This window comes from Mytilus californianus, unplaced genomic scaffold (genome assembly GCF_021869535.1).
Source record: "Mytilus californianus isolate M0D057914Y unplaced genomic scaffold, xbMytCali1.0.p SCAF_10, whole genome shotgun sequence".
Classification (NCBI taxonomy): domain Eukaryota; kingdom Metazoa; phylum Mollusca; class Bivalvia; order Mytilida; family Mytilidae; genus Mytilus; species Mytilus californianus.
In genome coordinates, this window is record NW_026262582.1 from 10,822,639 (window position 1) to 10,894,727 (window position 72,089).

A 72,089-nucleotide genomic window follows, 5' to 3' on the forward strand; every position below is an offset into this window, starting at 1 on the left:
ATTCGTGTTCGAACAAACAAGAAAAGGAAGAACATAACCAGAGAGTTCGGTGTTGACATGAATATCAATTATATGGTCATTTTTATAAATTTCCTGTTACAAAACTTTGAATTTTTCGAAAAACTACGGATTTTTTTATCCCAGGAATAGATTACCTTAGCCGTATTTTGCACAACTTTTTGGAATTTTGGGTCCTCAATGCTCTTCAACTTTGTACTTGTTTGGCTTTATAACTATTTTGATCTGAGTGTCACTGATGAGTCTTATGTAGACGAAACGCGCGTCTGGTGTGTTAAATTATAATCCTGGTACCTTTGATAACTATAATCAGAGACTTGTCGGTCGGAAACTGAAACAAGTATTCACGTAATGCTGTATTATAAACGTATAAAGCGACTGGTAAAGTTCCAAACTGATGGTGGATTTTTAAATAATATTATAACTTGAATGATAAGCGGATGACTTATCATGTAATGTTACGTCCCGGATGTTAAGAAGGATGTTGCAAGCCTGTTTCACTGAAGCTAGTCAATGACAAATATTCCTTTAAAGTTTTAAATTGATGTAATTTCCATGGCTTTATTGTCTAGATTTATGGATTCAGACATACAAAAATGCGTCCAATAGTATCAAAGCACTAGGACAATAAGGTATTTTGAACAATTTCATACAGTCCCCTCTAAACATTGTGTAAACCTCATGCGACGTAACGATTTATTTAATGCAAACATTTAGTCTTATTACCGTTAGAGTCGTCCTTGGTGTGAGCAATTATGCGATGCAACAGACGTCGCAATCTGATGACAGCCATTTAAACATCCTTGTTTTTTTTTATTAAAATATTGATAACTAAATAATTATTTGATTGGTTTATACTGTACCACATAACATCATTCAAAGCATCATATTCCACTCTGAACATCGGGTTAACCAAATGTGAACGTGACGTAACGACAGTTATTTGCCTTTTAACACTATATGTCTAGCAAAATCATTGTCAATTCATGTAAAGGATTATTTTAGGTGTACAATGAAAGCAACAAAAACATATATGCCATGATATGAATAGATAATACTTGATTTATTACTTATGCGAAGTAAATAAGAGGATTTGAGACAATACATGTACAATGTATATAGATCTCTACTTTTTTGCACCTCAAAGAAAGTCGTGGGACAAAACATTAATTTCCTAGTCTTGGGACATATGAAGATTTGCTAACCCTCTAAAATCACATATCCCTTGGGCGATACTCTCAAAAATATAAATTTCCTAGGATGCATAATTCATGTAAATCTTCATATCTCCACAAGGCAAGGGATAATACATGTGTAAAGTTCACATTGTATATGTTCGTTATAGGAAGTTAATCAACAGAAAGTTGAAACCACTCGGATGGAAAATAATTACTGTTTCTAGATTTATCGACTAACTGACTTACAGATCTTTTTTCCATTTTACAAAAAGTGTCATGTACCCGTTTTTACAATCCTACTGACTGAGTCATCATATATTATTTCTTTTCAAAACCTTTTCTTCATATATTTAATGTTATCTTCACATAATTCATACCAACTATTCATTTTTGCAACTGTTCGGAGTGCAACTGCAAATCAATAATCTACTTTTGAAATAAATACTTCTTAAAGTTCTTGCATCGGATGCGCATTTCTGGATTAACCTTGCTTGCACCCCCATCGTGACAACAGATTGACATCAATGACCAAAAGAAGACTGTGTGGTTGGATTATGCTACATATAGACAGTTTTTACGGTATTGGCCAGATGGAATGTGTGAAAGTTCTAAAGCGTTGCAATAAATTGAACTAAATAATAAAATGTGAATTTAAAATAAAAATCAAATGTTATATGAGTTTCATTTTAAATTTAAGGTTTGAAAAGTTTTTCTCGAAAACCTAGTCAAATTATCTTAGGAAAAGCAAGATAAAGCATGAAAAACTGCTAAGCTTTTTTGGGGTCTAGGTGGCCCAAGATCTCCGCCTAAACAACAGACTTTGCTAAAACACATACAAATTTATGGCTCTGATTAAATCTATTTTGAAATGCGTTAAAATTTCTTGTCACTTTGCTACCGCATCTTTTTTAAAGTGGGATTTCGATGACTATTGCACATCTACACAGCTACTTTAGTACAAGTATTCTTGACGTACATTTCTAAAGATGCATATCAAATGTACATCTGTAAAGCTGTATATAAACTGTACAGCTGTAAAGCTGTATATAAACTGTACATCTGTAAAGCTGTATATAAAATGTACATCTGTTCAGCTGTATATAAAATGTACATTTGTAAAACTGTATATAAACTGTACATTTTCAAAGCTGCATATAAACTGCAACTCTGTAAAAATGTACATTAACTGCACATTTTTAAATCTGTATAAGCTAAACATAAAGATTCAACCACTGCATCTATTGTGATACGATATCTATCCACAGTTTATATTCAGTTTTACAGATGTACAGTTTATATACTCCTTTATAGATGTACAGTTTATATATAGCTTTACAGCTGTACAGTTTATATACAGCTTTACAGCTGTACAGTTGATATACAGCTTTACAGCTGTACAGTTTATATACAGCTTTACAGCTGTACAGTTTATATACAGCTCTACAGAAGTACATTTGATATGCATCTTTAGAACTGTGCATCAAGATTACTTGTACTAAAGTAGCTGTGTAATGATTAAAATTGAGAATGGAAATGGGGAATGTGTCAAAGAGACAACAACCCGACCATAGAGCAGACAACAGCCGAAGGCCACCAAGGGGTCTTCAATGTATATAATGTATCACGTGAAAAATTATGTTTTTGTTTAAAGGGGATGGGGGTTATTGGCAACTGTTGCGATTAAAGCAATTTGCTAAGGTCACAACCCAAACGCACTTTATATATTTCATGTAAGTCAAATAAAGAACCAAATGAAAGATATATAACGACTTTACTGTTCGAATGCATTAATGTTCATATTTCTAAATTTACGGACGCCATCACGAGTTGGTTGACCTTTTTTGGAATATCTTTTTCAAAGATGAAGTTAAAAATGTCCCAAATATCGTAACCACAATCCCGTCCTCTTTTCTCCAAATGTGACTTATCGAACTAGTTTTATCACTGGGTTTGTACTTACATGAGCAACACGACGGGTGTCACTAGTGGAGCAGGATCTGCTTACCCTTCCGATGAACTGGGATCATTCCCGGTTTTTGGTTAGGTCAGTCTTTTGTTTTCTGTGTTTTGTTATGTTTTGTATTTTTGTTTTTGTTTTTGGTCTTTTTTCGTTTTTGTCATGGCGTTGTCAGTTAATTTCCGACGTATGAGTTTAAATGTCCCCTTGGTATTTTTCGCCTCTCTTTTTAGTATTTAGATATTTAACATACATTTCTTAATTTTGCTGTTAAAAAAAATTTTAAAAAACATTACGAAACAAAGGTTATAACTCCTTCAGGTAAAGTTATTAAATGGATGTGGCTATTCCTTTATGTCCATATTGGGCATAAGCTTCTCAAGTATTCAAGTAATTATAATCTTTTGGTTGGAATGTTCTTGGAGATGCTATATCCAGAAATTCGCTTTAGATGCACCAAATCTACAGAGTGTTATTTTTATATTCCAGTATATAGTCGATACCGCTTGTAGACTGCTAGCCCAAAGGGTTCAATCAGCTCAGGCAAGGTTGACTGTAAATGGATTTCATCATTCTGTTTATGCCCTTTTTGGTCATATACTCCTCATGTTTGGTTGTACTCCTAAATCCCGTGTGGTTGGAGGAGAAACAGCAAATACTATTTTCAAGTCTATGGTTTGACCCTACAATGTATCGAAACACGACCATCCGCACTCAAGGAGAAAATAATATCACTCTCAATACATAAAGTCAGTTGCAGGTTTTAAAACTACGTTTCACGCTTCATTAAAAAAAATATCTTCCTCACTTAAAACTTTTCAAACCCTGTAAATGCACCTGTGTGAAACATGGAGATTGGTCTTAATAAAAAATAAAAACAGATGTGGAGTATACATAGAACGTGACAGCAACTTAAATATAAAAAAATACATCTAAAGATCATAATATGGATTTCAACAATTTACGGGTACCTTTTTAATATTTCAAGCTCTAAATATCCCTGAGTCGTTACAAGCTTTGTTACAATTTATCAGACTATATGAAAGATTGATTGTTCTGTGCATGTTTGGAGACGGACCTTGTTTGTTGCTTTCTTTAGCAATATATTTGTAGGACTCTAAAGTGCGATGGTACTCTAAAGTGCGATGGTCACGCTAAAGTACGATGGTCTACGCTAAAGTGCGATGGTGTCAGACGCTAAAGTGTGATGGTTGTTTGTTTTTTTAAGTGCGATCAGATATCACGCTGAAGTCCGATGGTGTAACGGGAATGTGGTTCAGGCAATGGTTTTCTTTTATTGTTGAGTTCCTGTTACATTTTCGTTTATTGTTTTATTTATACATCAAGCCGTAGTCTTTCTCTTTTGAATTGTTTTACGCTGGTCATTGTATAACCCTATATAGCTTGTTATGCGGCATGGGCTAAGGCTTTACGTTGACGGCCGTATGATTATTAGTTGAATACATGCACGACATTTGGGGTTAGATAGATAGTTCATACTACATCTTCTTATTTTTATTTAAAGTACGATAGTTGTCCAAAAAGTGTAATGGTTATATTGCAGTATAGTCAGTATGTACGGAATTTAGTGGAAGTCGTTTTTGATATATGTAATATTTGCTGTTGGTTTGTTGTTTTGTATTTAAATCAGGTTGCTATTTTTCTCGTTTGAATTGGTTTACACTTGTTGTTTTGAGGCCCATTGTTCTTTATAAAATAATATGCTGTGTAAGACAATGCTCCGCGTTAAAGATCATACTTTAACCTAAAGTTGCATACATCAATAACATTAGGTCGTGGATATAGAGTTGTCGTATTGGCAATCATATACTAGTATTATGATGATATCTGTTCGTTAGGTTGCTGTCTAGTTGACGTATATTCATTATTTAACATAAATAACAAACCATATTGTATTTTTTATAGAATTATTCAATTAGAAAGTAAAAAAAGAAGACTTTCTTTGGCACCCAAGCTGTTTTGATTAAAGTTCTTTTTACAATTTTACAAATTAAGTTAACCTTTTCCAGCAACGACCAAAAATGTTCCAGATTGTGATCATTTGTTTCTCTCTTCTTTCTTTTCTTTTGAAAAAAAAATCCTTAATCTGGACAAACATTCTCGTCATAATGCTGTCTAACGTTGCTAACGTTGATACCTTTGCGGAAAAACGCACTTTAGCGTGTTCAAATGAATAGCACAGTCCATCGCACTTTAGGGTAGGCCAGCGCTCTTTAGCGTGACTATCGCGTTTTAACGTTCCCATCGCACTTTAGAGTCCTACATATTTATTATCTATTACGGCATATTTGAAGCTCCTGGAATATCATTGATAGTTTATGTGCAAAACCTTAAAGAACGTTGAAGCTTGACTATTTTTATACACACGTTTTGTTTGTTTAAGACCGAACGTTCACCTCTATATTTTAGGTTTGTTAAATTTGATTTGCTCACTTTATTTTATCAAAATCTTCAGAAATATACTGCTATTGAATAATTGTCTTCCACTACTCTTATTCGCCGTTAGCTTTTCCGTTTGTAGTGAGCTTAACCATGGTGACTAATTCATACTATAAAACACATGTACATGAACTTTCTTTTAAACGAAAGGATCATATTACTTTTTAAAAAAAAAGGCACACCAGCTTTTACATTTGGGAGCAAGCGATATTACTTAAATTGATTTAAAGAGCCAGTGATGAGCAATATCTAAAGTGTTAGACATACATTTGATTAGAAATAAACTGATGTTTCTAAACTTAACTTATTTATTTATATTAACTAACTTTTTAAGAAAACAAAAGCACAAAGTAGCAAGCTCGTGTTAAACAATGGTATTCTTTAATTCCCCAGTTAAAATTATCGATTCAAAATTTGAAAAGTTATTACATACAAGTATATTTTCCAATCTAGATTATCTACCATAACACAACTTTTAACGGAGAGGCATTCATCAGTTAGTCTAAGTATGAAACCAACTACAATAGAATAATATCTTGTATTTTTATTTCAGACAAATGCACCTGAGGATGTTGTTTACATTTTCATAAACACCTACTAAAACCTGGTAAATTGCAGGTCTTGCAAAGATCTATTCCTTTGAGAATGAATTCAAGAACCAATGCTAATAATTTAACTGGTACTTGTATTACGCATTTCATCTACAAACGGTTCTGAAATCCAACGACTTTTCTTTTAGGACCTCAGGACTTAACCTTCCATCCTTTATGGGTGGATTTTACATCGATAAATAAAATCGTATAATATAAGCAAAATGAGGATGTTAAATTTGATGTATGCCTTTTTGTGCTTCTTCGTTACATTTGTTTGTTTTTATAGTGATTAAGATGATAACACAATGTTGACTGCTGTACCCCTATTTTTGACATTTTAACCTATTGTGTTTGTTTGTTTTGTTCACGCATCGTTGTCAATATAATGGAATTTGAAGCGACTGTCATACAAGTGAGAAGTTTAGCTAGCTATAAAACCAGGTTCAATCCACCATTTTCTACATAAGAAAATGCCTGTACCAAGTCAGGAATATGACAGTTGTTATCCATTCGTTTGATGTGTTTGAACTTTTGATTTTGCCATTTGATTGGGGACTTTCCTTTTTGAATTTTCCTCGGAGTTCAGTATTTTTGTAATTTTACTTTTTGTTGATCTGACAGAGTTTCCGCTAATTGATTTTAAGTTAGTGTTGTCTGCAAATACCATCATATAACGACTGTAGTCGTCTTCTGGCGTGTTATAAACATGCATCTCCTGTCTGTTGGGATCCAATCCGTCACCATCTCTGATGATGATAGATATCATAATCACGAACGATTTTGAAATATATATCTTTTTTTAAGAAAATGTGTTCGATTGTCTTAAACAAATTCAAATTAATAAGAAGTATTACCTATCACTTGAACAATGTTTCATTTTTCAAAGTACTCTATTACAGATTTCGTATGCAGGTTTGCTAGGTTATGTAAAAACAAATGTTCCCTTTACGACATTGATCATCTATTTATCACTCAAAGTCAGGAACTTGCAATTCCTTATTTGGTAATTATATGTTAATTTAAGTTATACTTTTCTTTGTAATGAATCTTGGTTATATTTACCAGATTGGCTGCTGTCGATCGAAGAACATTTGTGTTTGACCTTTATCAGTATGAACAAAATTATAGTGTGCACATGTTCATTCATTTTCACTAGCCTGTCATCACTGAAGTTGTGAGTTCGATCCCTGCACGTGGCAGATGCGTTCGACTCCAATTTTAATTGACTAGAATTGTCAGTTTTCCTGCCTATTATCAGTGGTTCTCCTCTGGCACTCCGGCTCTCTTTACAAATAAAAGCTAATCCCAACAACATATCTTACAGCACTGAAAGTGGCGTTAAATACCTAAAATCATTCAATCAAAAAATGTCACTACCAAATGTCCTTAGTCAATGATATATAAAGCCTTCACATTTTAGACATATCGTTTTTATTATTTATTCAAATTTTATTTATAGTTTTTACAACCAAAATATGTGCAAAATCACACAAAGTGTACACTTACTATTGTGAAAATGGTATCATTGATACCCGAATTAATCATGATCAGTATACCCTTAACTAAAAGGCTACAGTGAATTAGATAAAAAATAATGACACTCAGCTTACTCTTGTTAAACTATGAACTTATTTAAACGACGGAAAAATGTTGGTTTCAAATGTTAGATACAAATCCATACGATACAAAATAGGAACAAAAGACCGAGAAACACGAATCCCACAAAAAATAGGGGTGATCTCAGATGCGCCAGAAAGTTTAGTAGATCCTGAAATGAACATATCAGATGATTAAATTAAATCATAAAGAGACGATCAGTGAATGGATCGAATGTTTTAAGGGAAATTGTTTATAATGCTGAAATGTCATGGCATAATGTAAACGGTTGAAAGGTTTGCCTTGGAACAGATTTATTTCAAGAGTTACATGTATTGAACGGTTTTAGTTATCGTGGATGAGTTTTTGTAACGTAACAAAACTTGACGTTCCTACAATAATAGAATAAACATTTAAAATATGTGCAGGCACTCTATTACTTTTTATTTTATCAACTTACATGTCACGATTCTGATGTAGAGGATTAATTGAAACAAAAGCGGTATACTAGTATTACTTTTTGCACAGCATAGAGATAACCTTGCCCCCTTATATATTTTGATTTGCTTAATTAAATAAAATGTAAGCATGTTTATGATATAAATGCAGTATATATTGTGTCCTTGTAAGGAATATTTCTAAATAAAAAGTAAGTGTAATAATGTCAAAGGGTACGAGAACCAAATTTGTATTGGTTTTCCTTATTCAAACGAATTGGGGAAGATTTTATCTGACAGAATCTGCATAAAATAAAAACGATAGTAACAAATAGCAGTAGCAAGGTAATTTCAGTTGTTTATAGTTGATAAAAGGTATTTCATTGATAATCGACAAAGAACGCTTACCTTATTCCAAGATCAGGTCTAGGTTAACAGCCTCCACAAAGAACAGGGATTGTCTTCCGTCAGAGAGTTAAAAGAAGATAAAAGATATGTAATTATTCTTATGATATGAAGATTGTATTTCATTATCTATTTCTTTACCTGTAGAATCGTGCTGGTTTGAAATTGGTTTCTCTTCTGATACGTATTTACCGCTGAAATGAATTTTGAAATAAATACACTTGAATATGATTCAAAATACACTTCAAGACTATCATCCGAATCCATTCAATGAACACTATTTTGGAAACAGGTTTCATTTTACATAGCTGAATAAAAAACCTTGTTAAATATACCAAACTTGTTATTAAATACGTCAGACGTGCGTTATATCTACACATGATTTATGCATGTTATGTTGTGCTCAAATCTTAATAGTTGGACGGTAAACTAAATAACGAAGTCAAAGAGCATGTAATTTCAAATGTTCCATACGTTGAGCTTATGTTACAAATGGTATTTCATAAATCTTTTATAATACTTACATCCTTTTTTAAACACGTGTATTGATTGTTCAATTTGATTTGTCAGTTTGGTAGGATAATTTATTTATTACCTCAGATGGTGCCATTAAAACAAAATACATATATGGTTTGGCGATATCTGGCCACAGCTTTTATTTATAATATAGATTCATATGATATATATATATATATATATATGTAGATAGATAGATTTATATGTATATGTAGATAGATATATGGTTGGTTACCCGAAGATAATATAGCAACCTTGCAGATAGATAGATAGATATATATGAAAATGTAAAGATGCACCGTGGGATACACTTGTGCTTTAAATTTAGAAAACACCGTGGGATACACAAGTGTAGTCTGTATTATCCAAAAACCTAAAATTTCATAGTTAACACTAAGATTCTATGCAGCGAATTCTGTCATTTACTTGGAATCTATTTATGATGCTCAAAGTTCAAATAAAAGTCACTTTTCTCAACAGCAAACAAGTTAACATCATCAATCACATCTGTATTACCACTGTCACCGACAAAAACCTGAAAAATAAATACAAAAGAACAGTATCTCGTACAAAAACAGGAGTGGGAGGGCGGGTTTTCAATTTTACCGCAAACGACATTTAAACAGCTTGCTTGCTGCGATGAAATTCTGTAAAGGACTAAATTACGTCACAGAATATAACGTCACTCATGTTAGGTAAATCTAAAACATGAAACACAATCCGTCAGTGGCCCCAGCGATAACTGAATTGAAGTCTATTTACTTAAATTCCATTATCTCAGATGGTGCCATTAAAACAAAATACATATATGGTTTGGCGATATCTGGCCACAGCTTTTATTCATAATATAGATTCATATGATATATATATATATATATATATATATATATATATATATATAGATAGATAGATGTATATGTATATGTAGATAGATATATGGTTGGTTACCCGAAGATAACATAGCAACCTTGCAGATAGATAGATAGATATATATGAAAATGTACAGATGCACCGTGGGATACACTGGTGCTTAAAATTTAGAAAACACCGTGGGATACACAAGTGTAGTCTGTATTATCCAAAAACCTAAAATTTCATAGTTAACATTAAGATTCTATGCAGCGAATTCTGTCACATTGACGGAGGAAAACAGAGACTCTGTCAACCGCCATAAAAAGGGCGGTTCGCTGCAAAGCTGTGAACCAGATAACTATAGATAGATAGATAGATATTTTATTTAAAGTACAACTTGGTACATATATATGTTAAATAATCCATATGGTGTTTTGTGAACAACTGTTAAAAAACATATTTACCTACACAGATAAAAATACTAACCAAAACTACACCAAACCATAAGATAGTTGATTGTATTTGTATATCATAAAATATAGTATATTATAGTATATCATCAAATAAATATTCAAGATGTTTAACAATTCATTTCATAAGCATGTTGGTTAAGGGTGACAAGTGAGAACCATCAAGTTGAAAAATTTCTGATCTGATCGAAAATCATGATATTTTAAGTAGCAACCCTGACAGCTAATTATAAAGGCAATAATATAGTTGTATATTCTAGATCTATAGCAACACAAGTCCATGCTTTGCAATAACCTGGTCAAATTTGAGACCGTACGACTTAAGAATTGATGAACCGCATAATCCATCTGATCATGTTCTTCATCTCATTGTGCAAAAATCCCACTCTAGAACTACCTGTGTCATTACCTGCTACATGTTTTATTAAGAAATATGGTGGATCCTCATAGTTTCATTGTTCTGAGTTAACTTTTAACATGCTTGACAATCATGCCACCACAAAGATTCATTTCAGTGCCTAGACCTAAGTCAACCCCATCTGGAGGATGTCGGTCTGCTACAAAAACATACTTACTATTGAGGATTCTACTATCCAAACATTATAGCTATATAGGATCTCCTACAATTCTTGTACGGCAATTAGCTACATGGAAGTATATGTACATATGTAATACCAATACAATTTAAAGCATAATTAATCAAGAAAAATAATAATTCTTCTGTAACCCCTGTATTAAGTTGTCAGCATTGGATCTCCGACCCTTTAATAATCCTCAAAAACAATTGAAAAGACAGCTTCAAACAAATTGAATTCATACCAAGTTTAACCAACACAAGATAAGGAAATATTTGCTAGACTTCAGCATGACTCTGGTTAAGGTAAATGTAAATCATTGTCCTTAGGCCTGGAGTGTTTAATACCTCCTTAAAAACTGTCAAACCTCAAATTTTTTTGACACATCTGTTAAATTTTCATAAAAAAATATCCAAATCTAGTAAATAAGTAATGTCACAATTTTATTGAGAGAGATACAAAATGTACAAGTAAGCAATACCTCAACAATTCATAGAGAGATAAAGGAAATGTATTCATTAAAACAATTAGAGATCTGAACTCATGAAAAAAAAAATCTATATGTACTAGGTGCTATGGAACTTACAATTAAACGGTTACTAAAGGTCTGAAATAACAGTAATAAATTCCCGTGGGGTTATAGCAGGATAAACATCTGCAGTTGGGACCAAGCATCTGAAGCGATCCACCTTATTACTAGAAGTGGCTTCGGCCATAAGAAAAATTTGTACCAGGTCAGTGATAATGAATGTCATACTAAACTTGGAACAGGCACTTAAATGCAGAGGGGTTAAATTAAACAAGCTTTTTAAAATCTCAACCCAATGAAGAAGAAACAAACACACAGCAATACGCACAGTAAAAATCACACAGAAGTCCGAGTCCAATAATAGAATAGGTAACGAAACAAACAAAACAAAAATTGAAAATGACAATATTTCATAAACAACAAAGGACTACAAACAGTTACTGACATACCAGCTCCAGACCTTATTTTAACTGTTCGAAAGATTATGTCTTCATTATATGAAATATCTAGCACCATCCCTCCATTGAGGGTTTAGTATCATACCATCATAAAATATATTAGAGGAACATAACCCGTATCATACCAGCAACTGGTTTAAGAATAAATGGGTTTCTGTCCGATGCAAAGACTATGTAAGTGAATCAATATTAAAGCCAAAAATGCCATTTTTTTTTTTGCAGGCAACAGTTTTCCTTCTTCATAAGTTTACTTTAATGTTTTGTTAGCTTTTGAGGTAAAACTGACATTTTGTGCTTTGTAAAGAATATTACCATAAAAGATTGGATGGGAAATACCTGAATGTGTAAGATGTCTATGTTGAAGTGAATTTCTTATAATGTAATAAACTGCCCATAAAACAAGACAAGAATAAATGGATCAACTCAGGCAAATGCAATTTTAAAAGAATGACTATGAGGACCTGTATACTAGAGTCTAAATCCATGTAAGAAGAAACAAACATTTAGTATAACAGCAGCAACCACTCTCTGTCTCGTCTTGGGTTTGAACTAGGTTGCCCAAATGAAAACTTATTTTCATTTGAGGTCTTGGTGACCAGAAACTTGGATTATCATGAGAAGGCCTAGATTATGCAAAGTAAACATGGTAAATGCTCCTGTTAGGACAACCGACAAGTTATAATAAGAAAACCTGCATCACACATAAAAAAACAAAAAAACAACATAAAACAAACAAGCTGCTTAACAACATCTAGGTACCCACGTAATTAAAAGCATAACATTTCAAATAATTCCCAGTGTTCATGTTAACTGAAGTTCAACCTGTACTATAATTTTCATTAATAGATTTCAACCATAATATGGAATCAACTGTAGCCTAGGAACCAGTAGGGCCAAAGGTTTTATGTAAATGAAATTGCTCGTCATAATGCTTCCAGCCTAAATTAACAAAGCTTGGCACCTAAACGTACAGCGTACGATACTCATATGCTTGAGCAACTCCTAGAATCTTCCAGGATGAAGATTACAATAAATTCTGGTATATATATAAATTAAAGCTGTTGTCGACACCTAAATACTAAAGATTTTTAACTGGTTTGGAGCAGACTGCAAGACAAGCTGTAAATAATTACTTAATTTGTACTAGTTTTGCTAATATTACATGTACATAGATATAGGAAGATGTGGTATGAGTGCCAATGAGACAACTCTCCATCCAAATAACAATTTATAAACGTAAACCATTATAGGTCAAGGTACGGCCTTCAACGCGGAGCCTTGGCTCACACCGAACAACAAACTATATAGTGCCCCAAAATTACTAGTGTAAAACCATTCAAACCATACATACATGTATATATCCTCGCTCACTGCGTCTGACACAATTTACACAAAACTCTCTAATAGTCTCATTTTAAAAGTTGTTTACAAGATAAAACCATTTTGGCCCCTATTTCCCTTAAATATATATAAAAAAATAAAAATAAAAAAATAATAAATATTTCCCACACACGTGAGACTGGTTGATAGGGTTTGGGCAAACAGAAATATTTGCAGTCTGTCCTAAAATAGTGATCAATAAGTATTCACTTCTATAAATTTGTCCTTCATATTTGTGGTACTTTATTGCAATATCTGTAGTCATGCAGTACATGCATATCTGATTTTGAATATTCAGATTATTATCAAGATAAATAATATTATATTAGTCAATAGTGTTCTGCATTACAAATCATATGTTACAAATCATATGATAATATACAAAACAAAATTTAAAAGTTTCACATGTAATATATTTATATATATATAATTATAATAATAATATATAATTGTAACCTTATAACTAAGAATTGTTTCTTATTTCTAACGAATGATGCGGCATCCCATATAAAAATAACACATTCAGCAATATTTTGTGGATTTAAGTTTAGAAACTGAGAAATAATCATTACACAAATCTACATCTAAACCATGAGATTGGAAAAAAGTTGCCTTATATCTTTATACATATGTTTGTTATTTGTTAGAATCACATGTACACGTAGGGATTTAACTTAAAAGTAATATACTGTTTTTGTAAATCTGACGATTACCTGGTAAATTATCAAATGGAACCTACTGATGCAGAGCTCTGGGGGTTTGCATAAATGACGTCTGATGATGATCCGATGTACAAATGTATGTGACCTAAAGGAGTTGAGTTAGTGGCGTGATGAGTCGTGAATCCAGTCCAGTCTGGTGACCTATCTGTAAAAACTGTGCACGTCATTGTCTGATTGTTGTCTATGTCTCTGGTCCAATTGTTACAACCCTTGTGGTGTTCTGTAGCCAAGCAAGGTCGCACTTTTCGCTTTCTAACTGATCTTCCCAACATGTGCTTCAACTCAACAAAAGGTAAATATTAGTTCCACCATGCTACATAGCATTGACATAACAAAATCAAATGACTGTACAAAGAAACAATAACAATAAAAATATTATGTATACTCATAGTTGTGTCTTATGATAGTTACAATAATTAAGAAAAAAATAATTTAAAATTAGTATATATTATTTATTAATTCTTAAATCCACAGTCAGTTGATAGTGGCATAGTGTAATATTTGTATATAATTATGTTATTACAATAATTCAAGCTGTGGCCGGTTGATGACATTATGTCTAAATTTGTGATTTATCTGAACTACTCATACCATATCGACCTAGTCTAGGCTAGAGAGTAGTAGCAACTATACATGTCACTGTGATGACTGATGTTGACAGACTCGACACTGACAGTTTTCAGTAACAAGTGTGTAGGTACACGCAAAATTTATAGCAGGATATATACATATAATGATATATGTATGCTAATCTCCACAAGCAATCTAACATTTAGACATGACGATTTTTGGCTACTGCTTGTAACTCCGTGCAGGGTCCCTGTGCAAGATTTCCAAGATTTTTGTTTATTTGTATCGAAAGTTGAACTTCCGGTTACGAACCTGGGTCCTTTCGCCCCAAAGGATACGTCTCTTTGCACCTTTGTACGTTCATATCCTTTCATGGAATATTTGCTGTATATCAATATGTGCTATGAAAGATCTAGGTACAAATTCCCAATGTATACCCTTTTAAGGAAAATTTAATTATAATTCGGGAGTTCATCAGATAACGCCTGCCCCATAACACATAAACACTATAGACACGTTACTAACCTGGATGGTCTGTTAGTGTTACAGCGCAAATACAATTTGTTAAGCTAAACCATAGGCACTAGACGATCTGTCAATACTCAATTTCAATAGTAATAAGATATGGACAAAAAGTAATATTAAAAAATAAAAAAAAAAATTAAACTCGTCGTCATATATATATATGAGTACCTATCGGTATCAGGCAGACTATACATGCATCTAATTTGATGTAGAATACAATGACGAAATCATTATTATAATCTGCAAATCTTAGGACAATATTGCATCTAATTACTCATATTTGTAAAAATTAAATATTTTTTTTAAAATGAAAACGAATAATGGGACCAATCTCTTTCAGTCTTTGCATGTGCTCTCCACGTGGCAATGACATTCCTGATGGAATGGTTAAAAAATGACGATCGATAAAATGAATTCTTTCTAAGATTACTTCGAATAAACATTAGAAGCATGAGGCAGGTTATAACCATGCAATACTTACACTACTTTACCATTACAAGATTCTACTTTTCAATTTTTTCAATTTTACCGCAACGAAATTTAAACAGCTTGCTTGCTGCGATGAAATTCTGTAAAGGACTAAATTACGTCACAGAATATAACGTCACTCATGTTAGGTAAATCTAAAACATGAAACACAATGCGTCAGTGGCCCCAGCGATAACTGAATTAAAGTCTATTTACTTCAATTCCATTAACTTAAGTTTAAAGTTAAATCATTGATGTTTAACCAAACAACAATACACAAGAAACACATCTTAGGGTGAAAATGCGATTTCCAAAATAAGAAACGTGTCTGGATCTTCTGCCACTCTCTGCATCAATAAAGTTAATATGTATATTCATATTTATCTTTAAAATTACAAGTCAACATCTCAAACAGTTACATAAAAGACGTAAGTAATAAATATGTAAACGTATCCTTTAAAATAACTCACTTTACATTTTCTCTCTTTTTGCCTCCAACAGTGTGTAGCCTTAAACAAATGAACATAATTGAACATAAATAATATTTAAGGACAACATTCACATAATATCAACATTTTCTTTAATTCGTATAAAATGTATGTTGGAGCTTTGAAATGGGGAATATTTCGCCCTGAACGATCATTTAAACCGTGTGCTTAAAATTTAGAGATTAAAGCGACGTTCTAAGGGAGGAAATTCATTATGTCTTTTTAATTTATAATATGTATGCGCAATTATCGAATCAAATAGAAGTAATGTTTCTAATGTTTGATTTTCATTTTCTGTATCATGCGCAATATCATCAACCTTTAATATGATTTTTATGGAAAATGTAATCAAACATATTCACGCTGCTTTTAGGAGATGGCAGCACAACAAACCAGTAAAAGTCTCGACCAGTCTGAAACATTCTTAACCCATTCCCGACCTGTACTCGACCAATACTTGACCAGTTTTCGACCTATTTTTTTCAGTCTGAACCATACTCGACCAGAGGTCTGAACAATACTCGACCAGTATGAACCATACTCGACCAAAGGTCTGTACAATACTCGACCAGTCTAAACCATACTTGACTAAATAACCTCTCCTTTTTTTTTAAATTTTAACTGTTTAAATAACTTTCTTTTTAACTGACATGACAACAGCTAAAATGAAGTAAAGATATATTAAAACAGATTTTTTACATCCTAACATGATTATCAAATTTATCAAATCGAGATAGTAAAATTATCTAATTCAAAAGTCAGAGTCTAATGTTTAAAAAACACACAGATTTTCTTTTACATGAAAACCTAATTAAGGTGCTTCTTGTTTTGCATGTGTTTTTTTTTAAAACAAAACTTAGGTCATTAAACCTTATTAAAGTGCCTCTTGTATGCCATGTCTTTAATTTTGACAAAACCTAATTAATCAACCTGAATTTTACTGTAACTTTGGAACATAATTCTTTTTTAAAAGGTTTTATCAAGGATTAATTGCTATGGAAGTTCTATTATATTTAGGACTTGGTTTGTAACAAAACAAAGGTGTCATTTTTATAATTTATTAAGTTGCTTTATATAAAATAAAAAAAGTTCACTGCGTTATTAACTAAACATGACTGACACCACAAATCTATACCAGGCTTAAGTTAGTGTTGATAATTTTCCAGTAACCATAAAATATATCTGAAACATTCAAAACATTTTTGAATATCCTTTAAGATATTTGAATAATGGTCGAAAGTTCTGGTGTTGACGAATTAAGGTGTTGATAATTATATTATGTTTATTGTTAAATTTTGGTTTCAATGCTATATCATGTATATTAAATACATTTTTTATTTCAAATTGTTGTTCAAATTTCTAGCCAAGGGAAATGTTTGTTGTTAAAAACAGTTCCTAAATTGATGAAATATAATAGATAAATAAAACAAAAAATAGGTCTAGGTTGGTTAAGACTTGGCCGAGTAAGGTTCAGACTAGGTCATGCATGGTTCAGACTTGGTCGAGAATGGTTCAGACACTTATAAAATAGTTAAGTACTGGTCGAGTAAAGGTCGAGAACACGTTCAGAATGTTAAGTATGGTTAACTATAATCGAGTAATATCTAGTAAATTTCAGACCAATTCAGACTGGTCGAGTACAGATATAGGCCATTTCATACTTTTACTGGTTTGTAGTGCAGTTAGAGTTGTTGACATGGAGTAAGAAATATTTTTGAGTGATATCCCAGCAGACAGTTGGTATCTCAATAGTACCTCTTGTGCATCCTACTGACCGACTTGTTTTTGTTCTGATTAAAAGCCGAATTAGTACAGAACATTCCAAATACAAAAAGACAAGATTTCATGTAACTCAATTACCTAAATTTCAATGAGGTCTTACAGCTCATATATCTCAGTGAATTTGAGAATAATTTTTTTGTTGAAAGACGATTGATTAATTGATTGATTGATTGGTATATAATGCCACTTTCAGCACTAAAAGCTTTTTCCCGGCGGTCATTTCTTTTTGTTTTTTGCAGGATGCTGGATTAACCGGAGAATCCAAGTGCATTAAAATTGGAGTCGAATGCACTTGACAGAGATGGACGACTCGAACTAGAATTTATGAAAACGTGATGAATTCAACTTTCCATTTATCAGCAGTAACATACCCAGCGCTCAATTGCATTGTATGACGTTTATACATCTCAGTTAATACTTTACGCTCTTGCATGTTCACACTATACCGACTTCATGAACCGGGATGTACTCCTAACAAAAAAACTTATCCAACAGAGTTAAGAGGAAGAACGACTGATATTGTCCCTGCATAAAATAAACGATCACCATCACGAATTTGGTTGACCAGTACGATGTATCAATGTCTTAACTGAACTGCTGACATGTTTATTTCAGTTTTATATCTTCAGGTACCAATATAGTCGACAAACAGTAATTTTCCCACTTTTTTCTTTTCCCAACTTGGACATTTTGACTTAGTGTATATAGAGATAATCGCCGTTCATCGAATCTTCATCGAGGATAAAATAGAGAATGGAAATAAGGAACAACCCGACCAAAGAGCAGAAAACAATCCAAGGCCACCAATGAGTCTTCAACACAGCGAGAAAACCCCGCACCCGCTGGATACTTTATTTACTTTATCTCTCTATCTCGTTTGTTTATATGTCACATAAACCAGACGGGTGAATTATGTTATAATTTATTGAAATATTTGCATGCTAATAAATTGTTATCATTGAACTTGTATTTAAGGAGAAGACAATATAAATTTCTTATTCTTTTTTGAGATATTGTTTGCTCATAAATTATGTATAATCTGTCATGAAGTAGTTGAATGACTGATCCGAAAAGTGTTCCACGTACATGTTACCCCTTATCCCTGTCAAACTGCTAACAAAAGATGAAGCCATACTGTTCGTTGCACTTGAGTGCGACGGAAATATTTAACAGACGAACGAAAGGACGATTACGGAATCCTCAAGTTTTTTCCACGTTGTGACGATACAAATTTTACCCGCTTACACCTACTTTTCTTTTAATACTTCTATTACATATAGTTTAAAAAGTCATTTTTGAAAAATTTGAAATCCTTGTTAGTTTTGCATTATTTTGAAGGAAAAAAGGTGCAAATGTTGAATTTATCAAAAAAATCTAGAGAGAATCATTTCCCACCAAATCTGCAATTGATTATATCTTAAAAACAAGGACACAGACCTTTTCTTGTTTGCTTTTAAAGTTCAGATATTCATATAGCATCAATTCATAACAGTCTTTTAAAAATCTTGCTATTTTGAAACAGAGTAGTGAACATTCCTAATAAGATGAATGCAATATTGTCTCATCCCATTTACTTGGAGTATAATTACGCTCAATAATGTTGTTGTGTCTCGAAATAGTGGTATTTAAAGTTCTTATTCACACAGGATCTTTCATTTAATTGGTTAACCCGATACGCATCGTCGATTAAAATTTAAGTGATTTGTGAAATAAACTTCCTTATGAAGTAAATATGGAAATCTCATTTTTGATGGAAGTATTTCACTTGATCCTGATACATGGTATGTACTTATTTACAAGGAAAAATTACTAAAACCGAATATAAATAATTACATTTTTTCGACCAAAACAGTGTTAATGCCATCCACTGTTTCATACGCGCATCCCCCGTAAAATCTAGACTTTTAAATTTAAAAGCAAACTGTTGTTCTGATCATTAGTTTACGATCTACAATTTAACCTTTTCAACCTAAAACCAATGATACCAATTTTTATTTAAAACTAAATTTAATATTTGCATTGTAGATTTGTTTTAAATAACCATAGTCCTGAATCATGGCCTCGTAAAACATGTTCGAAATGCCAATCATGATGGAGGCATACAAGTCGTAAAAAAACAAATTGTAGTATAATAATTTATGTAAGACATTTCTTTTCAAATATAATAAAATGTCTCACATCCCCCTTCTTTCTACCCAAGGTTCTCGATAATATTAATCGTATAGCAACACAGAATAAAATCAGCTATTTTCTATTCAGAAATTGTAACGAAAATTTTATTATTGCTAAAATGCGACTGAATAGATGCCACACGAATCAAAAAGTCACATTTTAAACATTGATTACATAATTGTATTCAACATTTCTGAAATCCGATTATTCAATTCGCCAATTGTTCAACAATCGCAAGAAGACATTATTAATGGAAAATGGGAAAATATTCATTCCTTTACTTTTAAATGTACTAAAGATATTCAACTATAAGTTAACAATCTAACACATAATAGTTTTTCATACAAGTACGAGGTTTAGCTAGCTATAAAACCAGTTTTAATCCACCATTATCTATTTTAAGAAATGCCTGTACCAAGTCGGTGAATATGATAGGTTTTTTTTTCGTTCGTTTGATGTGTTTGAGCTTTTAATTTTCCTTGAAGTTCGATAGTTTTGTTATTTTACTTTTTCGTTAATCTGCTTCATAAATAATAATTTACGGACAATAATGAATATACCAGTTGTAGATATGTAAACAATGTAGAATATTAGTTGTTTGAGTTCACGGAAAAAAAAACAATTTCAAAGTATTCTTTCTTGGAGTAAGAATAGTTTTGATTAAAACTTATGTTATTAGTGGTGTTTCGAATTTTGATAGCTTGTTTTCAAATTATTGAAAGGTATTACATAAACTATGAAAACATCACACACTTACACTAACTGTTGTTATCAGATTATGCATTTAAATTTATGAACAGACGTTTGAAAATAGAGAATATTTATATCTTTCTAAATATAAACACGAGTCTTTTGTCGACAGTTGGGGGGAATTTATGGAATTAATTGAAAATATGATTGCATATTTAATGTTCTCTAAAGTTTAAAGGATCATTTACTGTATATTGGCATCGAAGAATTGCATATCATTGTTTGTTGCAAGTCGCATAATAAATTAAAACGTCACTTATATTCTACTTATGTCTTGTAAAAAATGTATGTATGCCCACAACTTTCTTCGGAAAATGCCTGTACCAATTCAAGAATATGACAGTTGCTTTACACTCTTTTCGGATTCTCAAAATATATATGAATGTCAACTGTTAATTTATTTTTCTATATATAACTTCAATTATTGCTAAATGTACATGGTCAATATACTAGCTTGCCAAAGATATATGTGTGTCGGATTATTGTTTGCATTGAAGTGTAGGATAACAATACAAAAATGTTCACATACTGAAATTATTTGACGTACACAGAGAAAACATAATGCTTCAGAATCGCGGAAAATAGTAGTTTCACCTTGAACCTCGTAGAATACAAATGCAAATTGAAATAACGCATATCTCTGTCAAATAATTGAAAGAAATTCAAAATAATATTTAATAAAAATTAATGAATTTTATTTATTACTTTCTATCTGTTAAATTTCACAAATACTGTCTTGCTTTATACGATCAGTTAACAAATGGCTCATTACACATATCGGTTTTTTTATTTTGATGACTTCACCTGAGATTATTTTGTAAGCATATTAATTAAAAATATGCATGTTGTACATAACTAAGGAACACTGGCCTAATACAAAATGAAGCTAATTCAGATGATCTTCATAACAATTGTTATAAAGACATTGGTTTAAAGTGAAGCAGCAATTTAGATTTGAATAAAAAGGATAGTCATAGGAACTGTATATTAGTCATATAAACATAATATAAAGTAACTCGTCTTGATAAACAATTAAAGTGTACACAACAATATTTATCTAGTATGTCTGTTTGTTTTGTTCAAACATTGCTGTCAATATAATAGAATTTATGCGACTGTCATACAAGTGAGAGGTTTAGCTAGCTATACAACCAGGTTTAATCAACCATTTTCTACATAAGGATTTGCCTGTACCAAGTCAAGAATATGACAGATGTTTTCCATTCGTTTGCTGTGTTTGAGCATTTGATTTTGCCATTTGATAAGGGACTGTGCGTTTTGAATTTTCCTTGGAGTTGGGTATTTTTTTTACTTTTAACCTGTTATTGTTCTAAATGACAATCACGCATTTTGTCAATGTTGTTTTATTCAATTATCCCCAGAAAGAGCTTCATATTTGAGGTGCAAATATATCGAAATATATTTTTCTTGTCCTTAAAGGTTGGTTATTATAAATATTGTTCAATTTAGCATTAAGCTTTATGCTGAATTCTATGGCTCAAATATAACACATAGCACAAAGAGAAGTAATTATTTCGAATTTCAAAAAAAATCACACCGGTCGGGACGTGATTCTTTTATTTGCATTTTATTTCTATATTGCTTTTAAATTATATGTTTATCTACATGTATGTATACCGATCACTCTTTGGTTGGTTTGAGGTCGTACTGTGAAGACTGAAGGATATTGGAACAATTTTCCTGCTTTCGAAATTTAAATGTTCAAATGTTTTTGTGTTATACCCTACAGCATCATCAATACAGCCGACAATAGCGACTTAAACAAAGCTGTTTGATATTCAATAATTGACTTTGCACATATCTTAAAAAGTACATTTGCAGGAGTAGTCATTGAATTAAATGCGACTGATGAAGTTTACTAACATATTCCATTAGGTTTCTTCTCTTACCGACAAAGGACCTAATATTTATGACAACTACGAACTTTTAAACACTATGTATCATTAAAACGTTTGTAGAAACAATAAGGTTGAAATGGAAAATAATTAATGATGACCACCATAATAAATTCATATCACAACTATGTGAATGTAGCCTAGGAAGGGGACGATTAGAGAGATTGGCCAAGAATTGTACACTGATTTTGAAACAAAACAGGACGTCGAGGAGGCCAAGAATCGGCCGTCAAATATTCTTTTATTATGACGTCATATTAAACTCCTATTTTAGGAATGGCTGTCAATTTGGGAACGGACGTCGATATTAGTCTTAACATATAGATTCTTTAGAATTCAAATTTAAGTACATTTTTCAGATAACGACCTTGTGAGTGAAACAAAAAACCTAAAATCAGTTTTACCTTCTTTAAAAACAAATATATTAATTCTTCGTTGTATATCCTATAGCGTGAAAAAAAACATGTTTTGTTTTATGTTGAACTTTTTTATGAATAATTTATGTTTCATTATTGTGTAAGGTATATCTAAAAATATAAACAAAGAATGCGTTTAGTTTCTATTGAAACTTTAAAAGTTTTGTACAGTGTCAAGACCATATTTACATGGTTAATAGTTTTTAAAGAATATGAATATAATTCTAAATACTCGAATATTTTAGTTATATCGAAGGTTCGAACACAAAACGGAGGTAAGCACTCATGTTTGTACACATGTTATGAAGCTTCGCAATTCAATTGAAGGTAATTTGTACCACCTCCTGAATAACCATTATGCTTATACTAATATTGCGAACGTTTACTTATATTAATTAGCCTTTATACTAACAATATTGCTATATATACATATATTATCAACACCATATTTTAGTTTTGTCTGCTTTTACAACATTTAAGTTACACTATTAATCATCCATAAATCACAGTGCTCCATGTTTTTTTTTATTTTACTTACTTGAAATATATAAACTTTCTTAAATGTAATGGGTATGGTGTAATTGTGTACGATTTTTAGTGTATGAGAAATAGTGTGGTGCATACAAAAAATTCATTGTTTTGTTTTTCAGTTTGTTCCTTAAAACATGCATTGACACTTTTTAAATCCCTCAAGTACATAAGATTGTGGATTCAAATCGAAATGGGTAAAGGGCAATGTTGCAATGGCGTAAAGGTGAATGATGTACTAGTGTATGGTCTAAAGATATATTGTGTATGGTATAAGTGGGAAGTTAACACTATTCGATGACTGTAAAACATGAGTGTTGTTTTGCTATCTCTTGTAGTTTAGTTTTGTTCTTCCTTGTAGTTTTGTTTTGTTATCTCATGTAGGTTAGTTAAAAAATGAGGAATTTTAAGATACCAAGGGGACATTCAAAACTTATTAGACGAAAGACGAAACGACGAAAACCGACGAAAATAAAACAACATTTCACAAACCACTACATAGAAAACTAAAAGACTAATTAACATTAATAGTAGAAAGTTCATTAGTGTTTGTGTAATACAAATTTATTTAAACCATGTTGACCTAAGATTAAATGTGTCTATGTATTAAATAACTGCTTTTCATGGATATTTTTAAGAAAGGGCAAATCTTTATAATGCTGTTATTTGTGTTATTTTATTTGCTTTTTTTGAAAGTCACTTCAATCGAGATAACCGCACTTATTATGCATATATAGTTGAACTATTAATGTATGAATAAAAGGAGACGTAGAAAAAAGTTAAATGAAACAACAACTTAAAAACTACACAGATAATCATAAATATATAGGCTATTGGTTGGTGAGATTACCTGACAGAATTGAATATAAAGCATAGCAAACAAGACCCTAAAAGGAAGAAAACGCCAGGATGTCACCAAAGACAACTACTGATGAGGTTCCTGATCTATGACAGACACAATGACATCTTGTGAAGTTTTATGGGACTAAACTGAAAGAACAATCAGATATAATTGTTTTTGCAAAATGCAAATGTCTGAAAAGCTAAAACAAACAAAGGTGCTGTCTTGATTTAGAATAAATCACAGTCATAAAAAAGCAAATGCGGGTATTCACTATGAATTGACAGAAATTTTTCAAAAGAATGTTAGTAAGGGGCGAATGGCCTTTGCATGCTTTTTTCAAATCGTCTCACATCGTGTTGTCGAATCATAGTTCATTATGCGTTTTATTTCGAGGTGATCAGTCATGTTTCACATATGTAGATGGACAATCACTTCTATCTGGGGCCTCTGATTGTTATCCCGGTTGTAATTAAGAGAACACGTTGTTCAACGCTGAAGTTTCCGCTCCTCATATACGTATATATTGCCTTTATTCCAGATTGGCTTTGTTTCAGCATTTTCTTTTTTTATATTCTCCCAAGACCCAGTGCAAATAATATTTGAAATAAAAAAATCATAATCACATTAACATTAACATTAACATTAAATATATACATGTACGAAAAGAATTGTAAACAAATATGAAGTTGGGTTATATAGCTTTACTATTGCAATGGTACGTATACATCCTGTGTTCTTTCAAATTTTTGGGTTTGCACACTTAATGAAATTAAATCAAGAAAAACGATTTGGAAACATAAAATTTATAAAGTTATATAATCAAATTACATGTTTTATTTATTTTGTAGGTCAGATATCTTTAAAAGTGAATTCCTTAGATGGAACTGTTGTTTACGGAGATATATCATACACTATACAGTGTTCTATAACTTGAACTCAGGCTACAGCTTTGTCTTGGTCAAAGAGTTTAATCACCAGTAGTTAGCGGTTAATAAGATGAACACAACATTATCCCCACTCATTTACTTGGCGAACAATAACGTTTAATAATGTCGTTCGTTGTGTCTCGAAAATGTGATATTTAAAGATTTTATTTCAACAGGATCTTTTATTGAACTGGTTAACCCGGTACACATCGTCGATTAAAATCTAAGTGATTTGTGAAAATATACTTCCTGCTGAAGTAAATATGAAAATCTCATTGATTGAAGTATTTCACTTAATCCTGATACATGGTATGTACGTATTTACAAATAAAAATTGCTAAAACCGAATATAAATAATTACATATTTTCGACCAAAACGGTGTTAATGCCATCCACTGTTTCATACGCGCATCCCCCTAAAATCTAGACTTTTAAATTTAAAAGCAAACTGTTGTTCTGATCATTAGTTTACGGTCTACTTTTTAACCTTTTCAACCTAAAACCAATGATACCAATTTTTATTTAAAATTAAGTTTAATATTTGCATTGTAGATTTGTTTAAATAACCACAGTCCGGAATCATGGCCTCGTAAAACATGTTTGAAATGCCAATCATGATGGAGGCATACAAGTCGTAAAACAACACATTTTAGTATAATAATTTATGTAAGATATTTCTTTTCAAATATAATAAGAATAATATTAAAATGTTTCATTTGCCCCCTTCTTTCTACCAAAGAGTCTCGATAATATTAAACGCATAGCAACAAAGTCAGAAATTGTAACGAGTATTTTCTTATTGCTACTAAAGATCCAGAGGGATAGGTGTCACACGAATGAAAAACTCAACTTTGAATATATTATTCGTATGCAACATTTTCGAAATTGCAATAATTTTATATCATGTAATGTTACAGTATCACATGAGTTATCAAAAATGGAGGTTAAGTCATTTATATAAAAAGAAAATAAGGTAGGGATTAAAATACAGCCTTTTTTTACTCCAACTGTGGAAGGGACCATCTCAGTAATGCCGTTTAAGACGCTAACAAACAAGTATTTTTGACCATTATTCAACAATCGCAAGAAGACATTTTTGATGGAAATTGGGGAATATATCTACTTCTTTGATTTTTAATGTACTAAAGCTAGTAAACTATAAGTTTACAATCTTACATTGAATATCATTTCATAATTATCTGCTTCATAAATATGAATTTACGAACACTAATGAATATGCCAGTTGTAAAGATGTAGAAACTAAAGAATTTTAATTTGTTTGAGTGCACTGATATAAAAAAAATCAATTTTGAAGAGAATGTTCAATCTGGTGGTATTATTTTTTGGAGTAAGAATAGTTTATAATAGTTTATGAATAAAACCTATGTTATTAGTGGTGTTTCGAATTTTGATAGCTCAATTTTAAATTATTGTATTCTCCTTGATGGTATTAGATAAACTATGAAAATATCACACACTTACACTGACTGTTGTTATCAGTGAATGCATTTAAATTTATGAACAGACGTTTGGAAATAGAAGAATGTTTATATCTTTCTAAATATGAACACGAGGCATTTGTCGACAGTGGGGGGGAATTAATGGAATTAATCAAAAATATGATTGTATATCTAATGTTCTCCAATGTAATCCTAAGAAAGTATCATTTACTGTATATTGACATCGAAGACTTGTATACCATTATTCATTGTAAGTCGCATAATATAATAAATTTAAACGTCATATGTTTTACTTATGTCTTGTTATAAATTTGAGAATGGACATGGGCAATGTGTCAAAGGAACAACAACCCGACCAAGGAACAGAAAACAGCTCAAGGCCACCAATGGGTCTTCAACACAGCGAGAAAATCCCGCATCCGGAGTGAGGCGGGTTTCAGCTGGTCCCTAAACAAAAATGTGTACTAGTTCAGTGACAATGGACGTCACACTCCAAAACATATAAGTGAACTAAAATTAAAAAAAAAAAACAGACAAGACTTACAAAGGCCAGAGGCTCCTGACTTGGGACAGGCGAAAAAATGCCGCGGGATTAAACATGCTTTATGTGATCTCAACCCTCCCCTATACCTCTAGCCAATGAAGAATAAACAAACACACAGCAATACGCACAGTAAAACTCAGTTTAAAAGAAATCCGAGTCCACCGTAATAATGTATGTATGCCGACCATTTTCGTCGCAAAATGCCTGTACCAAGTCAGGAATAAAACAGTTGTTATCCCCTTTTTTCTGTATCTCAAATGTATAAAAATGTCAACTGTTAATTTATTTTTCTTTATATAACTTCAATTATTGCTTATTGTACATGGTCGATCTACTAGCTGGCCAAAGATTTATGTGTTCCGGATTATTGTTTGCATTAAAGTGCATTGCAAAAATATTCACATACTGAAATTATATGACGTACACAGAGAAAACATAATGCTTTAGAATTGCGGAAGTTAAAATTGAGAATTGAAATGGGGAATGTGTCAAAGTTAGTATGTTTAGCTTGAACCTCGTCGAATACAAATACAAATTTGAATAACGTATATCTCTGTCAAATAATTGAAAGAAATTCAAAATTATATTTAATGAAAAGTAAACGGTTTTTATTTTTTACTTTCTATCTTTTAAATTTCACAAATATTGTCTATCTTTATACGATAAGTTGATATATGGGTCATATTACACTTATCGGTTTGTTTATTCTGATGACTTCACTTGAGGTTATTTTGTAAGCATATTAATTTTAAATATGCATTTTGTAAAAAACCAAGGAACACTGGCCTTTTCAAACTGAAGGCAATTCAGATGATCTTCATAACAAATGTCATAAAGACATTGGTTTTAACTTAAGCAGCAATTTATATTCAAACAAATAGGAATTGTGTATTAGTCTTATACACATGATGTAAGGTAACTCTTCTTGATAAATAATTAAAGTATGCAACACACTTGAACTGTTATTGTTCTTAATACAATCACGAATTTTTGCAACGTTGTCGTATTCAATTATACCAACAAAGAGCTTCATAACCAAGGAACCCTGGCCTTTTCAAAATGAAGGCAATTCAGATGATCTTCATAGCAAATGTCATAAAGACATTGGTTTTAACTTGAGCAGCAATTTAGATTTGAACAAATAGGAATTGTGTATAAGTCTTATACACATGATGTAAGGTAACTCTTCTTGATAAATAATTAAAGTGTGCAACACACTTGAACTGTTATTGTTCTAAATACAATCACGAATGTTTGCAACGTTGTCGTATTCAATTATACCAACAAAGAGCTTCATATCTGAAGTGCAGCTGATTTACAATATATCTAAATGCATTTGTCTTGTCCTCAAAGGTTGTTTATTTTAAAAATTGTTCCAATTTATTCTTCAGATGCTATACTGACTTCTACGGCTCAAATATAACACATAGCAAAATGGGAGGTAATTATTTCGAATTTGAAAGAAATACATACCAATCGGAACGTTTTTCTTTTCTTTTATTTGAATTTTCTTTTTATTTTGCTTTTAAATAATATTTTTGTCTACGCGTATGTATACCAAATAGTCGTTGGTAGGTTCGGGGTCGTATCATAAAGTATAAAGGATCTTGGAACAATTTTCGTGCTTTCGAAATTTAAATCTTCAAATGTTTTTGTGTCATACCCTACAGCATTATCAAAACATCCGACAATAGCGACTCAGCAAAGCTTTTTTATATTTATTAATTGACACATATTTATCAAGGGACATTTGCAAGAGCGGTTAATGAATTAAAAAGTAAAATCACAAAAATACTGAACTCCGAGGAAAATTCAAAAAGGAAAGTCCACAATCAAATGGCAAAATGAAAAGTTCAAATACAATTTTAAACGCAACTGACTTATATTCAAATATTTTTTTTCCGAGAAAGGACCTAATATTTATGACAACTACGAACAAATAAACACTATGTATCAGCAGAACTTCTGTAGAAAAAGGTTGAAATGGAAAATAGTAAATGATGGACGGCATTATTAAATTCATACAACAACTATGTGATTGTAGTTTAGTAGGAAAGGCGATAATTAGAGATTGGCCAAGAATTTTACGCTGATTTTGGAACAAAACAGGACTTCGAGGAGGCCAATAATCAGCCGAAAATTTTCTTTTATTACGACGTCATATTGAACTGCGATTTCAGAAACGGACATCATTTGAGTCCGGACGTCAATATTAGTCTTTAACATATAGACTCAGATTTCGATCCTGTGAATGAAACAAAAACAGTGAAAATTAAAAACCAATTGTTCAGAGAACAATTGAAGGTCTTTCCACATTACTTTTCAAAGTTATTGAAAAGAAGCTAGTTCCTGTTTACTCAAAGTTAAAATTGGCATCCAATCATAAGTTTCTTCATTCTGATGCGATAAATAAGTGGTTTCTATATACTTTTGAGTGAAATAAGGGAGATAATGTGCTACTTCCGGTGAAGTAAATATCACTTCCGATCTCATATGAAAGCTTCTTTCACACTTATTCCAAAAATATATAGTTATATATACTTTTGCCTGTAAACCAGGAGATAATTGGCCACTTCCGGTTTATCTAAAAACACTTCTAGTCTTTGGTAATAAGTTTATGTATTTAAATTACATAATATATGGATTCCGAGTACTTTTCCATGAAAAAAGTGCAAAAATGGCTACTTCCGGTTTTCTAAAGGTCACTTCCGGTTGTCATTTTTCAAGGTCATATATCACCCAACCTTTTATAAAAGGTCATATGGCTTTATAATGAACCAAGTTGAAGTAATGATCAATTAACCTTATAATTAGACATTTCAGGGGCACTAACTCCAATAAGATGTCATTAGATTGTTTCAGACCAAATATAACATATCTTTATTACAATAAAGCAAACATTTTGCACTTGTTCTTTTATATATATCTTTAAAAGTGTTGGAGAAAATGCAAAAACAAGGAAAAGTCAAAATTGAGAACTTGACCTTGACCTTTGACCGTGACCTCATTTTCTAAGTTAGGACCTAGGGGCCTCAAATAAAAAGATTCCAGGGTTATACGGTTAACGGTTTATGAGTGAAAAAAACATACCGACAAATTTTTTTGGTAAAGGTAGATAACTCCTATAAAATTTCATCGAATCGCTTCGATCCAAATTAGCCAAAAATTCCTGAGATGTAACGAACAATTAAGAAAAAGAATTTTGTCGGTATCTTTTTTTGTTACGAAGGAGATGAACACACTTGATAAACAGTGAATAGGGAGATAACTCTTACTGAGATAATTGTTTGGCTTAGCAGGGTGAAATTTAAAAGCGCATAAACTATACAATGCGATATGAGAAATATCTAAGCGACATATTGCGAAACAAATATTTATCGCAAGAAGGAAATTAGGCGGGAAAAAAAAATTATAAACCAATTGTTCAAAGAACAATTGAAGGTCTTTCCACATCAATTTTCTAAATAATTGATAGGAAGCTACTTCTGGTTTACTAAAAGTTATTAATAGCGTCAAAGTATAGATTTCTTCAAACTGATTCAATAAATAAATGGTTTCTATATACTTTTGCCTGAAATAAGGGAGATAATTGTCAACTTCCGGTTTAGAAAATGTCACTTCCGGTCTCATATGATAGCTTTATTCACACTGATTCCAAAAAAATATTGTTTGTATATACTTATGCCTGTAATATGGAAGATAATATGCTACTTCCGGTTTATAAAATGTCACTTCTGGTGTCAAATGATAGGTTGACCTATGGTCATTCAAAAAATATATGGTTTCTAGGTACTTTTCCATGAAATAAGTGCAAAAAATACTACTTCCGGTTCACTCAAGGTCACTTCCGGTTTACTTTTTTCAAGGTCATATGTCAACCAACAGTTTGCAAAAGACCCTATGGCTTTATTATGTACCAAGTTGGAGTAATAATCAATTAACCTTAAATTGAATCATTTCAGGGACAATAACTCCTATAAGATGTCATTGGATTGTTTCAGACCAAATCTTAATCACAATTAGGCAAACATTTTGCACTTGTTCTTCAATTTGTAATTTTAAAAGTGACAGAGGAGATCAAATAACAAGGAAAAGTCAACATTTAGAATATGACCTTGACCTTTGACCTTGGCCTCAATTTCATTTAAATGATCAAAGAAACTCAAATCAATATACCTTAGGTCTCTATCACTTACCATTCATGCTATACATTTATATATCCCTTATGTCAAATACAGAAGGGGAAATAACTCTCATATGGAGTTTACGTATCGCTTCGGTCAAAACTGGACAAAACATCCTGAGGATAAAACGAGCAATTATGTAAAATAAACTTGTCGCTTTCTTTTACGGTTACGGAGGAGATGCACGCACAAGGAAAACAGTGTTCGGGGAGATAACTCCTACAAAGAAAAGTATTCGGTTAAGCAGGGTCAATTTCAAAGGCGCATAAACTGTTCGATATCGTATACAAAACATCTAAGCGACATCTTGCGAAACAAAAATTTATCGCAAGAACAAAATTTGGCGGAAGAAAAAAAAAATAATCAGAAGAAAACCAATAGGTCTTTCCACAGAAAAGTGGAAAGACCTTATTAGTTCGACCTCCCTTTAAACCAAATTTATTAATTCTCTCTCTTTCGTATCCTCTAACGTGAAAAAACAGTTTTGTTTTATGTAGAGCTTTTTTTGAATATGTTATGGTTCGTAATTGCGTAAGATAATCCAAAAATATATCCGAGGAATGCACATAATTTCTGATGGAAATTTTAAAGTTTTGTACAGGGCTAATAGTTTTTAAAAAATATAAACGTAATTCTAAATACTTGAATATTCTAGTTATATCGAAGGGTTCAAACACAAAACGGAGGTAAAAACTCATATTGATACACAGGTTGTGAAGTTTCTTTTACCAGCTTCTGAATACCCATCATGCTTATACTAATATTTCAAATGTTAACTTATACTTATTAATTAGCCTCTATATAAACAACATTGTTTTATATGTTTTAATAATCCCATATTCTAATTTGTTTCTGCTTTACCAACATTTAAGCTATACTGCTTATAATAATCATACAGTGCTCTATGTTTTTTATTTTACTTAAAGCTCTTGAAATGTATAAACTTTCTTAAGTATAATAGTTATGGTGTAATGATGTATGCTTTTTGGTGTACGGGTGATGGTGAGGCGCATAAGAAACGTTTTATTGTTTTGTATTTCAGTTTGTTTCTTAAAACATAATCAAAATTTTGTAAATCTCTCAAACACATCAAATTTGGGGTACTTTTGAATAATGCTAATCGTGTATGATTCAAATGGGAATGGGAAAAGGGACTTGTTGTAATGGCGTAATGGTGTGTGGTGTAATGGTATATGGTCTAATGATGTATGATGTATCGTTTAAATGGGAAGTTAACACAATTAGAGGACTGTAAGAAAAAATGTGTGTTGTTTTGTTAATTCTTATATGTAAGTTAAAACAAGAAAGGCGGAATTTTAGGAAACCAAGAGGACATTCAGAGCTCATTAGTGGAACACAATTTAACAAAAACAAACAATTATCCACACACTAATACATTGAAAAAACTAGGAGACTAAGCAACACTCATTTTGAAAGATCATTAGTGTTTGTGTTATAAGAATTTGTTTAAAGCATATTGACTTTTAAAACATAAAATGTGTCTAAGTATCTATAGACTGTTTATATATATTTTAGAAAGTGCAAATCTTTATAAATGTTTTGTGTTATTTTATTTGCCAAAATAAGAGAGTCTCTTCAATCGAGATATCCCCAATAAATAGGTATGTATAGTTGCATGAGTTTTTAATGTGTAAAATGTGAACAAAGGTTAAATGAAGACATGAAAAAGCAACTAAAAAAAGCACAAAATTATAAATGCACTGTGTAAAGGCTAATTTGCTTATACAATTACCTGAAAGTATTGAAAATATTGCATAGCAAACAAAACCCAAAAAGGAAGGAAACGTCAAGATATCCCCCCCCCCCCCCCCCAAAAAAAAAAAATACTGCTGAGGTTTCTGATCTATGTCAGACGCAATGACATCTTGTGAAGTTTTCTGTGACTAAACTGAAGGAACAATACATTATAATTGTTTATGTAAAATGCTAATGTCTGAAAAGCTAAAACAATCAAATGTGCTGCCTAGCGTTAGAATAAATCACAGTCACAAAAAAGCAAAGGCGTATATTCACTATGAATTAACAGAAATTCTCCAAAAGAATATAAAATCTAATTTGTCATTACCTTGTTAATGTGGGGCGAATGGCCTTTACATGCTTTTTTCAAATCGTCTCACATCGTGTTGTCGATTCGTAGCTCATTATGCGTTTTATTTCTAGGTAATAAGCGGTTTTTCACATATGTAGATAGACAAGCACTTCTATCCGGGGCCTCTGATTGTTATTCCGGTTGAAATTATGAGAACAAACTGTTCAATGCTGAAGTTTTGAAAAGTTTCCGCTCTTCATATACGTATACATTGCTTTTATTCCAGATTGGCCTTGTTTCTGCATTTTCTTTTTTTATATTCTCCCAAGACCCAGTGCAAATAATATTTGAAATAAAAAAGATAAACACAACATTGAACATTATATATTTGCATGTATGATAAGAATTGTTGACAAATATGAAGTTGACAGTGATGAATCGGAAGGAACATGGACATTGATCAATATTTGCATTTGTACGTTTCGGGTTCGTTTTAATGTCATTGAAATGGAAGTATTTGGCTGTAATTTTTCAGTCCCGTTGGGTTAAATAGCTTTTCACTTGTTATGGTACGTATACATCCTTTTTGCTTTCAAACTGTTTGGTTTTCACATTCCTGTGCACATTCCTAATGAAATTAACTCATGAAAAACGGTTTGGAAACTTAAAATTAATAAACTTATTTATATTTTCATATTACATGTTGCGTTTGTTTTGTAGGTCATATATCAATAGAAGTGATTCCCTTAGATGGAACTGCTGTTTACGGAGATGTGTCATACACCATACAGTGTACTATAACTGGAGCTCAGGCTACATCATGGTCTTGGTCAAGAAGTTCAATCACTAGTGGTACAACAACGACAATATCTAGTGGACGCAAATACAGCATAGTAATGTATCCCAATGCTACGCATTTAACTATCAACAGTATTGTAGTGCAGGATGAACAGGATTATTTCTGTCAAGCGACAATTGGTGTAGGGTTACAATTTCAAACACGATCAAGGCTTTTTGTCCATGGAGGTCAGTTCTAGTAAGGTGTAGTTGACAGAGTAAATACACTCTATTTTTGGACGAAAAGTTAATGTGGTAAAATCTGATTATTCAATAAGTAAACAATTTATCCCTAATTGCATAAAATGCTTGACTAATGTGGTCGACCATAGTATTCATGATCAGATACATTTCATGTTGAAAGCCAATGACAAGGTTCCGTGCAGATATGCGGTTGTTAGTAAAATATGTTTACTTCAAATCCGAAAATGTTTTTGTTTGAACGGTATTCTTATGTGTCCCTTAAAGGAAGTTTTTTTTTCTTATTACCGACACATTGTATATAAACAAATATTAAGCTCCTGCTATGCTAGACATGATGCCACATGTGGAGCAGGAAATGCTTACTCATCATATAGAACCTGGAATCACCTACAATCACCCCGATGTGTGATGGAGCTCGTGATGCGGAATTTTTCAGTTATCTATCTGCTTTTATGTAATTGTTAGGCCGTTCTGCATTTTTACAATGACGGTGTTGGTTTTCTTAGATTTATTGATTTTTAATGTCCTTTCGATATTTCCAATCTTTTTTTATCTTCTACCTAATATGCATTATTTTCCTATCTCCATTTCACTTTATATCTCGTAATTAAATAAATCTTTAAACAGTATCAATGAGATTGACAAGATGTAACAGGTTTTTTCTGAAGACAGTTCTATATTGGTTAATAACAGTATTATCTGAATACTTACTACATTAGAACTTTGCTAATATGAACAAATAAATAATTTTGGTTAAAAAACATAAACACAAATATCAATTACAAAAAAAAAGTAAAATGCTGGGGGTCGTCGTAGTACAATCATAGATAGATATTTCAATGAAAATCATTATAAAAAATACACAGAAGTCGAACACATCTTTAAGATAAAATATGTGTTCACTAGGGCTTGCATTAAATTGTATTTGTTTAATAAAGAGTTTGACTTTTGTTCTACATAAATACATATCATTCGAGAGCTTTTATATGTTTATTTTATACGTAGTTATATATTTTAAAACTTTAAGTTGTTATAGGTTATACAACTTTTGATGTATTATGCTATATATTATGATTAACATTTAATTGGTCACTGTTCGCTGATTGCATTCATTTCAAATTTCAGGTTATGTTGTCTAAAAGACAAGATTTGATGATGAACAATAAAATTAAATATAAAATAGTGTAAAAAGTATCTTTATTCCAACATTTTAAAACTTTCAAGATTATTTAACATCATAATTATGGAAGATTCTGTTTCAATCATTGATTTAGAGCCAGTAAAGGAATAGATTTAATGCCAGTTTTAAATAATAGTCTGTGCTTTTATATTGAAGATTAGATATATTCATCAGAGAATTTATTATCTTTGGACATTATAACTTACTTGGAACAATATTATCTGTGAGATATATATTTAATGATTTTGAGATACATATTTAATGATTTCTGCAATATCCGTGGTGAATAGTCTTCTGTTCACTAAAAACTATATGATTATCAAAAGGCGAGCGTTTTAAGTGACAGTATTTATCAACCATACTTTGATAAGAAAATTGAAAAGTTACTCCGACGTGTCCTGAATCAACAGGTTTAACGACTTATGCATCTTTTCTTTATTTTTGATAGCGTATCTGACTGTTGGTAAATTTTAATTGTAAAATAAACTTCATTTTGTTAAATTCTTGGTTTTAACGCTTTTCTGTAATGCATTTAAGTATCCATTTTTGTTCTAGATAGTAAATCTTCTCTACGGAGATCCTAGTTTGAAGAATGTTAGCTTTTGCCTTTATTGGTTATACTTTCGTTTTTAGATGGCTGATATTGTGCATGATGTCATAATCTTTTCAGATCTTCTAACTGTTGCTATGTCTCCAGCTAATGCTGATGTCCTCCAGGGACAATCTCAATTAATCACATGTATCGTATACGGGGAACCAGAAGCCTCAGCAATAATATGGTATTTTACACCAACTGCTTCTGAGCAACTGCAATTATTAAACACAAGCAATATTGCCAAATATTCTGGTGGTACCACTCAGAACCCTTCCTTAACAGTACTGAACTTCCAATCTTCTGATAATGGAAACTATGTGTGTTCTGCTGCAAATACTGTTGGAATAAGTTCCAGTTCATATTGTGCTCTAAGATTTATTAGTAAGTATATATCAATATATGTTGGCTTCAACTTTTGTAATGATTTTTGATTTTAGGAAAAATTGGAATATTGTGAGTAATTCTTGGCAGATTTAAAATTTAGAATTTGTTCCTAATATTCAAGGACAGAATGATTATCCAGTGTCTATCGCATGACAAATATTAGCTATAAAGTATCTGGGAAAGCAAATGCATAAACACTTTTTGGAACATCAAAGCCAAAATGGATTTGAGCAAAACTGCTAAAACATTTTAATGTCAACTTTGCTTGAGCGACTTGGTTCCTTAGTAGTGCAAAAACCTAATCTCAATAGTGAATAATGGTGATATAGTTTTAACGACCTAACCATATGAAATGAACATATTAAAAACGTAATATTTAACATTATGTATTTGCATAGAGAGCTATCAAGTAAATACCAAAATGGTCATTTAAGTACATGTTTAATAAATGACGTTTAACAAGTATGCCACATAAAAAAGCACAAAACAATTACAAACAACAGTGTACAAAACACTTCAAAGAAACTTTATATTTGAGAACAACATCCCCTTCTAATATGCAGGGATGAACTTAATGTTCTTGAATTGTAAGCAGTTCCTGCTACCATTGTTGCAACTAGCAAGCGAAATTAAGTGAATAATCACAAACGTAAAAACAAAATAACGGGATTGTTGCTATATTGATTGAAACCCATCATTTGTTAACAGTTACAAAGATATTCTTAAGGTTTCAACTCCCTCTGGCAAAGTTGACCTTAGATGAATTTGGCTATTTGTTTTGTGTATTTTTGTCATATAGCTCTTCAACTGTTTCGGTACTTATCCATCCCTCGGATATCAAATGTTTGGCTTTGAGCGTTCCTGATGAAGGTAAATCCAGAAAATCGCTTCGGACGCATGAAATTATTAAACGTATTGTTTTCAATTTTTACATCATTGGGTCGATACCTCTGCTGGTGGACTATCAGTCCCCGAGGGTATCATCAGCTCAGTAGTCAGTACTTCGGTACTGACATGATTTATAACAAACCTTTCTAAAATTGTCCGTTTATAAATTTTGAAATTATAAAGAAACTAAAGTTTCAACTCCCTCAGGCAAAGTTGACCTTAGATGAATTTGGCTATTTGTTTTATGTATTTTTGTCATATAGCTCTACTACTGTTTCAGTACTTATCCATCCCTCGGATTTCAAATGTTTGGCTTTGAGCGTTCCTGATGAAAGTTAATCCAGAAAAGCGCTTCGGAAGCATGAAATTATTAAACGTGTTGTTTTCAATTTTTACATCACTGGGTCGATACCTCTGCTGGTGGACTATCAGTCCCCGAGGGTATCATCAGCTCAGTAGTCAGTACTTCGGTACTGACATGATTTATAACAAACCTTTCTAAAATTGTCCGTTTATAAATTTTGAAATTATAAAGAAACTAAAGTTTGAACTCCTTCAGGCAAAGTTGACCTTAGATGAATTTGGCTATTTGTTTTATGTATTTTTGTCATATAGCTCTTCAACTGTTTCAGTACTTATCCATCCCTCGGATTTCAAATGTTTGGCTTTGAGCGTTCCTGATGAAGGTTAATCCAGAAAAGCGCTTCGGAAGCATGAAATTATTTAACGTGTTGTTTTCAATTTTTACATCACTGGGTCGATACCTCTGCTGGTGGACTATCATTCCCCAGGATATCATCAGTTCAGTAGTCAGTACTCCGGTACTGACATGATTTATAACAAACCTTTCTAAAATTGTTCGTTTATAAATTTTGAAATTATAAAGAAACTAAGGTTTCAACTCCCTCAGGAAAAGTTGACTTAGATGGATTTGGCTATTTGTTTTATGTATTTTTGTCATATAGCTCTTCACCTGTTTCGGTACTTATCCATCCTTCGGATTTCAAATGTTTGGCTTTGAGCGTTCCTGATGAAGGTAAATCCAGAAAAGCGCTTCGGACGCATGAAATTATTAAACGTGTTGTTTTCAATTTTTTAACGTTCAACCGAATCATAATGGCGTACTGAACTATTTGGATTCGATCTCATCTGATGATTCCTTTGTAGACGAAACGCGCCACTGGTGTACTTACATTAAAGCCTGTCATTTTTTGATGACTTTGTATAACTGCTTGGTCGAAACTAATGCTGGTTGAGATTTTGTTCCTGTTAGTATTATCCGTCTAACAGTCAGAACTCTTTTTCTGATATAAAATATCATTGATGTCGTCATGGTCTGAAAATTTGATATTTATCATTCTAAGCAATTAAATTTGTCTGTCCGCAAGCCGATATAGACTATGCAAGATTTGAAACAACTTTTTTTAATTTTAGTTGTATTTTTTTTAAATTGAATTGAAATTCCGACTATGTTAATTCCAGTGCCATTTCTTTGAGAAAATCGGGTACACATAAAATAATGCGTATGAATTTCCGATAGAAATAATTATCTTATATATTACCATATATCAGTAGAATGTTAACCAAACATTTTTTTAAATAACAGGTGACCTTAATATAACTGCTTCATTGACAACACATTCAGCTATAGTAGGCGATTCCAAAGTCACTATGTCGTGTACAATAAATGGCGAACCACCGGCTATTGGTTGGGACTGGACAAAAACGCAAGTTGATGGAGGCAATGCTGAAATAATAGCTCAGGGGACAAATAATGCTAAGAGACAAATTATAACTTCTGCAACCAACCCTAATTTAAATATATTCAGCATTACAGAAAACGACGAGGGTATTTATAAATGCCGAGCAAACAATGGGAAACGGCAATTTATAAGTAACCCTGTCAATCTTGAAGTTCTAGACGGTAAGCTGCTGGTACTTTCATTTCAAATTTTCACATTAGGTCATGTACATGGTTTATATAGTTTGCATGTCTCTAAATGTAGAAACTTTAGTGATGTCTAATGGTTCAGTTAGCTTCATTTCAGAGGATATGACTTCTTTTTCTAGATAATATTTCAAATAAGGATTTCAAAGGGTAGTATCACAATGCATCAAAACAGAATTAATGAATATATAGGAAATATGTTATTGTTATTAAAATGATATCTATCACTATTTATCTATGAATTATCATACCTTTTAACTACCGACCAAATTCAATGAAAATGGTCAACCTTCATTGGTTCATTAATCTGAAACAAAGTACATCCTTCGACAAAATGATCATTTAACAATATCTTTGTTATAGCATATTATAATCTTACTTGCATATTTAGTGTATCGAACCCTGCGCTCTATATTTGTTGCTTATGTCAATTTTTGTTGAAATATAAACTTTTCCATTTTCACTGAAATCTTTTTTGGGATTCAAATGTCATTGCTTAAAGAGACAGACTAGACCAAATAATTGTTCTATTTCTAATCATGTACCAAAAATATAAAATTATGATATACCAACTGGTTAATTACACTTTGGAAATGTCGTATGATGAGACATGAGATATAGACTTATACCTTAAAAAATGACCACTGGATCTTATTTTGTTGACAGCAGTGACAATGAGGCGGAAGATACCATGGATACATTTAAAACTCTCAAGTTTGAGAAAAATGTTCAAGTCCACAAAACACTATATGAATAAAAGACTGAGCAAAACGAACCAATCTTAGAACGGGGTTAACTCATGAGCTCCAAAAGGGTAATCAGTTGGTAAATGGTACGGTATTTGCTTAAAGAGGCATAAGCTGTCAAATTCATGTTCACTGATTTGTGATAATCCTGGTACCTTTGATAACTATTGACTCAAATTCTCATATTTGATTAATAACATACTAAAACAATGTAAAACGTATATTCAAATCATGAAAACTCTTAAATAAACAATTTACGATGCACGGACTCAATAATATGTATCAGTATTTCGTTTGTATTTTAGCCTAGACGCCATCTAATTTACCATCGAGGTTACCTCCGAAGACTGTCGACTGTCATATAACCCTATATAAACATTAACATAGTTATAAATAGATAGCGAACTCGTGCAATTAGACTTTTATAGGTCTGTTTGATTTCATATTATTGGTTTAAAACATATGTTAATATTCGTTTTTACCTGTATGAGAATGAGTTTTTTCAGTCAACATAATGGTTTTCCTTTGTTTCACTACCGACGACTTCCGACGACTTCCGACGACGACGACGACGACTGACTACGACGACTACGACGACGACGACGACGACGATAATTATGATGATGATGATGATGATGATGATGATGATGATGATGATGATGATGATGATGATGATGATGACGATGACGATGACGATGACGATGGCGATGGCGATGGCGATGGCGATGATGATGATGATGATGATGATGATGATGATGATGATGATGATGATGATGAGGATGAGGATGAGGATGAGGATGATGACGATGATGATGACGGTGATGGTGATGGTGATGATAATGATGATGATGATGATGATGTCTTAACATTTAATTTTCTAAGTACATTGTTCATTTAAAGTTCTAACTAGAAGCATTGATATTTTAGCATTCGTCAGGAGAGCTCCAGGTGAACCTGAAACAAGTAGCCAGGTAGAATTTCAGGTAGGAGTAACTGTTATTCTTTCATGCAGTTCTACAGGAGGAAACCCACCACCATCAGTTGTTTGGTTAAGAGATGATATTGTAATGTCGTCTGGTACTAATACATCTTCTAGTGGTAATGTAACAACTACAACATTGACTCTCAAAACAACTGCCGTTGACGATCTAGAGGTATATGAATGTCAGGTAGATAATGGATTCCTTCAGAGACCACTAGTAAAGACAACCTATCTCACACTTAAAAGTATGTATTGTCACTTCATTAAAAAGGCATTAATAGCTTTAATAGAAAAACTAAAGATATTGTTATCCATTCATGACACAAAAACAGTATATGCACAGCAAAAATCTATTGCGAATGACTGTTATTACATCTGTTGTAAATTAAACATTTTCTTGTAAACTTTATTGGTTATGTGAAGTCTTGGGTTATTTGCTCCTGATATTTAATTTGGTAATAAGTCATTTATTTCTGATTTTGTCGCAGTTAAACTATGGATTGATATTTTCAACAAATTCAACGTTAACTTAGGGATACTTATATTTATCCCGCTAGATATATTAAAAAAGGATTTACAAACTGTAAATGGTTACATTTGATTTGTTTACAATATTGATCAATAATATGTGATTAAGATTGAACTAAAACGCACACTTGTTTTTATCACTATCGATGAGCTATATAGAAGTAACAACTGTAATATCTATAATATCGCAAAACTGAACCTGAATTAGAATGTACAAATTAAAGTACAAAAAAGAGATAAAATGTTACTAATGTTTAGGCAGGTGTTGCGTTACTACAAAAATGAATTCAGGAGCTTGGCAGTGGTTGTCTCTCTGTATTTTGCATCCTTTTGCGCTTTCTGGAATGTGATCTTATCTTACGTGCATCTTGTCTAAACCTAGAACAATTTACGCCTGATAATAGGTATTAACATCACAATGTTACGACTACCTGTTTTAAATCTTATTGCTTTGTTTGCGTTGAGTTACTGACAAATCAACCTACAGCCTACATATCTTTTTATTCATTCTCAGAGAAAAGGAGGTTGTATGTAAAAACAAAATATTATATGACCCCTACAATTGCAAAGAAGTAAACTTATTCAAGTCTTCTAAAGTTTTCTGTTAATCTGGATACTTTAGTGCAAAAAGATTATTTTTGCTGTAGCTATGACGTAATAAAGATGTCTAAATTTACGTATTTGATCAAAAATAGCCTTTTTAATCATAGTTTTTTTTTGTAAAAATATATATAAACAACAGCTTTACTAAAACAATGTTTATACACGTTAACCTCCTTGTAAAATAAATTGTGTAGAAAAATATCTTTTTAGAATGATAAGATGAAAAATACTGCAATTTTGTCAGTTTTTGGCTGTTTTGCACTAAATATAAGATGTTTGATCAGTTCCTATCGCTAATATATAAAACAAAGTACAAAAAGATGAAAACTGATGTCCAACAGACGAATGTCGTATGCACATCTCATCGACATAGTTTGGTAAATTTTTTTTTTGGTTTTGGTATTCAATGGAAAAAAGAATGGCCTTTACAGACCTTCCACTGTCAAGCATTTGCTCATGTTGCTGTTCAACTTATTTTCCCCTCATGTTCCACTTTTATGAACTGAATAAATTTGACTTCAGCTTTTCCATTTTACCTGTAGCTTCTTATTTTCAGAAATGACGTATGTAGACCATAATCATTAATAAAAGCATGTAATTAGAATTTAAATACCCGATACCTCACTGGGGTACAAGTGAGAGGTTTAGCTAGCTTTAAAACCAGGTTTAATCTACAATTTTCTACATAAGAAAATGTCTGTACCAAGTCGGGAATATGACAGTTGTTATCCATTCGTTTGATGTGTTTGGGCTTTTAATTTTGTCATTTGATTAGGGACTTTCCTTTTTTGAATTTTTCTCGGAGTTCGGTAGTTTTGTTATTTAATTTTTTTTTCATAGTATTGTATTCGTATCTATTTTAACATTAAAGATTTCCTATCAAATGTACATCTGTATTACAAATATCTTTTTTTCTTCAATAGCTTTCATCAACCCTCCAGGTCAACCACAAATCATAGGATCACACCAATATCATTTAGGAGATACTATAACAATGATATGCAGTTCTACAGGAGGAAATCCTTTACCAACAATAAATTGGCTGAGAGATGACAATGTCATCACAAATGGTATAAGCAGATCTGCAGACAACGGCGTAACAACAACAACTCTAACTTTTACTGCTAGTTTAGAAGACCACCTTGAAGTGTTTGAATGTCAGGCGGATAACGGCGTTTTAAAGAAGCCACTTGCAACGACAACATATATTGAATTGTATTGTACGTAAAAGCTTCGAGCATTTCAGATGATTTTTAAAGAAGAACGTTTAACGTTTAACGAAAACACTAAATCTGCAATTGAATTACTTCAAATAGAAAATATCGATAAATCTGCACTGTTGGTCCCCTAAAACAGAGCTTTACGAATCTCCGAAAATGATGACATACAATATCTGGTTTTTCAGATGATGTTTACGCAACATTGCGATACGAACTTCATAAAGTTAAAGTGCTTGTGATTTTGAAACTTTCATTCATTTTAATTAATGGCAAGATAATTTTCAGTCAAAAAGGTATGACAAAAAATCTGAACCCAAAGGCATGTTCAAAAAGGGGCAAATCCATTAAAACTGACAAAATCAAACGCTATTAATCAACGGAACAAGTGAAATAGCAACTGCCATATTCCTCGCTTGGTACAGGTATTTTCGAAGAAAATGATGGGTTAAACCTGGTTTTACAGCTAGCTTAACCTTCTACTTGTATGACAGTTTTTTATAGTTCTGTTATATTGGCAAAATTGGGGATCAAACTTACACATTTAGTAGCACGTTATTTTTGTAAAGACAAAGCCACAAATACAAGTCATCTTTAATGTCACTTCTAGATATATTGCTGATGTCCTGTCACTAAATGACTGCTTGCTTCTCAAATATCGGGGTGTATTTAGATCAGGATACCACTACAACTAGGTATGTCCAATATCTTGAGCTTTCTTTGATCTTGACATAGATGGACGACGTCAAAAATAGAACACATGACAAACGTGATGATTTCAACTTTCCAATTGCCATTTTCTTATTCTCGGCTGTATCATACCCTCTGTCCAATTGCATAGCATTTACATATCTCAATTGATACGCTACGCTCATTAATTTTCACTTTTGAAGAATTTCTTTGTGCTGCCTACACTAAATAAACTGTTTCCAAAAAGTTGTGAGTAAGAACAGCTGAAATCGACACTCCTTAAGTTATTAGCTGTGGATCCCGAATTCGTGTCTCAAATAACTACGACTTGTTTTCAAATTTAAGATTCCAAAATGTTCGCTTAATATGTCATTATACCAATTGTGTTTATTCCTGATTGATTGTAACATTTTGAATAATTGTGGATGCATGCATAGCAGGAGACGCCAACTCTATCGATGCATACGATCTTGCTATTTTAGGGGTTCTTACGATTCACGTAGTTTGTGTTTATTACCTTGTTCTGTCTTCTGAATCAGTTTATGAGGTCTGAAAATCGGGTTTCTACTGCTCCCTAGTTGTTACCCTGATTCAGGTTTGTTAGATCAGGTTATTATATTCTTTATTGTGATTTTTACTTTAACTGAAACTGATTTATTTTGTCACATCTTATATGTAAAGATAATATAAGTATCCTTATTCGTGTCATTAAAGTTTCACCAAAAGTTCCAATACTGACCGGACCTACAAACCTGATCTCTGGATCCTCAGGAAAATGGACTTGTTCATCAATGAATGGATATCCAGCTCCGACCGTTTCTATGAGAATCCAAGACCGATATTACACAAACGAGGTTATTGTTGTACAGTCTTATGATGTTATTGATAGAAGTTATACAGTAGCTGGTACATTGGACTTGGTTCCATTGTCTGACAAAAGTGGACAAAATCTTTGTTGTGACGTTAGTCATCTATTTGGTAGCAAAGTTCCTCAATCAGTTTGCTTGCATTTGACAATTGATGGTAAGTTATGCTTGAAACTGTAATTAGTTTTTCGTTTTTTTTTCTTGAGAAAACTAATACACCGAATTGATGTTATATTTGGTTACAGGCATTCCGAATTAATATGAAAATAAGAAGATTTGATATGATTGCCAAAGAGACATACCTCCACAAAAGACAAATTACTTAGAAGTTAGCAACTATGGGTCATCGTTAAGCCTTCAACAATTTGCAAAACCGTAACCGCATAAGAAGCTACAAAAGTCCCCGAAATGAGAAGCGTTTTACAAGACTGATGTTGGGTTGCTTAAATAGGTATTAACATTAATTTAGATACAAACACTAGCCAAATGTTGACTGCAAAGACATTTCCACATCAAGAAAACAACACGTACATCTAAAGCCGGATGAATCTATTCAAGCACTTATATAACTTGCGGTTCGTTTAAAATCAATTATTTAATTTTATTAGGAATGCATTTTTCCTGAGTTTTTCATGGGTCATGTGCAATCATTCATTAAATTTTAACACTTATCCACATAATATTGTTGTCAATTAAGATCTGTTCAGTTTATGTTTAGACTGTTTAGTACTGGTTGTTTACCTGTAAAAATAAAAAAAAAACATTATATGGATTCAATACAAGACAATTATCTAAACAATCCTGTATCGACAACAAGAAAATATCTACAAAATAGATTTAGCTCTTATCAAAACTTAACGCTTTCAGATTCAGACGTTCTAGTTGACTTTAGGATCTAATTGGCCGTTTAAGACTAACATTAATTTTGTATTCCAAATTATTAGCATAGTATTTTGATAACTTTAAACTACAGTAGTGATATAACTAAACCGGAATGCTTATTTTTAGATAAAGAAGATAAGAACATTATTATATACGCCGTGATTGGATTGGTTGCAGTTTTGCTGCTCTTCATTTTAATAATGGCAGTACTTTGTAACAACAGAAATAGTACGTAGATATAAGAAGATGTGGTATGAGTGCCAATGAGAGAACTCTTCATCCAAGTCACAATTTGTAAAAAGTAAACCATTATATGTCAAATAACGGCCTTCAACACGGAGCCTTGGCTCACAACAAACAGCAAGCTATAAAGGGCCCAAAAAATGACAAGTGTAAACACATTCAAACAGAAAACCAACGGTCTATCTATATAAAAAAAAAACGAGAAACACTTATGAACCACATCAACAAACGACAACCACTGAACAACAGGTTCCAAACTTAGGACAGGTGCAAACAAATGCAGCGGGATTAAACGTTTTAACAGGCGCTAACCTTCACCCTAACCTTAAGTATAAGTGTAACATTAAAATATAGAAATACTCATATGTACGTTCTTCCAAAGAAATGCCTATTGGATTGACCAAAATGGTGTCCGTTGTGATAAAAGAATTACAGAAATACTGTAATACTGTTAACTCGAGTTGCGTCATTAACCATATGTGGAATCTGAAAAATCGAAAGATGTTATCTGTAAAATTGTAATTCTAGGTGGTATTTCCCTGAAACAAATTCTATCACAAACTTTGACATTTCTACCCTTAAAACAACCATACCGCATGAAAAATTTAAAAAAAAACCTCTAAAAGATATAATCCACAATGCCTTTCTTCAAACGCTTTAAGTTCCTTGAGTTTGGAATAAAACATGCGACATGGACGAAAAAGTTATCAGTATGCTTGAGTTTCTCATTGAAAATACATTTGTTGAATTCGGAGGTGGATTTTTTCAGTAGGTTGTCGGCATTGATTTGGAATTAAATGTGTGCTTTTCCTTCCGACCTTTTTCTGATTTTTATATCAGTAGGAGTTTCGTCGAAATGAGAAAAAGAAGAAGATCAAAGAAGCTATATCATTTCATTTCACAAACAGATACATTGATAATGTTCTCTCCGCTAACAATTTAACCTTTTCACAATTTGTCCCATTAATATATACCCCCTGCACTAGAGATTAAAGAAACGACTCATATGTAACAGTGGTTTGATTCCGCCAGTGTACTTTATTCTTAGGAAGAAAATCCCCAGTGATTTTTATCTACCAACTACAAATCACTAGGGTTTTCTATCCGGGTCCAGTGTAAAACATCCACCAGTCATTATAAGGTTCTAAAAAGGGTTTTTTTTAAGGGGAAATATATATAAAATGTGGCTTAATAGTTTTTAGTGTATTTGAAAATTGCATAGTTAATTTATGTAAAAAGTTGAGAGTTTTCATCCAAGGAATGTTTACACTAGTGTTTTTGAACCAGGAATGATTACACTTATGTCTAGTGATTTTGTACCGGAATGATTGCACTAGTTATTTTATACCCGGCGAGATTAATTACACTAGTGCTTTAGATCCATTCATTGATGAAGTGGTTAGTACTCATTTTGAACACACGATAACACAATAATGTTAATTAACGAATGAGATTTAAATATTTTTCTACGCAAATCTATAAAATCATATGCTTTTAAATTGTCACTAATTGTAATATTTATATTTATTGGATTGCCGAAGTTTTTCTATGTATTTGCTTTTCGATCGACTTGGATATTAAATCATATTTTCTATGTCAATATCAAAGGATGCTTCTGTAATTGAAACTTTATGTAAGAACAAATCTGCTCTTTAAATTTGGTTTGTATCAAGTTCAATGTCCTGATCATTGATAAAGTATTTTGAGTTATAAAAATATCCTCCTAATCATCATCAATATTATTTACTAGATTGACTCAGATTTATTAAACTGATTCCTTGAAAATCATTTTAATTCTAACCCATTTATCTATGTAAACAATAAACTGGTCTAATATAAACAAAACAACGATAGCAAGATCGACTCTTTCACACTTTTTACATCCAATATTCTCTAGTGAAAAACAGTTACCCGGAATAAAAACACAGCGGAATGAAAGTACGCTTACACATGCAGTCTTAATTGCCTCATTTGTAGAAATATATATCGGTTTGACTCCATTTAGTATTAGTGTGTGTGACAAACGAGACGATTAAAATTTTGAAATTATAAATTTTCATCCCTGTAGCAGCAATATTCCAACTTCACACGCCTATCAGGTATAAATTACTCAACGCATACGAAAATAATGAGCTGCTACTAAAACTTTGCAAAACGTCATATGTGTCTGTACGAAAGATAATGAGCGAGGTTTGTGTCTCATCCTTTATTCTTAAAAAAGTTCATAGAAATAATTATAAATATTCAGTGTCAACTTTACAAAAATACAGGATGGTCTTGCGTTATAGATTCTATGTGCTGACTTTAAGTTTCTGCAAAAGTTATCTGATATGTATATGATAAATTTGCACTTAAAACAGGTCAATTCGCTATTTCGGAATATTTTGAAATCTGGGTAACATTTGGAAAGTTAATCTTTACTGATATGATACATATTATATAAAGAAATATGTGCTGTTAATCTGTTAATTAAATAGACGTGTTACGAAAAGATATATACTCAACGCTGAGGTTGACAAGTTAGACTTTAAATGTGGGGACTGTGTCAAAACATTGATTATCGATTTAAGCCGGTAAAAATCAATTTGAGTGATGTTAACCAGGTATCCTACACACTTCTTGATTCATTTAAAATAATATTAATTTAGAATATTCATTTTCTGATATCATTGCTTATGATTATAGGACGGGAAAGGTGTACGTGTGTGCAAGGGAAGGCGGTTGATGGTATTTCAATAATGCACTTCTAGATTTAAAAAAAAATCACATAATAAGCCACTTTTATTTTCTTATATTAATTACTGTTCTTCGAACATATCAATTTGTCACTCCACTACTGAACCTCGACATGAAAACTTGAAAATGCATGAAATATTTGTCACTGGACGAAAAACACAAAACAATCAAGCAATCTTTACTAAACCCGCACAATCTGTACAGTGTGGTTGATTTTTTTTCGGATGTCTCTATACGCTTCCATTAACTTTGAAAGTTTTTAAGCGCCTAATAGCGTGTTCCGCATATATCCGGTTGTCCTAGGAAACTACTGCGGGTGAATTTTATATGAATCCTAATGTACACAAAAACCTGCGTAAGTATGGAATACCGGTATGTGGAGTAAAATTGTGCCCGAGGTTCCGTGTGTGGTCTGTAAAATGGCACAAAAATTGCTGTCAATTGCCACTAACGCTGTGGGTATTTTATTAAACCCTCCACGTAGTTGTCGACAATTTTTTATTGTCGAATAAAAGGTATTCAGTGCATAGATTTCACAATGGATCGGTATCTAAGCATCTATTTGTGCACTCGCAGCATGAACAGAAGCGTCAAAGAGAAATATGCAGGAATATGTATTTAGGATATCAAACCATAGAAAAAGGGGTCAAATTGTACATAGATGCATTAGAGGGTATATGACGGGAAGTACTTTTCTGACTATTTGAAAGGTTGGTCAAACGGGTAAGACAATTTCATACCTCAGAAATTACAATGCGAAATGTTTTTGAAACTTTGCATGAATATAGGATGTCTTTTTTTTTTTAAAGATTCTTATTTCGTTGGGTCGAACTAGTCACATTTTACATAAAAATAATATAAGGGAAATTCAGCTATTCCTGAGTAGGTATTAACAGATTATTATGTATAAAATCATTGCCAGGGTCTAATAAGGCCTAGCGAGGCCCTAGATGTGTCATGGTGGTCATATGTGCAATTGCCAAAAATTCACAAAGTTTCAACCTCTGAAAAAACAGCAAACTATATCCAAAATGAGTCCATAAAAAGAGTTGCACATTTTCTATGTATATACATACATTGTGCAAATTTTAAAAGCGCTTAGGTTAGAAGTTTTTTACTCAAAACGGGTACCATCTTCTCCCGCTCGTCTGCACGTCCACCCGCCCGCCAGCTGGATTCCATCATATTATATAATAAGTCGATTCTGCATTGTGTGCAACCCGTCCAAAAGTTCTGACCTCGGGTAAACACCCCTTTAAGTTGAAATGTCTGTCGCTATTGATTTCGAACTCGCAAAAAAAAGATTGGCAAGTACATATTGGTTTAATTTTGAAGGTCTTGCGGGGGATAGGTTTCTCTCATCCATTACTCCTTTTTCTCGGCTTTCTTCTGGATTGTATATCTTTTTTGCAACACCCTGGCCTCCTGTCAATGTTCCAAAAGGAAGAAATAGTTTGGAATTTATCATTTTTATTTATAGAGCATCACTGAAGAGACATTTATTGTCGAAATGCGCATCTGGTGCAGAAATATTGTAACCGTCAACCATAACAAGATATGATTGAAAACTCTGTAATCGGTATTTCTGTACAAAACTTGTACACGTATACATTTTTGTTACAGGTAATCCTCCAAATCGCAATCGTGACAGGTAAGTTGATAAAACATTGAGAAGTGATCAAGCTAGAATATTTCTATATATGTGAAATGTTCATTCTAATGCAATTTTTATGTAACAATTTTTTTCATTGGCTAAAGGTTACCATCAAATGCACAGTTGACATGTCTTAACTAAGGAGGGACCCGCCATTTTGAATTGCTTGGATCAACTAATGTTCGATTACTACAATATTATCGGGGAAAAACAACATCTTCCTCAAAATCGCCGTTTTGATGTGATTTTGTCCAAATTTGAATCGTAGAAGTAACGTAATAACCTTTAGTTTGTAAGTTTTCATTTGTATGACGTCACGCTACGCGTCGCCAGTAAAACTGCATTTGCGACCATCAAATCGCCAATTGACGGTGGCAACTCTTCAACTTCAGTACTGGTATTCCTTAATTCTAGTGTTTGGGGAAAGTCTTAGTTAAATACGTGAAAACCATTCAACAATTCTTGAAGGTGATCTGTGGCAAGACAAACTTTCTAGCCGTGTACAGTATATTGTGACGTTGATAATTTCCCGTTAATCTAACATGTTTTATCCTTTAGCTAGATTTACAAATATGAAAATGTGTTCATTGTAAGTGGTAATTAAAAACTATAACTAATGGGATAACTACTGAAAAGTAAGGTTTTGCATTTTCCTAGTCTTGTAAGACTTTTATTGATGATCAATGTCTTAAAAGCGACATTCGTTTCGAAACATACATACACGTAGCAAACCTGAAACGAAATCTGTAATGAAGAAATGTAGATAATGAAATATGAGTAAAGTAACGTGTAATCCTCCATAGTTATTTGAAATGTATAAAGCAAATCGAATATATTTTGACATTTCAAAATGTATATCTACTAGTTTATGTTTGTATTTTTTATCATTTTCAGAGTTTATAATGAATTCAATCGTAATAGAGAGCAGAGCCATGTTTATGACATACCACAAGACCATCGATATCGCGATAACAATCATTTAACGATGGCACAAAGAACTTCAGATCTAAATCATACTTACTTTCTACCAATAAGCGGAAATTCTATGATATCAAGAACGTAGTGTTCGCGATGATCTAAATGAAACAAAACTCTTTGAAATCAACAGCGTCTTCCTGATGTTTAAATGAAAAGTCTTTAAATTTCATAAACTCTTATAGATGTATACTTTTTATTGCGTCATACAAGGAAGAGTTGAATTATCAGCGATGGTTCTGTAATTCATATTCAAAGAGATAAATCTTTGGCAAGAGCTGCAATTTTAAATTTGTTTATCTGTATATATATATATATATATATATTATGTCATTTAAACATATATTTGTCTTTGTTCAATGCACTTTTATCAAATACTGGTAAATAAAAGTAGTTTGTCCCACCAAAGTACAAAACATTTTGAGTGTACACTTACATAGGCTCAGAACAAAAGACGTAATCCAAACTAAACAAATACTTGAAATATGGTGGACGGGAATAGTGGGATGGATTATTAGAATTTCAATGATAAAAAGTAGAACTTTAAACTATTTACTTATCTCCTGTTTTGTCTTTCTGTATAGGTTGACCTTAAATTGTATTTTTGTTCCAAACTTATTCAATAGAGGATTAATATATGATTCATGTTCGCATATTTATAAGTATAAGTCTTAAGGAATATACCTTTAAGGACAATATTCACATTATACATACTTTTTCTTTAATTCGTGTCAAAACCTCTGTTATAGCATTGAAAAGGGGATAATTATGTAATGTTTTGTAAATGAATAGTATAATCTGCCCTGCATGATTTAATTAGTGTGCTTTGATATTTTTGAAATAGAAACGCCGTTTGAAATGATGATATTCATTTAGTCTTCTTTATTCACACTGTCAATGCATAGAACAGACATAATATCGAAATAAAACTGATGTATAACTTTCGTTCTTCATTTACTGCATCATGTGCATAATAATCAAGTGTTTGTAAGTGTTTTTATGAAAATTGCAATTAACATACAAAGGTGTATTTATCTTAAATAAAAATACAAGACATTATTTTATTGTAGTTTCTTTTCAAGACTAAATGAACCTTCCCTAAAGGCCATAGTATGGTAGATATTCTATATTTGAAGAATTTTGTATACAATAATTTTTCAAATTTTTAACTAATAATTTTAACTGGAAAACTAAAGAGCTACCTCTTTTTTACACGAACTTACCACTATGTGCTTAAATATTCTTTAACAGCTAATAAAGTTTGAAATCATCATTTCATCTCTTACCCAATTTGTATCCAACAAGCCCATTTCAAGCTTAAATTTCAGGATTTATCGACTTTTTTTTCGAAATGAATCATCAAGATAGAAAATACTTCTGTTTGTCGAAAATAAAAGTATCAAGATATAAGAAGATGTAGTATGAGTGCCAATGAGACAACTCTCCATTAGTCACCATTAGTAAAAAGTAAACCATTATAGGCCAAAGTATGGCCTTCAACACGGAGCCTTGGCTCACACCGAACAGCAAGCTATAAAGGGCCCCAAAAATGACTAGTGTAAAACCATTCAAACAGAAAACCAACGGTCTAATCTATATATAAAAAACGAGAAACACTTATGAACCACATCAACAAACGACAACCAATGAACAGCAGGTTCCTGACTTAGGACAAGTGCAAACAAAGGCAGCGGATTTAAACGTTTTAACAGGCGCCAACCCTCACCCTAACCTGAAGTAGTGGTGTAACATTACAATATAGAAAGACACACTATAAAATATCAATTGAAATGGCTTAACTCACTTAACATACACAGAACGAATAAATTTGATCTATGACACAATATAAATACAATATTAATAAAAAAAAAGGGGGGGAGATGTAAAACAATATCAGAAAGACAACTATAACTTTGGATAAAATAGCGTTAAATAAAATAACGTACACAGGTAAATATGATAATTTTGTTGTAAGGAGTACATGGAGTACGGAAATATTTTTTTATTTTATAAAAAAAATAAATTTGTTGTTCATAGTACGAGAACATAATTGAAAATTATCGTGATATCAAAGGTGGTACAAATTAAAAATAGTGAGACGAGATATAACACAAAATAAGTAAACAAAGAATAAAAAAAATGAATTACAAATTGTTTCAACAGAACAAATTACAAGAAAGTGCGATTTGAGAGTACTTGCAGTTACTGAAAGCTAGTAAAAAGCCAAAAACAATTAATAATAAAAAATCATGTATCAGAGACTAAAATCAACTAAAACACATCCCAGGGATTTAGTGTTTTAACGTCATGGACAGTCAAAGAAGACATGACTTGTGCAATGCCAAAATAAAAGTATCGACAGGCAGTAGGATAGTTAGGATTTAACCTTATAATAAATGTGTATAATGTTATATATAGATAAAATGATTTCTATATAGAAAATGAACGTGGATGTGTATTTATACATTCCAAAAACCATTTGAAAAAAATACAAATTTAGTTATGTTTTAATTTGTTGATGACAAAATCGATAGTTGTGCCAATGCAAACAATATTCAGGATCGTATTACAACATTGATAAGATAATAAAGATAATAAATAAGCATTTTTTTCATGACTCCCAAATAGCACACAATTTGATTTTCCACGACAATGCAATGAAAACAGGTCAATTTCCATAGATTTTTTGCACCAGAAACACAAAGCGCATGCGTCGCATTAAAAAAAAGACCTTTTATCATAATGTTTGTTCTAGCATTATATATATCTGATTTGAATACTTACTTTGGCTAAATTGTACACTATTTCCGTTTCATACGTGTCTTTCCATCTACTTGCAACATTCATTATCTTTTAAAAAAATATGGACTAAATGTTCGGGACCATACCGAACTAACTTCTTAAGATGAGAACGAACTTACGGTCTTAAACAAAGCAAACGGTTGCACACAAACAGTCAATGTATATCGTGCCTTTTGACTAGAATGGATGTTGACAAATTTCACAAAGACTATCAATGATATGCCAGGAGCTTCATAATAGACAAACAAGATATCGCGACAGATATTACAAAGTCCGGCTCCAGAAACACACAAGATGTAGCATGTGAAATTTGTCTTTTCTGAATCCATTTACGAGATTTGAACATTGGTAACCTACTGTCGCCTTAATTTGTAACAATGAAGACGAATAAATTTTATCAAATTACAGACTTAATTCATTACTGTCCTGAAACAAACTTTATACAAGTATTATTTTTTTTTTCGAATTGCATTGTTGAGCAAACACTTTTGAACAAATATCTGATTTCCAAATAATCGTTCAAGATTTTACCAATTGCCATAGATACTCTATAAAATCAAATCTATGTATAAAGATATAATTGCTTGTCATCGTCTTTCTTTTTTCACTCCAGATGATGACATGCGAAAGCGCTAGTTCGGATGACTCTTTATTTACTTTCTTTTTCTATCTTGTTTGTTTAAATGACACCTAAATCACAGGTGTTTGTACTGAGCTATATAATAATGTATTTAAATATTTCATGCTATAAAATCATCCTATCTTACACATAGTAAAGACATCCAAAGCATACCGGCTTATGCGTGTACAATAAGCACCAAAAAACGACAAATTTGCTATCCGAGTCAGGTCTTGTGTTGTATATATAACGAAGAATGAATTCTTATTCAATCTTTTATTTTAAAATCTATTTGATCTATTTCTTTGCGTAATAACAAATTCAGTTCTGTTTTCGGGACAGTAATTTTTGACTGCTGTCTTTCGTGTAGCTTTCGTCAAATAAATAAGATGCAAAATTTGTTTTAAATGAGTAGATATAAATACAAATTTAATCAGCGTTAGTCTGTTTGTCAAATAGGAATTTAGATCTCCTGGCGCCAACGTTAGTAAATAAATAACTGGACCTTTTTTCAGTATTCATCCCTTGCATACCTATAAACTGCACAAATTATCCATATCATCATTAAATGTTTGATTGCATGCTACAAAATCTGGTATTTCCTTTTTGTTTTGTTTATTTTTATTTTAATCCGATCGATCATATCATTTTAATATATTCACAAATACTTATACGGCAACGTTACTGATACGACTGGATACGTTTCGAATTGACTGACCTCTATTTAAAGTTTTTGTTCAAACAGTATCACGACTGTCATTGAATTTGTTAACCCAATATACATCGTCGATTCGAATATAAGTGTTTTGTGGAGTATACTTCCCATCGCAGTAGAAATGGAATTCTTGTTTTTGATGGAAGTATTTCATATAAATTTGATACATGGTATGTACTTATTAACAAACAACTGTTGCTATTACCGCAAAACAAATTACCCTTTTTCGGTCGGTACAATATCAATGCAAACCATTCCATTTTTTTTCAAAGCTCAATTCCATAGGGACTAGTCTTCTAGAATATATAAAATGACAATGGCGTGAAGATTTACTGTCTACAATTTACCCTTTTCAACGTTATAAAAATTACATCAATTAGTATATGAAACATGTAAAAGTTTCGTATTTGAACTTAAATCTGGACCTCGTAGAACATGTTTTAAATGCTTTACCTGATGGAGGCATACATAGTAAAAAATATAATTGAAGTATAAAAGTTATTTATGAACTATTTTTAACATTGACTTGTATAACATGTCACCAACTTTCTACTTACGATTTTCGAGTATCGCATACAGCAGAAAGTTACACGTTCACACTACTATGACTAGTATGTTTATGAAAATTGCAACGGTATATGTTTTACATATTTAAAAACTCGAATTTTGAATTTTGATAGCATTATTTGTATGCAACACTTCCTGAAATCCCAAATAATTGATCTTTTTTTTGTCAATTATTCAACAATTGCAAGAAAACATGCACGCACACATCTCCGAATTTACAATACTCTTTATTTCAAACATGAATTTTGTTGTTATCAAAGAGTATTACTATAATAATGTCGATAAAGATATTTTACGTATGCTATGCGTCTGTAAAGCACGAGTTTCCAAAGATAAATTTTTACGAATGTTATCTAACATTTTGATTTTCTTCTTCAACTTCAATTATAGGTCAATGTGCTGAACGAATCTCCTAGCTGAAGATTTATGTGTGTCGGAACTTCTTTTCAAGTAACCACACTTTTTTTCTTCTGACAATGCTTGTACCAAGTCAGGAATATAACATTTGTTTTCCAGTCGTTCCGACGATTGATACAGTCGAATAAAATAACAAAAATACCAAACTCCAAGGAAAGTTCAAAACGAAAAATCCCTTATCAAATGGCAAAATCAAAAGCTCAAACACATCAAACGAATGGAAAACAACGGTCATTTTCCTGACTTGGTACAGGCATTTCCTTAAAAAGAAAATGGTGAATTAAACCTGGTTTTATAGCTAGCTAAAAGATGCTTTGATTCCCTCTTTTTGAATTTATCTAGGAGTTCGGTAAAAAGTAAAATCACAAAAATACTGAACTCCGAGGAAAATTCAAAAAGGAAAGTCCCTAATCAAATGGCAAAATCAAAAGCTCAAACTCATCAAACGAATGGATAACAACTATCATATTCTAGAATTGGTACAGGCATTTTCTTATGTAAAAAATGGTGGATTAAACCTGGTTTTAAAGCTAGCTAAACCTCTCACTTGTATGACAGTCGCATCAAATTCCATTATATTGACAACGAAGTGTGAACAAAACAAACAGACACAATAGGTAAACATGTCACAAGTAGGGGTACAACAGCAACACGAACCCCACCAAAAACTGGGGGTGATCTTAGGTGCTCCGGAAGGGTACGCAGAACCTGCTCCACATGTGGCACCCGTTGTGTTGCTCATGTTATTACAAAGCCGGTAAATAGTCTAATTCGGTAGGTCACATTCGTGAAAAGGGAACGGGATTGTAGTTACGACATAAGGAACACGAAGTGATGATTTCAACTTTACCATTTTGAACTCTTGGTTTTACAAAATTGGAAGGGTCACAAATGGGAAGCCGAAATCATCTCTTCTGTCGTAAAGTTTTGTTTTCAACCGACCCTCATTGTCAATTTCTATATGTAAGTCAAGATATGAGACAGACTTAACTGTATCTGTTGTATCCTTTATCTCTCTAAAGAAAGGCAACAGTAGTAAAACGGAAAGTCCCTAATCAAATGGCAAAATCAAAAGCTCAAACACATCAAACGAATGGATTACAACTGCCATATTCCTGACTTGGTACAGGCATTTTCTTATGTAGAAAATGGTGGATTGAACCTGGTTTTATAGCTAGCTAAACCTCTCCCTTGTATGACAGTCGCATCAAATTCCATTATATTGACGACGATGCGTGAACAAAACAAACAGACACAATAGGTAAAAATGTCAAAAATAGGGGTACAGCAGTCAACATTGTGTATCCTCTTAATCACTATAAAAACAAACAAATGTAACAAAGAAGTACAAAAAGGCATACAGCAAATTTAACATCCTCGTTTTGCTTTTTTATTATACGATTTTATTTATCTATGTAAAATCCACCCATAAAGGATGGAAGGTTTAAAGTACTGGCGTAGAATCTTGCATTTGACGTCACACAGGTAGATATAAAATAATTTTGTCGTTCAAAGTATGACGGGATACATAAGTACAGAGTCACGTCAAATGGATATCACAAAAAACAGACTTAACAGTAAAAGTAATATTAATAAAATTATACTAAAAATATTTCACGTGCACAAAGTAAACACCGTGTAAAATATCTAACGCATTAACTTAGCGCTCATTTCGGTTAAACAAACTAATCATAGATACCAGGACTAAAATTTTGTACGCCAGATGCGCTTTCCGTGTACAAAAGACTCATCAGTGACGCTCGAATAAAAAAAAGATGAAAAGGCCAAATAAAGTACGAAGTTGGAGAGCATTGAGGACCCGAAATTCCGAAAGGTTTTGTCATTTTATAGCTCAGGTAATCAATTGGGGAAACTTCCACTAGTCAATGAATTTTAGTCTTAAACGGTCATTTTGATCTAAACTTCATCCGAAAAATCTGAAACTAAGATCGTTAAGTTTTGTTAAGCATTTAAGTTATTTTTCAGATATTTTCTTTTATAGTTCAGTATTGTTGCTTGCAGCCAATACGTACCAATTATCAGGTTGTCGGCATATTGATATTGTTAAATATCAGCTGCGGGTCATAATACGAAGCTTTTTGTCGAGTTGCAGCAAACGAGTTTAAAAAGACTTTATATTGTGTCGAGGAGCTGAAATTTTGAAATATAAATATGATGAAAATCTGATAATCGATTTATTGGATTACATTTTTGTATTTTGCATGATAGAAACAAGTGTTTTTATTTGTTTCACCAGCAAACCGGAAGATGACTTGATAAGTTTGGGTCACAGTTATTTTGGCTAAGTTAACGTACTTGACGTCATAAAGCCGTGATATGCAATTTTACGAAAAGCTGAGCAGAGTGATATGTTGGGTAAAGTAGATAAATACGTTGTGTATGGATCGTGTATATTTTAACGTCAAGCTATTGCTATATAAAGTAACGTCATAATACATAAGTGAGAGTAAGCAACGCTGATATGTCTGAAATCGCGCTAAATTCTCGACATTCTCATGGCCTGCAAAAGTTTTAATATTAAATATCTATTACTTTAAATGTATATCGAATAACTGAAAATTGATTAAGTAATTGTCTTTCTAAAACAAATTAAAATAATTCACTTATTAACGACTTTCACTTTTAAATAAAGGCAACAGTAGTATACCGCTGTTCAAAAGTCATAAATCGATGGAGAGAAAACAAATCCGGGTTACAAACTAAAACCGAGGGAAACACATCAACTATAATAGAAAAACAAAGGAACAGCAGAAACATTGAAGTGCAACCAAAAACAAACGCCAACATACACAGAAACGAACTATTTGATAACAACATAGTCTATTCAAATACACATAGTTGTCCGCTAGTGGTTCATTTTTTGTAGTTCATTTTTTAATGTTCTCTCGAGCTCGCACAGATGCCTCTCGTTTTGGTAGAATTCGTGTTGATCTCTCTGTTGAAGTATCATAATTTGTGTCCTCTAAGTTGTTAATGTTTGTTCGGATTTCGAGTGCGTACAGTTTTACTATAGGACGTGATGTACGTCCGGCACAAGTTCGTATTATAGCTGCTCGTGTGAAATCATCGTTTCGAGTGATCAATTCATCAACAACAGCAATGTTCCACCGGTTTTTCGGTAATTTATCATCTTGGACTTGCACCACATCTCCAATTCGAATAGTTTGTAAATTGTTTCCTGTTTGGCGATGAAATTCTCGGAGTGTCGTTATATGCTCGGATTTCCACCGGTTCCAAGAATGTTCCATTAAACTCAACTGTTTATTCAAATGTTTATACAGTTCTTGTTTTTCTTTATTCACGGCAATTTATTAAATTTTCTGTTGTGGGTATGGTGTTAAAGTTATCCTTCTTCCGTACAGTAAGTGTGACGGAGTTTACGGCTCCTCGTCCTCATTATCCGGTGATACGTAGGTCAATGGTCTATCATTAATGATGGCTTCTATTTCTATCACAATTAATTGAAGTGTATCTATGGTAACGTAACATCTACCTAATGTTTTTCTCAAACAAGTTTTTGTAATTCCGTGAAAGCGTTCCCACCATCCTCCATACCATGGCGCCCTTTTCGGTATAAATCTCCAATTTGTTCCATATGATGACAATGTATCGTTTAGCGATGGTGACTGGGCTAATTTCTTCAATGTTTCCGAGGCGGCTAAATATGTCAAAGCATTATCCGAAATCATGGTGTGTGGTCTAGATTTACGACTAACGAATCTTCCAAAGGCTTCTAAAAATTATTTTTCTGATAGGTCAGGTACAACTTCCAGGTGTACGGCTTTCGTTGACGCACATGTAAAAAGACATATAAAAATCTTGTTTTCAGTATCATGTTTATCTCTAACGTGCAGCGCTCCAGTAAAGTCGAAGCCGGTAATTGTAAAGGGCGGCGCTTCTAATAGTCGAACCTTAGGGAGTAGCGGCGGATCAGGTGTTGTATATGGTTTACTGTTGATTTTTTGGCAAATTACTCAATTTCGCAAAATTCTTCCTACGTATTGACAAATTCGGGGTATCCAGTAAGTTCGTCGTATCTGAGTCACTGTTGATAATACTCCTGCGTGTTTCATGTTTTTGTGTACATCAAGGACAAATAATTTCGTGAAATGATTATTTTTTTGGTAGCAAATATGGAAATCGCGAGTTTTCACATACAGGTGCGTTATGAATTGTCCCACCACAGCAAATCGCGTCTTTGATATTCAGAAACAATCTAAGTTGTCTCACACAGGTTTAGTATCCTTTAATTTCAAGTTTAAAATTTCGTCCCTAAATGATGTCTCTTGACAATTTATTATCCAACACTTCGTTGTATCCAGTAAATCATCTTTTTAAACGTATTTTACCTTAGTTCTCTGTGATATTGGCGAACGACAATTTCGTATAAATCGAAATACACACGCTGTTATTCGTAGTATTTTTGATAATGTACCATATAGTAATTTGCATAATCTTATGTACTCCTGCCTGATAATATTTCCATTTTCGGTTGTACTTGATTCATCTAATTTTGTGCAGGCAAGTAACACTGTTGTGTTATTTGGCTTCCACGACTGCCATTTTGATTTATCGGTGATCCATTCGGGTCCGTTGAACCAAAGTGTGTTCTTTTCAAACTGTGACATGCGGAGTCCTCTAGTAAGAAGGTCAGCTGGATTATCTTTCGTTGGGCAATATCTTCATTCTTGTGTATTGGTCAATTAACGTATTTCTGTAACTCTAAATCTTATGAATCTTTTCAGTTGCTTTGAAGATGATAGCCAATGTAGTACTATTTGACTGTCTTATCAAAACGTTATGTCTTCTATCTCTAACGTTTATTTAACATGATTTGTGAGTCGTGCTCCTATCAATGCGGCCGTTAATTCCAGCTGTGGTAGTGTTAGTTGTTTGAGCGGTGTTACTCTATTTTTTACAATAACTAAAGATGACTCATGATTGTTACATTTGTAAACAGTTGCTCCGTATGCAGTTGTACAAGCGTCTACAAAAACGTGAAGTTTTTTGATATGGCAAATTGGTAAAGTACGGTCTATTCAATTCTGTATAAGTCGCTTTCTCCAAATCCTTGGCTAAATGTCTCCATGTTGTCTGTATTTCTAATGGTAGTGGCTCATCCCATTCGTTTTTCTGTTCCCACAATTTCTGCATCAAAATGTTTTCTCGTACGAATACAGGGATAAGTTATCCTAGCGGATTGTAAATACGTGACGACTGTTTAAGAATTTCACGTTTCGTAATATTTTAGTTCAACATCAAATAAGTTGACCTTTTGTAAGGTGATCGTATCTTTAGTTACTTGGTTGTTTGGCTAAATCTCTAAGTTTTGATCAATTTGAACTCCAAAAACGAAAGTTAAATCCAGCCTCCGAAATCAATGTACTGGCGTGTACAAAATATTTCACGGCGTCATCTTCATTTTCCAAACTCGACAAAATATTGTCTACGTAAAGGTCATTCTTCATTATATAGCTGATATATCTGTGTTGCATGCATCCATTTTTTTAGCAGTGTTGCATTAAGAATGAACCATAAACTTGTAGCACCAAACAAAATGGATTTGAATCGATATGTTGTAAGAGTACTGCTGGGATTATCTGTGTCGTTCAACCAAAAAAAGCGTGTAAAATCTCAATCGTTATCATCTTATCCAATATGTAGGAAAGCTTTTTCAAGGTCCGTGCTTATTGCGTAATTCTTGGTTCTAAATCTCGTTAATGTTTTTGTCAAGTCGTTCAAGTCTGGCGGAGTTGACTTTAAGCAATCATTCAAACTAGTGTGGTCTGGTGACTTTTTACAGCTACAGTCGTACACTATGCGAATTGGTATTGTCGTTGAATCCTTTTATACGGCATGATGTGGTATATAGTGAGTGCTTTTACCATTGTCGTTTTTCTCGTCTACCTTTTCTATCAACTCGCTATTCATTTGGCCTTCAATAATTTCTGAATATTTTCTCAGTAAATGTGGTTCACGACTTAGTTTTCTTATTGTGCTTTCAGTCCTTGCTTTAGCGATCATGATGTTTGAAGGTACGTCCGGATGATCCAGTTTCCATGGCAACATGGCAGAATAACATTCGTTTTTAGATTTGATACAATCCTGTTGATAAGTCTTTACAAAACTCTTCTCATCGTCCTGTTGTGGTAAACGTATTCCTAGCGATTCTAGATTCCAGACCTTCTCTATGTCGCTTTCTTTTGCATGGTTTGGTGAAATAACATTCACAAATATAGATGACGTAAAGGACTTCTTTCCATTTTTTGTTGCGGGTCCAGATAGCAAGTATCCAACTTTTGCTACGACGGCTGTATGTTGCCTCTGATCACATGATCTTGAACTATATCTCAATTATAGTCGGCTCCAATCAATAGTGATATTTCAAAGCTATCATCGCTGTTTACAGGCTGTGCGAGTTTTAAATCTTGCAAGTATGGCAGATTTGTGTTACGTATTTCATCTGGTTTTGAAGTGATACTGCTATATCTGGAACAGTCAATGCATACTATTTACATATTCATCTTTGTCAGTTTGTAGTTGAACGGTTGCTGTATCCAAATGTCGTATATTCTTCTCCTTGTCTCCAAAAGCTGAGTTCAATTGTGTCCCTTCCACTTGGTCTTATCTGTAATTTATTAGCTATGATCCGGGTAATAAATGAACGTTGGGCACCTTCGTCGAATAAAATATTCGCTTCTGTAGTCTGTTTCCCGTATGATACTGGTATTATAGCTGTTTTCAATAAAACTCTTGTGTGTTGCTGTGAGGTATACATAACTGTGGTTTTGGTCTTCTGTTTTACCAAGTTTACAACGACCCGTTTCTCCTTATTGTCCTTTCTATTTTTAATCTGTAACGTGTCCTCCGCGTATAGTAGTGTGATGTTCCTTATTGCAATTCTTTCATCTGTTAAGCGATTTACAATCGGAAACACCGTGATTTCCCAGACAGTTAAAACATAATTTCTTTTGCTTTATGATATTAACATCAGAGATTTTCGTTCATTCTCCTGGAAAATGTATACCGGTGTAGTATATGCATAGTTTTTTGTCGTTGTAACGTGTATTGTTTGCATTGAAATTTCGCTGTCTCTTATAACGAGCTTTGTTCAGAAATGTTGCGGTAGAATGTAATCCGTCACAGTCGGTAATTTTTCCCGCTTCAAGAATTTTCACTTCTTATGCAATGGCTTTTCTTAGGTTGCTTCGGTTCATATGACCGTTATCATATTCACGGGCAATACTTTTCCTGATTTCTACTGGCAATTTACTTATAATAATAGGTACTAGTAGCGCGCCATACATTTTTTTGTTTGACCCAAACATCCAAGACCACTTACGTACAACTATAGGTAGACTCCATAACTTCTTAAGCTGTTCAAAGATTTGATGGCGAGGGAAGATCCTTTAAAGCTTTCATGTATGCGTTTATAATTTTTTGTGGGTGTCTAAATCACTCACTAAGCAAACATACAGCTGTCTCATAATTCGCATGTGTAATCCTGCTTTGGTTTGGACGGTGGTTCCTAAAAGCTGGGCTTTGAGATAACTGAATTTCTGTATTACTAGTATTGTAATGGTACTTTTATAATGTATGGTAGATTCGTATGAGTCTCATAATGTGCTCCACTGTAAAAAAAATCCCCGTTGAAATGTGGCAAATCTAATTTAGTTAATCTATGGTTATTATTAAATATATTTGGTGGTTGGGCTGATGGTGGTATGTACGACGAATATTCTTTCTAACAATTGTATGTGTGTAAATTCGAGCCAGGAAATTTGCGTGGTTTATTTCCGGTATGATATTCCTCCGATGTATTACTTTATCTAGTGTTTAGCGAGTAAACGGCTGATGTGTTTGTATTGCAAGTGTTTAATCTAGGTATATAGCATTCAGCGTTAGCGTTCATTATTGTTGACTGTACTTGTAAATCTGAAGTTTTTTTTTATTTAATTACTTGCGTAAGTTTTTGTATTTGCCTAAGTTTACTGTCTATATTAAAGATATACTCATCCGAGTCTGCAATTTCTTGTTTAATGTGATCCTCGTGTAGGACGTCTATCATCTTCCCGTTCAAATCATGTAGAATCTTCTTTTTTCTGGGTTACTGCATCCTCTATGGTTTTGAATTCCTCCATTTCAACGTCGTCCGGACTCTCCTTTAGCTCCTCGAACTTGGTTCATAGCTTCGTCACTGCTGCTCTGTTGCCGGCACGTATTGCCTTTAACTTCGGTTCCATTGTTGAATCAATTTCCCGTCAGTCACAGCACCATAAAATGTTGGGTAAAGTAGATTAATGCGTTGTGTATACATCGTGTTTATTTAACGTCTAGCCATTACTATATAAGGTAACGTCATAATACAAAAGTGTCAGTTAGCAACGTTAATATGTATGAAATCGAGCTAAATCCCCGACATGATACAGACAGTGGTAACACCGATAAAATACTGTTCAGGACCCTTTCGTGCATTTCTGTATGCGGTTGTTCTGTACAAATAAATATCAATTACTGAACAGTATTAAGGATGTTCGCTACTCTATTTTAAAATAACAAGCTTTTTAAAAGACTGTTATAAATTGATAGAATATGAATAAGGAACTAAAAAAGCAGAAAAAAATGAAGGGTCCGTGTGCTTGTTTTCGAGATATAAGTCATTGAAAATTTGGTGGGAAATAATTTTCTCTAGACTTTTCATACATTTAACATTGACAACCTTTTCTTTGAAAAATTATGAAAAAATAACAAGGATTTTATAGCATTTTCAAATATGGCTTTTTAAACTATATGTAATAAAATTATGAAAAGAAAAGTTGGAGTTAGCAGGGAAATTTTTTTAATGGCAGTACATGGATAAAACCAGAGGATTCCGAATATCTGGCAAAAATTCAAAAACAAGAGGAGCGAACATCCTTAACATAGATTGAACCGATCAAAATTGAATACAAGCAAATTGTCTGAACAGTATTGAAATTACCTCAGTGGATTAATCAGAACATTAACTGAAAGAGTGGGTATGACTTAGAAGGTTTTTGTTCAGTCTTTTATGAGCTGTTTTGATCATAATGCCCGTTTTATTATAACATTGGTTGGCAAGTGTCCGTTTCGATAACTTGTGAATGGTTATCATTCATAATTTTCTATCATTAAAATTTCACGCATATTTTCTTAAGGGAAAACTACCGATTAGGCTACATAAATGACGCCACTCGAGGAAATCGAAGACATACAAATTGTATTATATATCTGTGAGGTTATTAAGGGAGTTCGAATATGATTATTATAACACCTACAAAAAAACATTTATACGATTGATAAATTTGTAATTTTGACGATTTTTGTCATTTGACACTTTTTAAAGAAATACATTTTATCTCTTCACATTTTAAACATCTGAAATGTTAGTTGATATTTGTGCATATAATTTAAAGTTTACGGATAACTAGATTGTAATCAACCTCAAAATGTTTAAAAGTAAATAGATATGTGGAGTTATTTTCTTTCAGAACGATAGGTCATATAACCCAGACGATACCAAGTTTCAATAAAATATGCTCTAAAGCGTAAAATAATGACCTTTTAAGGTCATAATTTACCGTGAACATTCAAACTTCAGTCTGTTAAAACATTGAATTCATTTGATAATAATGTTATGAATTGCCTTTTTGGTTCTTATTTGTATTTTAAATAGTCTTTAAGTATATTCGATACTCTGCTTCAAAATAACAAGCCTTTTAACAGACTGTTATAAATTGATAGTATATCAATAAAGAAACTAAAAAACCAGAAAAAATAAAGGGTCCGTGTGCTTGTTTTCGAGATATAAGCCATTGAAAATTTGGCGAGAAATAATACTCTCTAGACTTTTCATACATTTAACATTGGCACCCTTTGTCTTTAAAAAATTATGAAAAAATAACAAGGATTTTATAGCAATCAAATATGGCTTTTTAAACTATATGTAATAAATTTATGAAAAGAAAAGTAGGGGTTAGCGGGGAAACTTTTTTAATTGCACTACATGGATAAAACCAGAGGATTCCGAATATCTGGCAAAAATTCAAAAGCAAGAGGAGCGAACATCCTTAAATATTTTAGGCAGAAACAATCCTTTCCTCTAGTTATAAGAGTGAAATACAAGAAAATGTCGTAAACGCACATTTTACCTATCAAAACAAATAATGTTAAGATTTGTTTATTTAGCGCTTCAATAAAAGGACAATATGTGAGATAAATTTAATAACGCAACACTTTTCATAACACTTTTAAAACACTCCAAATTTTATCACAACGGATTGTAAAATCGTATATGACATATGAATGTTGTTTTTTTAATTCCTGTTACATATATATTTTAATTTAGTGCTCTCTTTGTGCCAGTTCGTAATTTTTTTACATTTATATACAATTTACACTACCAAATATTCTCATTTTCATTAGAACAGCCACATAATTTAACGGGGTTGAGATATAATATTATATCCTGATTTTCAATATTTGAAGAAAATAGTTTTGCCAGACAAAAAAAGAGAAAACTACTATTCTTAATAATTGTTTTAAAGTTGTTGAAAAAATAGCTTTTCTGCGGTAAAAATGTCATGAAACAAGCGAAAAACCAAAAGCACCCCGTTCGTATAAAGTTGTTGTTATATAAATAACACATAGCTGAAAGGGTGATAGAGCAGGTTGTTACCCCGAGAAAACATTGTTATCTGAGGCGAAGCCAAGGTTGACAATGTCTTTTCGAGGGATAACAATCTGCTCTATCACCCTCTCAGATATGTGTTATTTAATTTATTATACTGAATGTTCTGTTATTACTGTCTATTAAATTTCAAATTCAAAATAATAAACCATGTCGTCTTGTACATAACAATCATCCGTATAATAAAGTGCACACTTGAGCAAGCGTCTCCGTGAAGGGTAATAGAGTATTTGCTATGGGATAGAGTAAATTGTCTCCCTCGTATTAACCAATCAAAATCTGGCATTTTGACATGAAGTATAATAAAATAAATTACTTACAAAGTGACTTGTTAGCTCCTTGTGTTTTGGTTTTGGTCTATTATTCATAAAAAATTAATAGACAGATACTTTAAAGAGAAAAACGATCAGTAAGACAAGACATACAAGTAGTTTAGCATGTATTAAATTGTCACTTTTATTCTTATAGTAGTATTGTCCTTAAATGATACTTTTTACCATTCTTGGTGTATTCTACAATGTTGGAGAGTGCCCATTGTTGAAAACGCTCATAGTACTAAAAAGTAAAATCACAACAATACTGAACTCCTAGGAAAATTCAAAAAAGGAAAGTCCCCAATCAAATGGCAAAATAAAAAAAACAAACACATCAAACGAATGGATAACAACTGTCATATTCCTGACTTGGTACAGGCATTTTCTTATGTAGAAAATGGTGGATTGAACCTGGTTTTATAGCTAGCTAAACCTCTCACTTGTATGACAGTCGCATCAAATTCCATTATATTGTCAACGATGCGTGAACAAAACAAACAGACACAATAGGTAAAAATGTCAAAAATAGGGGTACAGCAGTCAACATTGTGTTATCATCTTAATCACAATAAAAACAAACAAATGTAACGAAGAAGCACAAAAAGGCATACATTAAATTTAACATCCTCATTTTACTTATATTATACGATTTTATTTATCTATGTAAAATCCACCCATAAGGGATGAAAGGTTTTAAGTACTGGCGGAAAATCGCGCGTTTGAAATTCGCACAGGTAGACATAAAATAATTTTGTCGTTCAAAGTATGACGAGATATATAAAAATACAGAGTCACGTAAAATGGATATCACAAAAAACAGACTTAACAGTAAAAGTAATATTAATAAATAAAATAATTTTGTCGTTCAAAGTATGACGGGATACATAAGTACAGAGTCACGTCAAATGGATATCTCAAAAAACAGACTTAACAGTAAAAGTTATATTAATAAAGATAAATAAAAGAATACTATAACACGTTATTAAGATGATAAACAACGTCAGTACGCAAAATCTATTCTTCAATTATATCGTGTATTATTTGTGAAGTTGATACGGAATATTTATCAACAAGTTCTTGGTACCTTCCGATGAACTTTTTTTGAAAAAGGACGAGACGTTCTTTGACATACCCCTGGTTCATCAACTTTCTGCTCAGACACTGGTGACGTTTTACAAAGTCTGAGTAGAAGCTGCAAGCTCTTGAATACCGAATAAGTTGGGAAATGCATATTCCATATGCAGGTGAAGTTGGTATATTGCTACTAAGGTGGGGGAAATTGATAATTTCAAAATTAAAATCGTCTCGTTTGTCATAGATTCTGGTACTGAGATGACTGTGTATGTCAAATTCGAATATAAGTCTAAAAATGAGGCGGAGGAAGCCGTGTCTGTTGTTTCTTTAATTTATAGTTCTGGTAGATATATTAATGGAACTCAATCAGAAAAGTTCGGATTGTTAATGGAAAGAACATCATCAATATATCTGAAAGTAAAATTAAATAACCTGGCTTCTTTGATCTTCTTGTTTTTGACAAGTGTCTGAAGGAACTCCGATTCATATGAAAATAAGAAGAGGTCGGCAAGGAGAGGCGCACAGTTCGTTCCCATAGGAATGCCGACAATTTGTTGAAAAAGTCTACCTCTAAATTCAACAAATATGTTGTCAATAAGAAACTCCAGCATACTTATCACTTGTGAGCGACACAGGCTGTCTGGAACCTCTTGTATTTTTTGTTTAATACACAATTCATTTGTTTCTTGCTTAATACACGAACAGTAAAATTTTGATTTAACTAAACAATGATTAGTAACGATTATATCTAGATAAGTGAGTTTTATTTCAACTTATAATTGAGCCGCTGGGCGTGGTTAACATAAACGCATAAGAAAGAATATTCCACTTTAATGTGATCGGTATAAAGGATGGAATATTAGTCAGATTAGACACATTTCAAGTTTTGTCTTGTCGTATAACAAATCGAAGGATATCAGGAATGATCAACTGAAAGACCGACCGTATAGAAGTATGTCTTTGGACAATCTTGACACCACAAGGTTACTCTTTTGTTTGAGTAACTGAAAATTGTATTTTCCAATTTGATATTCAGGTAGAGACGATTACTTTTGAGATATATTGATATCTCGACATGTACCACTGGAAAGGTTGTTTTCCTTCCCCAAGACTACAAAGTTTCCGTCAACAATGACAAATTTCAAATTCAATGTCTACTTATTTTTTAACAGTCCATCTCTCACTTGCAAATTACTATTTTTGTGCTAATGTTAGTAACATGTTAGCATTACCTTTTCTTTGTTGACATGGTTATGGGATATTCTCATTGTTGAAGGCCGTACGGTTGCCTATAATTGCTTACATCCACTTTATTTGAACTTTGGTGGAAAGTTGTCTCATTGGCAATCATACTTCATTTCCTTATTTTTATGTTGCTTGTTTTCACAGTGATAAAAATTATAACACAATGTAGACTGCTGTATCCCAATTTTTGACATTTGTACCTATTATGTGTATAAAACCAGGTTTAATCCACCATTTTATACATAAGGAAATGCCTGTTTCAAGTCAGGAATATGAAAGTTGTATTCCATTCGTTTAATGGGTTTTAGCTTTTTTGATTTTGCCATTTAGAAGGGACTTTCCGTTCGGAATTTTCCTTGAAATTCGGAATTTTTGTTATTTTACTTTGCACTACGATGATAATTAAGATCATTTGGACAACTTTCATTCTACTTTGAAGAACAACAACATACTATTGAATACAGCCTATCAATTAGGACTGAACATGATACCTACATTGGTTTTATGCTACTATTTTTATAGTTCAAGTTTCCCAAAACTGACAAACTTTGATCTTAATGATGTCAAAAGTCATTCCCTAATCCTCCCAAAGCTCATTTTTAGAAACCATTCAAAGTATATATATGATCATGGCCTACCTCTTTAAGATTTTTTCCTTTGAATCTTAATTAAAAAAATCCGTATTCTTGGTAGGTCAACTTGCCTAGTTTTCTTTGATGCTGTCAAATTAAAAATAATGTGTTAAATGCGCTTAACCAATAACAACATGCTTTAAACGCATAAGTGACTTTAAAACGTTTTAAAATGTTATCTCTCATGCATCGAAAGCATACAAATAAGGAAGAGATTTTTAAATTTTAAAGATTTTTTTTTTGTCCTCTCAGGAACTGAATCTTTTTTGTCTGATTAAAGTAAATTTAAGATAATCAATGATGCTTGATAATGTTAACGGTACATATTTTAGTGATGCCCGAGGACAATTATTTAAGTCCAACACCCAATAAAAGAGATGATAACCAGAAAGGACAAAATGTTAATTAAAACCCGGACAAGGAATCAGAGGTATTCAAAATTCGAGAGATAAATTCATTTCTCGTTTCTCATTTTTTATATAGATTAGACCGTTGGTTTTCCTGTTTGAATGGTTTTACACTAGTCATTTTTGGGGCCGTTTATAGCTTGCTTTTCTGTGTGAGCCAAGGCTCCGTATTGAAGGCTGTACTTTGACCTATAATGGTTTACTTTTACAAATTGTGACTTGGATGGAGAGTTGTCTCATTGGCACTTATACCACATCTTCTTATATCTATCAATTGAAAATTAGTTTCAAAACTTTATAACGATATCCGTATTTTCATGCAAGTACCGAAGTTGTGGCCACTAAGTTGGTGATACTTTCGGGGACTTACTGTCATGTATTAGACGAATGCTTATAAATGTTTAAAGTTTTGAATAGAGTGTCAACACTATGTTTACATCATTTAAAATTAACTAAAATAAGGTAAATTATAATCTATCATTTTAGCTATATCCAGTGTTCGAACAGAAAACGAAGGTAAATAGTCATTTTTAAATACGAATTGTGAAGCTTCTAAATTCAATTGATGGTGTTTTTTCCAGTCTCTGTTATACCTACTTTGCTAATATTAAAATATTGTCATTATGCTTTGCCTTTATATA

At 32.4% G+C, this 72,089-nt stretch overlaps 1 protein-coding gene and 1 long non-coding RNA gene across 2 annotated transcripts; one reads left to right on the plus strand and one right to left on the minus strand.

The window, feature by feature from the left end:
* Positions 1-13,951: 13,951 nt before the first annotated feature.
* Positions 13,952-15,037, minus strand: LOC127717599 (uncharacterized). Its single transcript, XR_007989258.1, has 2 exons — positions 14,738-15,037; positions 13,952-14,421 (listed from the first exon to the last, which is right to left on the minus strand). It is a non-coding gene; the product is annotated as an uncharacterized LOC127717599 (long non-coding RNA).
* A 4,615-nt stretch (positions 15,038-19,652) lies between these two features.
* On the plus strand, positions 19,653-52,986 carry LOC127717574 (immunoglobulin superfamily member 10-like). Its single transcript, XM_052223271.1, has 11 exons — positions 19,653-19,760; positions 23,479-23,508; positions 34,490-34,795; positions 36,661-36,966; positions 39,464-39,781; positions 41,479-41,778; positions 43,588-43,884; positions 45,286-45,594; positions 46,446-46,547; positions 50,922-50,949; positions 51,847-52,986. The coding sequence occupies exons 1-11, from the start codon at positions 19,712-19,714 to the stop codon at positions 52,013-52,015; spliced, it is 2,214 nt and encodes a 737-aa protein (XP_052079231.1). The 5' UTR covers positions 19,653-19,711; the 3' UTR covers positions 52,016-52,986.
* Positions 52,987-72,089: the final 19,103 nt, after the last annotated feature.

Coding starts and splice junctions, on each gene's coding strand:
- LOC127717574 (XM_052223271.1), top strand. CDS start 19,712: ATGGAAATCTCATTTTTGATGGAAGTATTTCACTTGATCCTGATACAT. Junction 46,548..50,921: donor ACTTTGTAACAACAGAAATA/GTACGTAGATAT, acceptor TTTTTGTTACAG/GTAATCCTCCAAATCGCAAT. Junction 50,950..51,846: donor CCAAATCGCAATCGTGACAG/GTAAGTTGATAA, acceptor TATCATTTTCAG/AGTTTATAATGAATTCAATC.